The sequence below is a fragment of the Podarcis erhardii genome (assembly GCF_964252035.2).
Source record: "Podarcis erhardii genome assembly, chromosome: 13".
Lineage (NCBI taxonomy): Eukaryota > Metazoa > Chordata > Lepidosauria > Squamata > Lacertidae > Podarcis > Podarcis erhardii.
Genome location: NC_138502.1, coordinates 9590123 through 9662211, shown reverse-complemented (window position 1 = coordinate 9662211; position 72089 = coordinate 9590123). Strand labels below are relative to the sequence as shown.

The window sequence follows — 72089 nt, the reverse complement described above, 5'->3', positions numbered from 1 at the left end:
TACCTCATCTGCATCCCATGTATATATAAAAAAACTAAATTCTCTACCCCCCCCCCCATGAAACCTTTAAACACACAGCTACTGCTCAACATATCTGTAACATACTAACACCACAATGACAACTATACAGTGGTGCCCCGCAAGACAAACGCCTCGCAAGACGGAAAGCCCGCTAGACGAAAGGGTTTTCCGTTTTGGAGGCGCTTCGCAAAACGAATTTCCCTATGGGCTTGCTTCGCAAGACGAAAATGTCTTGCGAGTTCCTGCGGGGTTTTTTCCCTTCTCCCCCCCCCTTTTCCTAAGCCTAAGCCGCTTATCAGCTGATCCGCTGATAAGCCGCTTAACAGCTGATCGCTAAAAGCCGCTAAACCGCTAATAGCGCTAATCCGCTAAACTGTCAATGGGCTTGCTTCGCAAGACGAAAAAACCACTATACGAAGAGCCTCACGGAACGGATTAATTTCGTCTTGCGAGGCACCACTGTACTCTGAAATCAACATTAGTCACACAAATCATTTCGACTCTTATTTTGTACAATTTCTATTTCCCATTACTTGTTCACAATTAAACACCATCCCTATCAGATTTACTAGCCTTAATATGCCTCAGATGTTAACGAGAAAGAACATGATCATTGACATTTATGTCCCACAGCCATGGAATTCCAGTAAATCAGGTCATTCCCACTAATAAGGACACAAAAAAATTTAACTCAACCGAAACAGCATTGAGAACGTATTACAGTCATACCAATCCCATATACAAAAACATCTCATTTCAATAGAACACCCTGTTGATCCAAAGTCAAAGAACAAATGAAAATACAATAGAACACAGTTTCTACCATCTATTTTAAAAACAGGTTGTACCCCTTGCCCTGTGTAATGACCACTGCCACCCAGGTTACAGAAGACAAAGGAAAGAGGGGGAGCCATTTTGTTGCTATGATTGTGCTCCATGTCCAGAAGGGAAGATTACAAACCAGACAGGTAGGAGACAACATACTATTCTATAATTGCTATTGAAAACATGTTATTCATGCTGCGATGGAATTTGTCATATCAAGAGTGAGGGGGATAGTACAGGATCCCAAATATTTTTTTTGTGTGTATGAGAAACAAGTATTTCATATTTTTAAAAAGAGGCACCATATTCTGAGTAACACTGTTACCGTGTGATGTCCTGATGTCACTGCGCGCCCAGCTCAGTGTTTGGCCTCAACTATAGGGGGTGGTCTGGCCAACTCAAAAAAAGATTGAGGTGTCCAACAGAGCCTTGGCTTCCTGGAGTCAGTGCCTATGATTGAAAAGATAATAACAAAGCCCACCACAATCCACCCATTAGCCTCTGGACATAGATGCAGAGTATCCCAAGATCATTTCCTGCCAACCACATTTAAACTGATCTCAGGTGGCAGGACATACACCTACCTGAGACCTAGGAAAGCTACTCTTAATCAGAATGAAAACACTGGGCTAGCTCATCTAATTGTTGCACTCAATATAATTGTCGCACTCAATATATGCATTCAAATATAGTCTTTCATTCAAGGAAGATACAGTTCTTGCACATTTTTTCATGGTTCATCCAGTCAGCATTGCCTGAAACTGAGCTGTCTCAGACAAGAAATGTGAGTTGAACTAGGGCACCATCATTTTTACAAATGAAGATCTTCTATTTCATTGTATCCAGCTTACTTCCTCATCAGAGCACCAGCTCAGTCAATTTGAAAGCACCGTGCAGTTCCTTGATGGTATGGGTATGTTGAGTAGATTATATCAACAGCATTAGTCCTTCAGTCCTTCCTTGGTGCTAAACTTTATTTAGGGAAATAGTGGAAATGATTCTACTATTGCTGATAATGTATCAGATTCCCTTCAACTAGTAAGCTGTGAAACATTGCTTTTGATAAGAAATACTTCTCCATCCAGATTCCTTGGCAGTGTTTACGCATGAGCATAGAAATTACTCTCCCTTTAGACCAAAACTGCAATCCTATGCATACATAATTAGAAATAAATGCCACTGCGAACTCTGGGGCTTATCCTTGAGACAGTGTGTACATTTATAATGTAATTTACTTAATGTAACAGTTGAACATGTAAACACTTGGAAGGAAATATCTTTCCTATACTGTACAATAATCCTGTGTGATGTGTACTATGCACTATATGAAAATATATGGAGTAAAAATGTGTATTAAAAAATTGAAACACCATGATCATGTACAGTAAATAACTTTATTTTAGCCAGACCCAGAGTTCTACATTTCCGGAATAATGAACTACTCTTATTTATACCCCTGATTCAAGATATGAATGATTGCTTCCACTGCCAAGAAGATCAGTATCCTAACAAGGAGCGAAATCAGTGCCTTCCAAAAGATGAAAACTTTCTTTCTTATGAAGAACCTTTAGGCATCAGCTTGGCTCTTTTGGCTCTGGCTCTTTCTGGAACTACTGCTTTGGTGTTTGGAATCTTCATCAAACATCAAAACACTCCCATTGTCAAAGCCAACAACCAGAATCTCACCTACACCCTGCTCATTTCCCTCCTGCTCTGCTTCCTCTGCTCCTTGCTATTTATTGGGCGCCCCCAGTTACTGACCTGCAATCTACGACAAACTGCCTTTGGTATCATCTTCTCAGTGGCTGTTTCTTCTGTTTTGGCTAAAACCCTCACTGTGGTAATGGCTTTCATGGCCACCAAACCAGGATCCAAGATGAGGAAATGGGTGGGGACAAGATTTTCCACCTCTATTATTCTCTTTTGCTCATTTATCCAAGCAAGTATTTGTATGCTGTGGCTGGGTACTGACCCTCCATTCCCAGATCTGGACATGCACTCTCTGCGTGAAGAAGTCATAGTGGAATGCAATGAAGGTTCAGCCAACATGTTCTACTATGTTCTTGGTTACATGGGGTTGCTGGCTCTTGTCAGCTTTGTTGTGGCTTTCTTTGCTCGGAAGCTGCCGGACACTTTTAATGAAGCCAAATTTATCACTTTCAGCATGTTGGTGTTTTGCAGTGTGTGGCTTTCTTTTGTTCCATCCTATTTAAGTACCAAAGGGAAGTCCATAGTGGCTGTGGAGATCTTCTCCATCTTGGCCTCTAGTGCTGGGATTCTGGTTTGTATCTTCTCCCCAAAATGTTATATCATTGTCCTCAGGCCTGAACTCAACAAAAAAGAGCAGCTGAAGATGAAACATTAGTAAAAACAGCTGCAAGTCTGGTGAACGTTTCTCATGCCTATTGTGTGTTTCAGTTTGTTCTAATTAGAATGGTGTGGCCACCATCCAAAATGTAAGAATGCCATTTAAAAACAAAGTAGAAACAACAATCAGTACACTAGATGCTAGATCAATAAATATTTAAATACCTCCACATCCTTCTTAGAAATTTTCATGTGGTATTCTTTATCATGCATCTCCATCAACAAGTTGCCAGGATCACAGCATCCACAGCTGGCCAAGAAGAAATACCAACATGCCTTGGAAGGAAGGAAGGAAGGAAGGAAGGAAGGAAGGAAGGAAGGAAGGAAGGAAACCAGCCCTTCTCTGACTCTCTCTCCTGTCAGCATCTCCATTTAATAAGGGTGAACTTCTACAGGAAAGGTGGCCAACTCCCCTCCCCCTATCTAAATCCTAAAATAACATGAATAAAAAGGCAGGGGAAATCATCTCAGTTTGTCCACGGGATAAGGAAAAAACATGAAAGACTGATCCAGGCCTGAGAATCTGCCTTGCATGCAGGAAGTCACAGGTGCAATATGCTTGATGTTATAAAACAGACTCATTTTAAGGGTCCAGACTTGCAACATCTTTTCATTGCAAATTTATGAAACCACTAATATTACAAACAAAGCTCTCATGCTAGTCTTTGTATGCTGTGCATGTAAAAGAAAGAGATATGGAAAATGGTGTTCATGCTATGTCAGGAGAAATCATTGAACTTGTTGCTTGTGTGGAGATTGTAGCACCTTTAAAGAAATGCACCCAATGTTTCATTCAATGAGAAGCTTTGACAATTCTTTGAGTTGTGTGATGAATTATGACTTTTTCTGACAAATTTCCAAGAGGTCATTTGAAGAATTTTGCAGGCCCCTGATGGGATTCCCCAGTTGGCTTAACCTACAAGGCTCAGAGGAAGTGTACCTGGTTGCCCTGCTTTCTGCATGGGCTTGCTTGATCCCCCCCCCCTGATTGATATTATCTAACCACAAGAAAAAAGTTGTGTAAAAATGTTCTAACATATGTAACTCCAGACTGCCATGTAAGGCCAAGTAGCTCCCAGATAAGCTAATCTCAAGTAGCAAATCTGTTTTAGCAACTTGTCAAAAGCTTCTTACATCTTTTTTTTAGGGAAGCTTTTAATGTTTGATGGACTATTGTATTTTCATATTTTGTTATTATAATATTATTATTATTATTGTAATTTTCTAGTTAATTTGAGGAGAGGAAGTGACTTACATGTTTGCTGCATGCTAACTATTCTATAGATATTGGAACAGATATATCTCCACATAGGTCCATTTCAGAAATAAAGAGCATGTGTTTGAAAAGATTGTCTCATTGTCTTATGCCGCAACATTTTGTATCTCAATTTTTCCCGAAAGGGGCTCAAGGTTGTGTACATGGTTCTCTTCTTTGCCATTAATCCCTACAACAACCCCATGAATTAGGTTAGACTGATAGGCAGTGACTAGCCAAAGGTCATCCAGTGAGCTTCATGGTCTAGTATGGATTCAAGCCCAGGTCTCTTAGGTCCAATCTGATACTCTTACCACTATACCACACTGGTTCTCAGTGGATTTAGATTTGTACTTCATAAGAATGGACAAATATGGATCTTGAGCTCAAATCATAATGTTATGATCTGATTACATAAATTATTGTCAGGGTTGGAGTCAGATGCAGGTAAGCAGGAAGAAGGAGAGCCAGTTGTCAGTGAAGTTAACTTTTTATTCAAGTAAACAACTCAGCAACGCTTCCCAGCAGGTCTTGCCCCTATGGAGCGGTTGCCAGGACTGATGGTCCCTGTCTTCCACATTTTCTAAGTTGTCTCCTCACCTGGCTGTTTCCCACACATCAAACTGTGTAGGCATACTCCTAGCCTCTGCTTTGATCTCCTCATTACTCTGTGCATTCTTGAAAAGCGGGGGAAGGGAGCTTGTCACAGCAAGAGAGGGAGACTCGCTGGATTCTTCAGCAGTCACTTGACCCCACCCCTTCATTTTAATAATAATAATAATAATAATAATAATAATAATAATAATAATAATTTATACCCCGCCCATCTGGCTGGGCTTCCCCAGCCACTCTGGGCGGCTTCCAAAAAAAATATTAAAATACTGTACTACATCAAGCATTAAAAACCTCCCTAAACAGAGCCGCCTTCAGATGTCTTCTAAAAGTCTGGTAGTTGTTGTTCTCTTTGACATCTGGTGGGAGGGCATTCCACAGGGAGGGCGCCACTACCGAGAAAGCCCTCTGCCTGGTTCCCTGTAACTTGGCTTCTCACAGTGAGGGAACCGCCAGAAGGCCCTTGGTGCTGGACCTCAGTGTCCGGGTAGAACGATGGGGGTGGAGACGCTCCTTCAGACATACTGGACCGAGGCCATTTAGGGCTTTAAAGGTCAGCACCAACACTTTGAATTGTGCTCGGAAGCGTATTGGGAGCCAGTGTAGGTCTTTCAAGACCGGTGTTATATAGACAATATTTAATTTCCATATCGTTATACCACCCACCTTCAAAGTAGCTGAGTTTGGGTTGCATCATTCTCCCATGCTCCTTCCATCTTTACTATAATTTGAGTCTCCCAGCAACCTGAGAAGTCTATTCTAGATTTGTCCAGTCCCAGCTTTCCATGCTGATACATTTCACTGGCTCTCCAATTAATAATGGACTAATTGAAACAGCCACATATTAGCTAAATGCCATTGTTAATAGAACAACAAATGGCAGCTTTCCAATATAGACTTGTTAGTGTCATTCAAAATAATCCTTGTGACATAAGAGCAAAATAAAATCATACGTAGTATAATTCATAAGATGGAAGGTGCAGTTCTTGGTGGCATCTAAAGGTACGGAGTGTTGGAGCAGGTGGTCCTACACAGAACAGACTACTAGAGCTCTAGACAGATTACAATGGTACCTTGAGTTACAAACACTTCAGGTTACAGATGCTTCAGGTTACAGACTCTGCTAATCCTGAAATAGTACCTCAAGTTAAGAACTTTGCTTCAGGATGAGAACAGGAATCGTGCGGCGGCAGCGGGAGGCCCCATTAGCTAAAGTCGTACCTCAGGTTAAGAACGGACCTCCAGAACAAATTAAGTTCTTAACCCGAGGTACAACTGTACAGTAATTTTGATAACTACATGGTAGAGAATGATTTCTGCAATGTTTTTGGTCGCTGTTATGAATCCACAGTAGCAAACCTCCTGATGCAAAATCTGAATTCATTCCTTCACAGGGTCCCACCTCACATCTCTTTCATAATCCTATGTAGAATAAAAATATCATAACTGAAACTACAGATGTTGAAAGGTACATTTTGTTCTTCAACTCAGGCTTTGCAACAATCAGGTTGAATTTAGGGGGAAAGAACCATTTCTGTCATGGAAGAATTAGTCTCTACAATAGTTTTATTTTTTTTCATCAGTTAAAACAGAATCTCATCTGCCGTTTATATTTTTTTCCGCATTAGTTGCTCTCTGGTGTTCATCTCAGGTCTCACCAGAATTACAAAGCATTTGGGGGAAAAGATGCAGCCCAGTAATCCAGCACTTGAAGCCAAAATGGAGAAGATCTCCACAGCTACCATGTACTTTCCTTGTGTGCTCAGATAAGTAGGAACAAAGGAGAGCCAAACACTGCAAAATAACAGCATGCTGAAAGTGATGAACTTGGCTTCATTAAAAGTGTCAGGTAATTTCCGGGCTAGGAAGGCCACAATGAAGCTGACAATAGCCAGGAAGCCCATGTAGCCCAAAACACAATAAAACAGGAAGACAGACCCTTCATTACATAACAATATGATTTCTTCAGCTGATGAGTGCATATCCAAATCTGGGAATGGGGGAGAGGTTGCCAGCCACAGCGTACAGATCCATACTTGAATAATGGAGCAAGAGAGGACAGTGGAATAAGCCAGTCTTTTACCGACCCAGTTCCTCATCCTGGATCCTGGTTTAGTAGCCATGAATGCCAAAACTACAGAGATGGTTTTGGCCAAGATGCTAGATAGGGACACAGAGAAGATGATACCAAAAGCAGTTTGTCGGAGAAGGCAGGTTGCCTCAGTAGGCTTTCCAAGGAACAGCAAGGAGCAGAGGAAACACAGGAGGAGGGAAGTGAGGAGAATATAGGTGAGGCTTCTGTTGTTGGCTTTGACTATGGCAGTATCCCAGTGCTTAATGAAGATGACCAGCACCAGAACTGTGACCAGAGACAACAAAAGTGCAGGGATAGTTGAAATAATGGCTAAAGTTTCATCAAAAGCAAGGAAATTTGGAATCTTAGGGATGCATTGATTCTGCCCTCTGTTTGGGTAACGATCCTCTTGGCAACTGACACAAGTTTCTTCACCTGATAATGTAAATTATAATCAACTAAGAACAATCAAGATCATTTTCAGGGTTAAGAACAATCTTATTGCAAAATGAGCTAACCACCATTTTTTAAGCAAGGAAAGCTTTAAATTCTTCTGACCAAATTCCTTAAAATTACTGCTAAGTGTTGGAGCTGGACATTTCTATATTAATGACACTATATTTTGGAGGAGTTTTAGGATCCCTCCACCTGATTTTTATAAAGGTTTCTATTCATGTATTTATTAAATTTCTATACCACCCTTCATACCAAGATCACAATTTAAAAACAATTCCTAATCCTAAACATTGAAATGTGGGAATCATACCAGCAGTCATCTAAATCTTGGGAGCAACTCTAGTTCATTTGTTGATATCCTTCATCATCTCTCCAAACAACTTCTTTCTTTAAAAAAAAAAAGATACATTTTTTTCTGTTCCCTCCCACTCTAGAGTTTCCCTTGTCTTCAGACTTTTTTTATCCCTTGTTATATTTTCCCTGTGGCATATAATGGTTCACGGACTTCCAGTTCCACTTTCATGTTGATTTTCAGTTGTTTAGTCATCTCTGACTCTTTGTGACCCCATGGACCAGAGCACGCCAGGTACTACTGTCTTCCACTGCCCCCCACAGTCTGGTCAGACTCATGAAAAATACATCTCTGGAACCTATAATTTATCCAACTATTTTTATAAAGGTTGCATGTGGCATAACACTACTGCTGTACTCTCATATTGCAATGGGTGCATTAATTTTTTGGCAGCATTTGTGGAGGTTTTGATAGGAAAAATCAGCCAAGGGGCACATGAGCCATATTTTGCTGCATCAAAAAAAATAGTTACATAAATATATTAAATAGCTGACATATGTACTAAACACAGAAAATTGATATTTGGCTCACATCACATGGTGTGTTTTGAGGGGAAGGTCAATATTGCAACTTTTTGCAGTGAGTGAGAAGAAAGTATGGTTAAAAGTCATGTTAACCGGGTGAGAAACTGGATGGATACACGGCTTTAAACTATGGTTGTGCCCAACTCCTCAGTATAATTGTAACTATGAAAACAATGAGAACAATACATAAATCCATTAAAAAAAGAAACCCACAAGATTAATGACAACAAAATTTCAAAAAGCTGCTCACATTTAATTGCGATAAAATGGATCATTTAGTATATTTTAAGATTACATGCCCTACCCTTCTCATTTGAGATCGTTCCCTCTGGACATCGAACACAATCATAGCAGCAAAATTTCTTTCCCTCCTTCTTTTTCTTCCCGTAACCAGGATGGCAGATGTCATTACATACTGAAAGGGGTGGCATCTACCCAAAGATATAGGAACAGTTTAGTATTTAGAAAAAGTTTGCAGAATTTAATACTAGAAGATGTGCTATTAAAAACAGAAGTCAAATGGAATGGAATACAAGATCCTTACATTTAAAGGTGACACATTGTCAGGGAGAATTTGGAGGAGCAAGTGACAGAAGAGGCGGAGCAAGAGCTCAGGGATGCTGAAGAGCTCTTCAACCGCCCAGAGCTCAGGAAGGGAGCTCAGACTCTGGAAGGGAGGGGGCTTTCAAATCAGCATAGAAAAGGAGGGAAATGAAACATAAGGATCAAAGACATCTCACGCGATTCCCACGCCTACTTTGTTGGTGCGGGAATCGAAGGAAGCCACTCCCTGAATCTGACTCCACGGGTTCGGACGCTTTATCCTGAACTGCAGCTGTTTCTTGTACATATGTAATAAAGACTGTACATATGAAGCTGACTGTGCCGGAGTGTTAATGCAAAGGGGAGACACCACCTTTAAACACATAAAGTGGAAGCAAATGTTAAGGTAGAAATGGCTTCCTGATTATTATTAATTGCTATTGCCCACCTGAGTGAATCCTCTGTGCCATTTCATTCCATCTTCCTTAATGATTATCTTTTTGCTAGGATGAGCCTGATGTTCCAGCCTTCCCACTTTTTTTCTGACATAGGAGTTATTTCGGAAAGTGACCAGGTTTGTAATATCAAATCCAGCTACTAATTCTCCATGTTCATTAAATGTAATTTCATCTCCAGCACTGTTGTTGAATGAGATCCTCTGAATAAATGAGTGCAGCTATGCAGAGAGAGAGAGAGAGAGAACCAAAGTATTGTTAAGGTGTTGAAATATTCAACCTGAATTTATCATATACAGTGGTACCTTGGTTTACGAACTTATTCCGTTCCAGAAGTCTGTCCCAAAACTGAAACCATTCTTAAACTGAGGCACACTTTCCACAATGAGACCTCACACTGCCGGTGCCATTCCACCATTTGGATTCTGTTCTTAGACCGTGGTAAAGTTCACAAACTGGGACACTACTTCGGGTTTTGTGGAGTTCGTAAACCGAATTGTTCATAAACAGGACTGTTCTTAAACCGATGTAGCACTGTAATTTCCTTTCATGAATTTATATTTCTTTTTTGTATGAGACAAAATATTCATGAATTCCAGACTTATGCCGTTATGATAGACCACAGTGTGGCAAAACATTAAGAAGTGTGCACTCAATGTAGACATGATGGTTGATTGTTTTGTTTTCTATGAAAAACTTGAATAACTTCTAGTTGGATTTAAAACAACAACAATAAGATTTATCCACGGTGGTAATGCTAAGAGAACATTGAACAAGAATTCATGGAAGAGAAATTGGTCATTGGCATTGGCTACTGCATGCCAAACGATTGTCCTATGGTTGGGTATTCACAATTGAGTTGGGCTTGTGAGGAAACATTACCTGCCACGGTTCTACATTCCAATGAGACAGTGTGTCCGTGGTCTCCATTGATCTGTGGCTCGATCTAGAGGACTGCAAGGTATGTAAGGAATGTGCCACAGCATGGACAGCATTATAGACACTGTAGCTGTGGCCGGTCATGCTCATTTCAAAAAATGGTGCAGGAAGGCTCTCCAGCATCTCCTCTCCAGTACATGGGTTAGAGATGAATGTGGAGTTTGAAAAAGAACACCTGAATGCTTGTGCCCAGAAAGTTTTGATAAAACCATCTTTCTCTGACCAATAAGGGTGGATAGTGTGAACAAATTCTTGAAAGACTTGTAGCTCCTTTGAATGAATTGAGAAGGAGATAGCACCATGGAAAACTTGAATTTCAATATCTATTAACTTGTGTAAGTGATGTAATGTGAAGTCAATTTGGGCTGTGGTAATCCACACTTTTGCTTCAGAGAGCCTCTTTTTATATTCAGGAAAAAGTCCTTGGATTATTCTGGCTGACCCTATAATGCAAACCAACCACATAACTGATGAAATTTCTCCATGTATGACAACAGTTCTGATATTGCTTACACCGAGGATTGGCCAAATACTCTCTGCATACTTCTTAAATTGATTTATTGTGGCATCATGCATATATTCTACAGCTCTTTCTGTGAATGCTGAGCAGATTCCATTCCTGGAGAGTATTGGCTCCATTATCTTCAAAAAATGTTCCCCACTTTCATCTTTTTTTGTAATGAGCCCGATCCATTTCCAGTTGAAATGGAGAAGCAATTGGACAATTCCCTGGTACTGAAGGCCTTCATTGGGAACCATGCGATAAAAGGAGGGACCGGTGATTAGATCATTCACTGCTGGTTGAAATGAGCCATATGAAAACTGCAAGAAGAGAGGAACAGCCAGACAACTGAAAATGGGTAAGGAGTATCTATTTGCTCCTTTCCGCATTCTAGTCTCATGGATTTAAATATTTTGATATTTTACTTTTTCATTTAGAATATTTCCAAGGCAATTTAATCTCTTGTGATCAATGACCATCTATACTAAAACATTTTAAAAATAAATAAATCCCAAAATAGTCAACACTCTTCAGATTAATAGACAGTTGTAAGCAAAACAGGTAGTCATTAGCTAAAATGTACCAAGACTGCCACCATGACCATTCATTCATTCATTTTTTTAAAAAGTATCTTAAGTGCTATACACTCTAAAAACAATATCCTTTAACATCAAATAGATCCAGGTATTGCAGACACATAAAATAGGTTCTGATCTTATGTTCTTGTAAAAACAAAACATGTTTGGGCAGCTTTTCAGTAACTGTAAGATACAGTAAATTTCCCCTGGGTGTTAGTATTGCGAGAGGTTTCTAACTTTATTGCATCTGTAAAGGCATGAAGTACTTGCAATTGAACCATGTCTTATCCCTGCCATCTCCTGACTTGTGCTTCTTCATAAGCGGTATCTTAACAGTTAATTCCTCCAAAAGCTATTTTGAGAAAGTCTCTTAGGTAGTTAGGCATTTTATAATGTAATACAACTCCAAATATTACAGCTCCTTTTCTATTTCTACATCAACTGGTACTCAAATTGCACTGGAAAGAAAGGGGAGAATAATGTGGCAAAATTGCCCTCATACTCAGATCCTACCTGTGGAATCTTATAAATGCCCAAGATATCTGCCATGCGTGAAGAAGTAAAGGAACTAAGTCCTCCGATTACCCCAATTATATTTTCCTGGATGCCACATTTGTAGTTAGGAACAAACTGATTCGATTTGAAAAGAAGGTCCAGAGTGGTTCGATAGGTCATTCTTGAATCAGAGTAGCTGTCGTAGATGTGGAACCCAAGGGTAACATTGGGCAAGATCTTAGGATTGTCATTGATTGTGTCAACAGCAAAGACCAAGGCCAAGATGTTCTGGTAGAACTTGGTCAAAACACTGCAAAGAAAGTCACTTGCTATTTCGTGGGTGCATTAAACACGGCACAAAGTCATTTTAACACACTATTTATCTACTCTAGATCTCAAAGGCTCAGTTGATAAAAAGCAAAATGAGCAATAACTTAGTTATACAGTAGTACCTTGGTTTAAGAACAGTCCTATTTACGACTGATTCAGTTTAAGAACTCCTCAAAACTGGAAATAGTGTCCCGGTTTGCAAACTTTACCTCAGTCTAAGAACAGAATCCAAACGGTGGAAGCACACTGGCGGTGGGAGGCCTTATTGGGGAATGTGTGCCTCGGTTTAAGAATGGTTTTGGTTTAAGAATGGACTTCCAGTACGGATTAAGTTCGTAAACCGAGGTACTACTGTACTAGAAAGAAAGTAAAATGTATTGTGGCTAGCTTTTCCAGTAATGTGCTTTCATACTTGTACAGTGGTACCTTGGGTTAAGAACTTAATTCGTTCTGGAGGACTGTTCTTAACCTGAAACTGTTCTTAACCTGAAGCACCTCTTTAGCTAATAGGGCCTCCTGCTGCTGTTGTGCCGCCGCTGCACGATTTCTGTTCTTATCCTGAAGCAAAGTTCTTAACCTGAGCTAATATTTCTGGGTTAGTGGAGTCTGTAACCTGAAGCGTATGTAACCTGAAGCGTATGTAACCCGAGGTACCACTGTACATCATAACTAAGGGAATGTTTGGATTAGGCTTTAAACCAAACCATATTCGTAACATAGATGCTGTATATTTCTGTATTGATTAGCTCAAGCATTTCCCTAAATTCCACTTTCTTAATTTTCAAAATTGCTGCTAAAGTCTGTAGAACAATTGCAAGAACAAAGAAAGATAGCAAGTGTTTGTCTAATGCTTTGCTGCCCTTTTCCCTAGCTCAGCTTAACAAGCTGTTTCATGATACAAATGGTCCAAAAATCTATTACCTTTTAAGCTGCTTTAATGAATCTATTTCTATTCTATAGTATACCTCTTTGCTAGTCAGCACTTACTGCTGAATATATCCAATAAACATACTGTGTGAAATGGGTCAATGTGTGTATTTCTTCACAGCATTTTGTTGCCTCTTAAGGTGCAAAGGCAAGTAAAAGCAGAACAATTGTTTTTTAATTGTGTGCTGCTGTAGTTTGCAGTTTTCTTTTAGAATTAACTTATTCAAGATAAGAATGATTAAAAATCTACTTTCACCTTGAATTAATTTCCCATGGAATGATTTAACCACACACACACACACACACACGTTTTGCATACATCCCATTTCCAGTGGCCATCTGTGGTGAGATAGATATAGATATAGATGATATAGATATAGATATAGATATAGATATAGATATAGATATAGATATAGATATAGATATAGATATAGATATAGATATAGATATAGATATAGATGAGAAACCAAAGGAGATGAGGCCTGCCTTTTTCAGTACAAAGTATATTTTCATGCTGTTGAGGATGGAGAAACTCCATTTGCTGGATTTCTGTCCCTATTCCCCCTCTTAGCAGACATTGTTGACTGGGAGATGTCATTTTCAATAAACAAAGGGCTCTCATCCAATCATTACTACGTGCCTTTGTCACCTGCCTTTAGAAAGTGGTTCTGAGTGCATGCTTTTGCATGCAGTAGCTGCCAAGTTCAATTCCTGATGTCTCTAGTTAGGCTTGGGAAAGGCTCCTTTCTGAGGTGCTGGAGAATGACTGATAGTCAATCTTGGCAATTCTAAACTAGATGGTTCAATGACCGCACTCAACATAAGGCAGCTTCCTCTATACAAATATTATTTAGCGTGAGCTTTAAAATGGTGAAGGACCCCTGACAGTTAAGTCCAGTCATGAACAACTCTGGGGTTGCGTCGCTCATCTCGCTTTACTGGCCGAGGGAGCCGACGTTTGTCTGCAGACAGTTTTTCCGGGTCATGTGGCCAGCATGACTAACCCACTTCTGGTGAAACTTGAGCAGAAGAAGAAGAAGAAGAAGAAGAAGAAGAAGAAGAAGAAGAAGAAGAGTAGTAGTTTGGATTTGATATCCCGCTTTATCACTACCCGAAGGAGTCTCAAAGCGGCTAACATTCTCCTTTCCCTTCCTCCCCCACAACAAACACTCTGTGAGGTGAGTGGGGCTGAGAGACTTCAAAGAAGTGTGACTGGCCCAAGGTCACCCAGCAGCTGCATGTGGAGGAGTGGGGACGTGAACCCGGTTCCCCAGATTACGAGTCTACCGCTCTTAACCACTACACCATACTAGCAGCACAGCTTTAGATCTGATTATTTATTCCCTATGCTATAAACACAACTTTTCATTCAAGGAACTTTTCATTCAAGGATGGTATGCATGTTTATCCCCTTCCTTCTGTCTTCACAGCTTGTAAACTGAGAAATATGGTGAATAGCCCAAATGAAGTATATGCAGTGCTATTTTTCTAGAAAAAGAGACGCCAGAATTCACCATGAACGCCTATACCAGTGTGGTATAGTGGTTAAGAGCGGTAGTCTCGTAATCTGGGGAACCGGGTTCGCGTCTCTGCTCCTCCACATGCAGCTGCTGGGTGACCTTGGGCTAGTCACACTTCTCTGAAGTCTCTCAGCCCCACTCACCTCACAGAGTGTTTGTTGTGGGGGAGGAAGGGAAAGGAGAATGTTAGCCGCTTTGAGACTCCTTAAAGGGAGTGAAAGGCGGGATATCAAATCCAAACTCTTCTTCTTCTTCTTAAAATAGAAATGGCACCCACCTGAGAGGTGCCGGAACTGAGTTTCCTCAAGATCCTGCTGGAAAAAGACCTGACTATGGGGGCATTTGAACTCAAGTCTCTACAATCAGGAGTGAAGACACTAATGAAAATCAAACCAATGCACAACAGCATGTTCATTCCCAAAGCAACTCAAAATAGCTCCTACAGAAAATCAATAAAAAAGACTAAGTCCTAAGCACCTCTCTGTAGAGGCCGTTTTTCTCCTGGCACCTAACAGTCTCCAGAGTCTGGGACTGATGGCTCTCCACACAGCAGACAGAGTTGGTGTCAGCAATGAAAAACATTATCTATAAGGATTAGACTGCAAATCTTCATGAAGACCTGAATATTATTAGTGATTTGAGGAGCACATATCAGGCAAGGGACATACAGAAGGAACAAATAAAGAAGTGTGGAAGGATGTCTATACCACAAGAAGATAATGAAACAAAGTGGACAATGAACATTTCAGTCATGTGCCCTACTTAAGAATCTCTAAATTAAACTAAAGACTTACAGTGGGATTTCAGTCAAGACCAGAGAAGGGTGTTCTGTGAAGTCGACTGGGTGGGATAGATAATGGATAAGAGACACCATCCCACCAATCAGGAGATCACCTGGCTCATACCACTCGTGTGGAATATGTACAGGATCATTTCTGGTGCATTTCAAAGCATGCATTTTGCACTCTATGTTTGAAAGCAGCAGGAGAAGCAGAAAAAACATCCCGATGACAAATTTCCCTCCACAAATAGACTCACCAGCCTCCTTTCTACAGCACTATTGCTAACATCAGCCTCATTTAAAGAAGATGACTAGGGTGGCAGCTGACTTTGACAATTGAGCTCTTTAAAAAGGCAACTATCCACTTTATACTGGACCTCAGCACAGTTATAAAAGCATGCTATGAATGCCAGTATATAAACACCAACATAGAGAAAGACAATAGGCTGATCAAAATGGCAGTGCCCTGTCCCTCTCTGACCCTAATCTTAGAGGTCTGTAGAATATTGCAGTACTTATAATCGTTTTAGACCTGGGGCTTTCCTGCTGCCTTCAAGAGAGCCAGTGGGTCTTTGAGCATGTGAATTGATTGTAGTGATTTTGATAATTACAGGTCAAATAATCACTTCTGCAATGATTATGCTGTATCCTTAGTAGTAAAACAGCTGAAGCAAACATATCTGTCATAACAAAGAGTCCTGGTTTCTCTGGATTCAATCATTTGCTCCATAATGGCAGAGAAAGAAATAGTAGTGAAAGTCCCCAGAAGGGACCTACAAGCAATTAAATTTTCAAAATGTTCTCCATGGTTTCCACTCTTAAAAATCTTGCATTATAGAGCCAGTTATTTTCTAAACTCTTGCCTGTTCCATTAAGATCTACCTTCATTGAGTTGCGTTTCCAAGTAATGCCCTCAGCTGTGCCAGATGGGTATTATAACAAGGTTTCATAAACAGATAGACTTTGTACATGTGGGCATTCATTATTCATTATTTGTTATATTGCCCATTATACAGAGAGCCTAGGAGATGCTTTCCAAATTCCCTGTTTGTTCAGGAAAGCAGTCTCTCCTTGGCAAAGAGGTTTCTGTAGTTATTGAGTGATTCTAACACCTTAGTGACTCATAAAGTGGCCCTTTTTTGTGATGGTAACAAGAAAGATTAGGAAGAAGGAACTGGGGTAAAAAATAGTAAATTATAAGGGGGATTCGGAGGTCAAAATTGAAATACACTGTATGTAGTCATGGAGACTCCCCATTTATATTCTTACTTGCAACACATGTTTCTGTGTGTCTAAGCAGAGGTTTTGCATTATATTATGAATATATTGCCTGCATTTGTATGGTTTTATCATGGTCTTTGCTAGCACAATAAACTTATTATTGATATATTGGAAAGAGGGATGTGTTAAGCGGTGCAGAAATTGTTCAAAGTTAAAATTAAGCAAGAATCCGACCCTCCAGTATTGATGTGTAGAGATTTATCTATAAATTATGCATGTAAAAATCCATAGCTCATGCTTCCTACAGAATAACAGTACTTAAAATTTTATTTCATGCACAAGGAACTATATGAGTCTATCCACTCTAACAACAATTATAACACTCATAAAAGTTCCTAATACCTACACTTAAATGTTCTGTCTGCTCTACCATTCAGCCTCTCACCCAATCAGAATGGCAGTAGAGTTCTTATGTTCCTATTTCCTACCGAAACTTATATTTCTTTAGCTGAACCTTATATCCACCTGGGAACTTTTCTCTCATCAGTTCTACAGCCCCTAAAATAAAAGACACCCTTTTTACAACTCATCAAAAAAACTGACAAAATTGATTCTTTCACATGGTCCCAACCCAATTACACTTCCTTTATTATTCTAAGTGGGATTTCAATAACATTAATGAGAATGCACATAGAACTATTATTTAATTCTTTCTTCGTATAAGATGTTCTCTGTTGTTGAGCTCAGGCTTCGCTAGAATTATGTAACATTTTGGGCAAAAGATGCAACTCAATAAACCAGAACTGGAAGCCAAGATGGAGAAAATCTCCACTGCCACCATGTTTTTTCCTCTGGTGCTTAAGTAAGTTGGAACAAAGGAAAGCCAAACACTACAAAAGACCAGCATGCTGAAGGTGATAAACTTGGCTTCATTGAAACTGTCAGGCAATTTTCTGGCTAGGAAGGCCACAGTCAAGCTGGCAGTGGCCAGGAAGCCCATGTAGCCCAGGACAGAATAGAACATGGTGACGGATCCTTCATTACATAGCAGTATAATTTGCTCAGTCATTGAGTACATGTCCACATCTGGGAATGGGGGAGAGGTTGCCAGCCAGAGAACACATATCCATACTTGAACAATGGAGCAGGAAAGGACAATGGAATAAGCCAGTCTCTTTCCCATCCAATTCCTCATCCTGGATCCTGGTTTGGTAGCCATAAATGCCAAAACAACAGAAATGGTTTTGGCCAAGATGCTAGAGAGGGCCACACAGAAGATGGTGCCAAAACTTGTTTGTCGGAGAAGGCAAGTTGCCTCATTGGGCATTCCGATGAACAGCAAAGAGCAGAGGAAACACAAGAGGAGGGAGGTGAGGAGGATGTAGGTTAGACTTCTGTTGTTGGCTTTGACTATGGCAGTGTCCTGGTGCTTAATGAAGATGCCCAGCACCAGAGCTGTGACCAGAGACAATAGAAGTGCAGAGGAAGTTGAAACAATAGCCAAAGTGTCATCAAAGGCTAGGAAATTTGAGATCTTAGGGATGCAGTGATTGTGGTCCTTGTTCGAATGCTTATCTTCTGGGCAATGGATGCAAGTTTCTGGGGATGGAAAGAGGCACTGTATGCCAATTTAAAAAAAACACCAAGGAATATCCAGTAGTTCAGTCTCACCCAGCTCTACAGACATACCAGAAATATAATGCATAAAAACTGTGTCCTATCAATTTCATTGCAAAAGTAGTTGCAGGCATTGTCTATTTCTTCATTGTTAGCTGAGAGGCATTTTTAGCTGATTTGTATGTTTCTTATTGAGGGCAGTGTAAAGTGCTTTACATTAATAATAGTAATAATAATTTATTTATACCCCGCCCATCTATCTGGGTTTCCCCAGCCACTCTGGGCGGCTTCCAACAGAATATTAAAATTCAATAGCCTATTAAACATTAAAAGCTTCCCTAAACAGGGCTGCCTTTAGATGTCTTCTAAAAGTCTGGTAATTGTTTTTCTCTTTGACATCCGGTGGGAGGGCGTTCCACAGGGTGGGTGCCACTATCGAGAAGGTCCTCTGCCTGGTTCCCTGTAACTTGGCTTCTCACAGTGAGGGAACCACCAGAAGGCCCTCGGCACTGGACCTCAGTGTCTGGGCAGATTAATGGCCTAGATTTGCTCAATGGCTGGAGAGCTTTTTTCCACCAGTTTTTACTGTAGATGTTGATGTTTTCGGATGGTGTCATGGTCTTTCGCTAGTGCAATAAAAGTTTATGATGGTGGTGATATATTGATGCTAACATCATCACCTTATTTGATAACATCCATTTTTTCATCACAATGATCTTAGAGGTTGATGCTAAAATATAACGCCCGTGTTTTGAAAGAAACGTTCCTCGTGATAATGAATGTGATATATAAACGTGAAATAATAAAACTATGTTTTAACATACATCCCAAACAAACACACATAGGAATAATGAATAATGGTAAACTTCGAAAAGAACTACTCAGAGTTTACTGCAATAAATCATATGATTTGGAATATCTTAATGACTTTTCTTACCCTGCTCATTTGAGTACATCCCTTCTGGACATGGAGCACAATCATAGCAGCAAAATTTCACTCCCTCCTTCTTTTTCTTCCCATGACCAGAAGGACAGTGAGAATTACACATCGAAAGGGGTGGCACCTATCCAAAGTTTAAAACCATAAGAAGAGCCCTGCAGTATCAGACCAGAGACCCATCTACTCCAGAATGCTGTCCTCACAATGGCTAACCAGATGCCAGTGGGAAGCCTGCAAGCACAACCTGACTATACATGCTCAGGCACTCAGAAGTACTGCTTCTGATTGTGGAAATAGAACATAGTCATGAAGGCTAGTAGGCCATGAGAATATTGTCCTCGATTTCAAAGGCATCTGAATTGGTGGCCATTCTTGAGCTCCCATTCTAGAGGCGGGGGAGAAAAACTTCTCTCGATCCGCATCACATACCCTTGAAATTACAGTCTGGTTTGCTTAATGTGAATTTTGGGAAAGCTGAGGGAAAACATTGTTAATGCTTGAAATACTAAGCATGGAGAAGAACATATCTTGCTGAAGCAGAACCAACAGAGCTTCTGCAAGAATAACTCTGGAAGAGTACTTTCAGTATATCAACAAGCATATACAGAGAGGTGATGCAGATGGCTGTGTGTAAATAATATTCTATTTCAATTCCCTGTTTGCCAATCCCCCATTGTTCATATTTTTTTTCTTTTCAAGTTAAATAGGATCAAATTGCATTTTCTTGACCATTGTGCAGTTACATATATGGTGAATTTGATTGCCCTGGACCTCAGTCAAGCTCTGCAAGGGCCTCTTGATAACCATATGGTTACTGATCCCAATAACAGGAACAACACTTACACCTCACATCAGGTCCTGGCCACAACCTAAGCTTAAGTCCAGTATCAAGGACTCAAGGGCATCCTGATCAAATTTGCAGATGACACCAAACTGGGAGGGGTGGCTAACACCCCAGAGGACAGGATCACACTTCAAAACGACCTTGACAGATTAGAGAACTGGGCCAAAACAAACAAGATGAATTTTAACAGGGAGAAATGTAAAGTATTGCACTTGGGCAAAAAAAATGAGAGGCACAAACACAAGATGGGTGACACCTGGCTTGAGAGCAGTACATGTGAAAAAGATCTAGGAGTCTTGGTTGACCACAAACTTGACATGAGCCAACAGTGTGACGCAGCAGCTAAAAAAGCCAATGCAATTCTGGGCTGCATCAATAGGAGTATTGCATCTAGATCAAGGGAAGTAATAGTGCCACTGTATTCTGCTCTGGTCAGACCTCACCTGGAGTACTGTGTCCAGTTCTGGGCACCACAGTTCAAGAAGGACACTGACAAACTGGAACGTGTCCAGAGGAGGGCAACCAAAATGGTCAAAGGCCTGGAAACGATGCCTTATGAGGAACGGCTAAGGGAGCTGGGCATGTTTAGCCTGAAGAAGAGGAGGTTAAGGGGTGATATGATAGCCATGTTCAAATATATAAAAGGATGTCACATAGAGGAGGGAGAAAGGTTGTTTTCTGCTGCTCCAGAGAAGTGGACACAGAGCAATGGATCCAAACTACAAGAAAGAAGATTCCACCTAAACATTAGGAAGAACTTCCTGACAGTGAGAGCTGTTCGACAGTGGAATTTGCTGCCAAGGAGTGTGGTGGAGTCTCCTTCTTTGGAGGTCTTTAAGCAGAGGCTTGACAACCATATGTCAGGAGTGCTCTGATGGTGTTTCCTGCTTGGCAGGGGGTTGGACTCGATGGCCCTTGTGATCTCTTCCAACTCTATGATTCTATGATTCTATGATTCTATCACTGTCACTTGAGTCAATTTGAGTATCTTGACATCCTTCCATTTTGTGTCTAGATCAGTCACCAGCTGGTGAGAGAAAAATTCAATTATGCAGGGTGTTCCTTTGCAAGTGCCTTTCCTGGCAGGGATTGACTTGTGCACAACCCTACCAGGAGCCAACACTGAAAGGGCTCTGTCTGCTACTTGCCATTCTCATTTTAATTGCAGGCCAACAGTGAACACAAAGAGTTGGATATGTGCATACACGTGAAGGCAGGATTAGTGGTATTAGAAGGCAACTAGTGACATTCCAGTGAATTTTTGATTCATTTGTATGAAGGAATGGTTCCTTTGTTTTCTTTACATCTATTTCCCTGCCATTTCATTTGATGACTACGAATTTTGGTATTTGAGAGACTGTACTGCTATTTCCCCACCTGTTCAAGATCTCTGTTCCATTTGATTCTGCCCCCATCAATGACGAGCTCTTTGCCAGAAGGAGCCTGTGGACCCAGACTTCCCACTTTAACCCGGATGTAAGATTTATTTGGGAATGTGACCAAGTTTGTAATATCAAAGCCAGATGCCAGCTCTCCATGTTCATTTAATGTAATTTCATCTCCAGCCGTGTTGTTAAATGAGATCAACCGAAGGAATGAGTGAAGCTAAGTGGGAAAATAAGAAGATCAACATGGTTTTTATAAAGTGTTGTAATAGTCTCTTTAAACCTAATGGAGACTGTCCACGTTTTGGAAACCGATACAGGAAGAGTATGGCACCTAATGGAACAATGTGCATTCAACCATTGAAAATGATGCCAAGGGAACTTCCAAAAAGATCCATGGAAGAGAAATCAGGTTACAAATATTTATTCATAACATTTCTAAACTGCTTTTCACCAAACGTTTTAGCGAAGTGGCTTCTATCACGAAAAGAAAGCAACCTAACAGTAAAATCAATACTTAAAGCAAAACCAAACCCAGTAGCAATTTACTAAAATTGAAAGTACACAGCAGGTTTAAATAAGCCCTTGAGAAGCCTGAGACATTGTTTTGTTTTTTTGTTTTGTTTTTAAATGCATCAACTGAAGGCCATCAATAAATTGGCCACACACATTTCCAAGATGAGTAAGTTCCACCACCAGGTATTAATTATCAGTTGGCAATGTTCTGAGCAACAGTGAGCAAAAATCGCCAATGGTAACTTATAGCTTACAAGTACAGTTCCTACAAAACAGCTGTTCTGCATGGAGGTTATGTCTATTGGCTACTGGCCTGAAGACTCCTTCAAGACAGGAGGTTACTAGAGCATGCAGAACTCTGTCCCAGGAATCTCAGTCCAGGAATAGCTACCTCTGGTGAACTAGCCTCATCTGGAAAATTTCACTCCTTGCCACTACAGTCACTTGTGCTGCTGAAAACAATACCTGGTTCTCCTGGTTAAGAGAACCACCTACCAACATCACCTCCATCTTTTCAGAATTCAGAATTAGTCTCTTTAAACATAATGGAGAGTGTCTAAACTTTGGAAACCAATACAGGAAGAGTATGGCACCTAATTGTACAATGCAAATTCCACCACTGAAAATGATGACAAGAGAACTTCCAAAAAGATCCATGGAAGAGAAATCACCTCCATCTTGTCATAATTCAGCTTCATTTTGTTGGCCCTCTTGCTACTCCATCTTGATCTCCAGACACTGATTCAGTGCCAATACTGAACCCAATTCTTGCAAGGAACAATGGTATCCTCTTTAAAGAAAAAGATGTATGAACCTTCATCTGCTAGGACAATTGTTGTACCTAAAATGATTAGCCCTAAAGTCTGCGTTTTTATAACTGATAGCTTGCATACTTAGTTATCACTCCTTAAATGCACGTTGTTAGTGTGTTGCTTATGAAATTCTGCATCATCTACTTTTTAAAAAGATTTTTTTACAAATTGATTCCATCTTTGATAAAATAAAATGACTTAAGATTTATTATCCTTGAGGTACAAAGTTCCAGAACATGCTAAATCTGTCAGCGTTACATGTGACAATGAAAATGTGCATGGACACTGGATTCTCCATATATTACCTGCCAGGCTTCCACATTCTGATGAAATAGTCTGCTCCTGGCCTCTGTTCTTGCCCGTGTGGTTCTAGCTGAATATGTGATATGTAAGGCATATGCCAGAGCATAGACAGCATTATAGATACTGTAGCTGTGACCCATTGTGCTCATTTCAAAAAAAGGTGCAGGAAGGCTCTCTAGCATCTCTTCTCCTATACATGGATTAACAAGGAATGTAGACACAGAGGAGTTTGAAAGTGAACAACTAAATGCTTGTTCCCAGAAATCTTTGATAAATCCATCTCCATCTTCCCACAAAGGATTTACAGTCTGAAGAAATTCTCGGAAGCCCTGCAGCTCCTTTGAGTGAATTTCAAAGGAGATAGCACCATGGAACATTTGTATATCACTGTCAATAACTTTTTGAACAGCATGCCATGTAAAATCAATTTGGGCTGTTGTTATCCACACTTTTGCTGTAGATAACAGGTTTTTGTAGCGAGGAAATACTACTTGACTCATCATTGCTCCCGTTATCATGCATCCCAACCATGCAATAGTTGGATTTTCTCCGTAAATAATGATCACCTTGGCTTTGTTCCGCAAGAAACTTGGTAAAATACTCTTCACGTCATACACAATGTCAGGTAGCTTAGGAGAGAATTTCATGTTTTTTATAACTCTTTCTGTGAATGCTGAACAGATTCCATTCTTCAAAAACATTGACTCCATAGTCTGCAAGAAATTTTCTCCACCTTCATCATCCACAACTACAAGACCTACCCATTTCCATCTGAAATGCAGAAGTAACTGGACAATTCCCTCATACTGAAGGCCTTCATTGGGAACCATATGGTAAATGGAAGGATGCTTTATTTTATCATTCAATCTTAGTTCAAATGAACCATATGAAATCTGAAAAAAGAAGGGAACAAAACACCAAAAAGTGAGATATCTTAGAGTTTTAAGTGTAGCTCATTACATTCTTATTTACCTAATTATTTCCTTACAGTAAGATCCCCAACTCTTTTTTTACAATAATTGTTATTGTTGTTGTTTAGTCATTTAGTTGTGTCCAACTCTTTGTGACCCCATGGACCAGAGCATGCCAGGCAATTACAATAATATTCCCTGGTATCTGAAACACATAAAATATTGCAAGGACCAGAGCTCAGTGGTGCAATGTCTCATTTACATACAGGAGATTCCATCCTGAGCATCTATCCAATTACGGCTGGGAATGTTCACTGTCTGAAGGCCTATTGAGCCAGATGGTCAATATCAGTTGATATTGTCAATATCAAAGTCAATATCAGACAACCTTTTATGTTTATAAATGCACACCACGCAAACAACCAGGGTGAGATTTTCCTCTAAATATAATATTCATCCCTTTAGAGAAACCTTTCACAACACGCAATCTTTCAAATTTCCCTCCTCTCACATAAAACTCAAATATACTTTCAGCTTATTTTACTTATTTCCATTGTACCATTTTGTCATTTTGAATCATCACGTTCCTATTTGAAAGAGGCATGTGGACATTTAAGAGAAATCCCCATGCTCAGATTCTACCTGTGGAATCTTGTAAAGACCTAAGATGTCTGCCATGTGGAAGGAGGTATCAGAGCTCATTCCTCCGATGATTCCTATGACATTTTCCTGAATACCACATTTGTAGTTGGGGACAAAACGATACGATTTAAAGAGCACATCCAGAGTGGTGCGGTAGGTCATCCTTGAATTGGAGTAGCTGTCATAGATGTGGAACCCAAGAGTGGCATTGGGCAAAACCTTTGGAGTCTTGTTGATCTCATCAATGGCAAACACCAAGGCAAGGATGTGTTGGTAGAACTTTGTCACCACACTGCAAATAAAGTGCCTTGTTATTTGATGGAAGAATTAAATCATTTCAGCACACTATTTGTCCATTCTATGTATGATTAAATGTGCAAAAAAAATGTTATAATATAAAGATGTAATGGTGGGAATATATGTGGACTAAAGGGTTAAAGTTGACATTGTGTTATTATCTGAAAGAGAATTTTTATAAAATGATGTATCACTGGTACTTACCTCCAGAGAAACTATTCAGAATGTACAAAGGCGTTTGCTGGAAGTGCCAAGAGCATGGAGGGATATTTTATTATGCTTGGTGAACATGTAAAAAAAGCTTTAAGAATAATAGATACAATTGCATACATTGATACAGCAGATTTTAAAGGTTAATATCCAGCTGAAGCCAGAACTTTTTCTTTTAGGGTTATTGGATACATAACTGGATAGATACATAATTGGATACATACATACTATGGGAAATTATTCCAGTATATGATTAAAGCTACGAGATTGTTATATGCACAAAGATGGAAAGATACAGCCATGCCTACTATAGAGGAATGGTTGATAAAATTATTGGACTTAGCTGAGATGGCAAAGATAATGTGCTTAATTAGGGGGAAAAAATCATTATTGACATTTATTAAAGATTGGAAACTTCTTATGGACTTTTTGCATGAAAGAGAAAATAATATCTGGATTTGAAGATTTTTTCAAAAAAAACAAAAATTAAAAGGCTTATAGAATGCACCTGTCTTCCAAGCAAAGAAGTTCTTCTTTTTCTTCCACCCAGTTTTTTTAATCTCTCTCTCATTTTTTCTTCGAAATTCCATGTATGTGGAATGAGGTTTTGGTCATGAAGCAGTCCTAAGGCTGCAATTGGCTCACCCCAGGAATGTAGAACTATAGGCATAAAGTGTCTGGATGTGTGCAAATTTAGTGAAATAAAAAAACTAGCCACTACATGCTCCCTTTTGTAATTTGAAACTCAGCAGCTGTGTGCTGCAACCAGAGCGGAAAGTGATTGGATCATAAAAGGTTAATGCTTTAAAATGCCCATTTCCCAGAGGCATCTTCTATATTCACTTGTTGAGCATTCCACGTTCTTAACAAATAGTCACTAAATGGGAATCAGAATAATACAGCACGAAAAAGTATTACAACACATTATATACAATAGTCATTTTTGATACAAGGGCTGTGTACAGTGGTACCTCAGGTTACAGATGTTTCAGGTTACAGACACTTCAGGTTACAGACTCTGCTAATCCAGAAATCGCACAGCAGCGGCGCGGCAGCAGCAGGAGGCCCCATTAGCTAAAGTGGTGCTTCAGGTTAAGAACAGTTTCAGGTTAAGAACAGACCTCCAGAACGAATTAAGTTCTTAACCCGAGGTACCACTGTACACAGATACATAATCATTAGATTAAACCATCTGGTTTATGAGAGAGGAAACAAAAAGATAACTGTCCCCAAGCACATGATTTTCCAAAATATTCTATTCCTGTTCTTCAAATGAAGCAAATAACTTTTGACCTCAGTCTCAAATAAAAAATCAGTAATAAAAATAATAAAAAAGACCATTGACTTACAATGGTATATTAAGATAGGACTGATGAGGTTTTCTGTTGAACAATGGTTTTGGAGAAATGTAATGTATATGAGATGCCATCCCACCGACGAAGAAATCACCAGGATCATGCCACTCATGTGGGATATATACAGGCTCGCTTTTCATGCACTTAACATTATGCACTTTGCACACCATGCTCGACATTAGCAGCAGCAAAAAAAGAAGAAGCCCAACCTTGGCAGTCAATTTCCCCCTACCCATGGTCTATCTCAGGTCTCTTAGTCTGTATCATCAGAACTCCTATCAACTTGAATTAAACCAAATGGCTTGAGTGGTAGCTGACTTTGCCAACACTTTCTACAAGAGACATGTGTGCAGGTTATCTTTACCCTCAGCTATGAGGAAAAATCATTGCTTGGATTCCAATTAGTAAACAGCAATATGAACACCTGTATAAGGAATAAAGAAATGCGATTAAAATGACAAAGCCCTGCCTGCCTCTCAGTTGTTATTAGTTTTACTTGCCTGTGGATTTACTAGACTACTTATATCCATTTCATTCTCAGTTCTTGAATTTCCTTCCCCATCTGCCATCTCGAAATCACTGGAGCTTTGAGCATGTGAATAAATTATAGTGATCTAGATAATTACAGGGAAGATATTGACTTCTGAAATGTCAGAACTGCTGGAGCACACCTGTGAGTGACCTCTGTTCAAAGCTGGGGGCACTGTTATACAGTGGTTCCACTCCTTCCTCCTGGGCCGTGTTCAGAAAGTGGTGTGGGGGATGAGTGTTCAGACCCCTGGGCTCTCACTTGTGGGGTGCCTCAGGGTTCTGTCCTCTCCCCCATGCTTTTCAACATCTACATGCAGCCGCTGGGAGAGATCATCAGGGGGTTTGGGCTGGGTGTTCATCTGTATGCAGATGATACCCAGCTCTACCTCTCTTTCAAATCAGAACCAGTGAAGGTGGTGAAGGTCCTGTGTGAGTGTCTGGAGGTGGTTGGAGGATGGATGGTGGCTAACAGATTGAGGTTGAATCCTGACAGGACAGAAGTATTGTTTTGGGGGGACAGGAGACAGATGGGTGTGGAGGACTCCCTGGTCCTGAATGGGGTAACTGTGCCCCTGAAGGACCAGGTGTGCAGCCTGGGAGTCATTCTGAACTTGCAGCTGTCCATGGAGGAGCAGGTCAATTCTGTGTCCAGGGCAGCTGTTTATCAGCTCCATCTGGTATGCAAGCTGAGACCCTACCTGCCTGCAGACTGCTCTAGTTATCTCTCGCTTGGACTACTGCAATGCGCTCTATGTGGGGCTACCTTTGAAGGTGACCTGGAAACTACAACTAATCCAGAATGCAGCAGCTAGACTGGTGACTAGGAGCGGCTGCCAAGACCACATAACACCGGTCTTGAAAGACCTACACTGGCTCCCAGCATGTTTCCCAGCACAATTCAAAGTGTTGGTGCTGACCTTTAAAACCCTAAATGGCCTTGGTCCAGTATACCTGAAAGAGCGTCTCCACCTCCATCGTTCTGCCCAGAAACTGAGGTCCAGCGCCAAGGGCCTTCTGGCGGTTCCCTCACTGTGAGAAGCCAAGTTACAGAGAACCAGGCAGAGGGCCTTCTCAGTAGTGGCACCTGCCCTGTGGAACGCCCTCCCACCAGGTGTCAAAGAGAAAAATAACTACCAAACTTTTAGAAGACATCTGAAGGCAGCCCTGTTTAGGGAAGCTTTTAATGTTTAATAGGTTATTGTATTTTAGTGTTTTGTTGGAAGCCGCCCAGAGTGGCTAGGGAAACACAGCCAGATGGGCGGGGGTATAAATAAATTATTATTATTATTATTATTATTATTATTATTATTATTATTATTACCATCAAATGCTGAGGTTTTGTGCTGTGCTGCAGCCCTGTTTAGCAACAGCTGCTTCGTGACGGGTTCTGATATTGATTGATTTTATTCATTTATTGAATGTATATACTGCCCTATACGCAGGGGTCTCAGGGCGGTTCACAGGATAAAATCAAAATATAAAACCACAAAATACATAATAAAAATAAAAACAGCACCCCAATAACGCCCCCCCCAAAAAAACACAGTTTGAAAGGGCATAGGATGTAAATCAGATCAACCAAAGACCTGGTTAAAAAGTAATGTTTTCCCCTGGTGCCTAAAGGAGTATAATGAAGGTGCCAGGTGAACTTCCCTGGGGAGAGCATTCCACAGATGGGGAGCAACTGCAGGGAAAGCCAGTTCTTCTCTTGCCACCCTTTGGACCTCTCAAGGAGGAAGCACATGGAGGAGGGCCTCAGAAGTTGATCTCAGTGTCCAGATACAGAGACATGACTGCTTTTAGTATTTATATGTGAGGACTGGATCAGGTGAATTCATTTTGATGGGGAATGACAGGTTCTGATTGTCTGGGGATTCTGGTCAATGAAGAAAGGGGAGTTAATCAGCAGTTAGGAGAAATAAGATCACTCAGGAAAGTTGGTTAATGATGGCGGTCTGAGGCAAATGCCCCAAGGCTGGAGTGAAAATTGGTAGCTAAGGCCTGAATATTAAGACAGCCTTCCTTTGTGATAACTGGAAAGCCAATGTGATGTAGTGGTTAAAGTGTTGAACTAAGGCCTGGGAGCCCATGGTTCAAATCTCCACTCAGCCATGAAACTCACTGGCTGACCTTGGACCAGTCTCTGCCTCTCAGTCTCACAGAGTTCCTGTGGGAATTAAATGGGGGAGGGGGGACTATGAACGCCGCCTTGAGCTCCTTGGAGACAAATATGTGATGGATTGTTTCTTTGAACATACATGTAAATATTCAAAACCAATATATTCAATAGAATAACCAGAAATCAATAGTTATAATATAGTTAAATATTTATTCTGAGCATATGGAATTATACTACTGTCTCCACTATAACATCAGCTGGAAGTTTCTGAAAACTTGACCTGCTCCTTTATTTTATTTCTACTGAACCTCTCAGCCTCTTCCTAAATCAGAAGGACAGTGGAATTTTGTTCAGGCAGGTTCCTATTTCCTATGTATATGTCATTTGCTGAACTTCATACCTTATGGTGAACTTTTCTCCCACCAACTCTAAGAAAAAATTCTAAAATAAATACAATCATTTCACCCCCCCCCCCCCAAAAAAAAATGAAACCAAAATGCCTGAAATTATTTCATTCCTTCAAATGGTTTATTTCATTTCCATCTTTTGTACCTATGTAGACTATCAATAACATAATTGAAACCACAAATTCTCCTGTTAATTATTTTTTTCTTTGTATTAGATGCTCCCTAGTGTTCAGCTTGGGTCTCAACACGATAATGTAGCATTTTGGGGAAAATATGCAGCCCAGTATCCCAGCACTGGAAGCCAAGATGGAGAAGATCTCCACAGCCACCATGTATTTTCCTCTGGTGCTCAGGTAAGTTGGAATAAAGGAGAGCCAAACACTGCAAAACACCAGCATGCTGAAGGTGATGAACTTGGCTTCATTAAAAGTGTCTGGTAACTTCCGGGCTAAGAAGGCAACAGTGAAACTGATAACAGCCAGGAAGCCCAAATAGCCCAAGACACAATAGAACATGAGGACCGAGCCTTCATTGCATAACAATACAATTTTCTCAGTCATTGAGTACATGTCTAAATCTGGGAATGGAGGAACAATTGCCAGCCACAGAGCACAGATCCCTATCTGAATGCTGGAGCAGGATAAAACAATAGAATAAGCCAATCTTTTGCCCACCCATTTCCTCATTCTTGATCCTGGTTTAGTTGCCATGAATGCCAAAACAACAGAGATGGTTTTGGCCAAGATGCTAGAGAGGGCCACAGAGAAGATGATGCCAAAAGTGGTTTGTCGAAGAAGGCAGGTCACCTTATTAGGTTTTCCAATGAACAACAAAGAACAGAGGAAACACGAGAGGAGGGAGATGAGGAGAATGTAGGTGAGGCTTCTGTTGTTGGCTTTGACTATGGCTGTATCCCGGTGTTTAATGAAGATGCCCAGCACCAGAGCTGTGACCAGAGAGAAGAAAAGTGCAGATACAATTAAAGCTATGCCCAAAGTGTCTTCAAAAGCTAGGAAGTTGGGAGTTTTAGGAGTACATTCATCCTTCCCTTTGTTTGGATATTGATCTTCCGGACAACTGTCACAAGTTTCCATCTCTGAAAAGGCGAATAATGAATGAGAATTTGAAATCAACCAATATTGTTCCTAATTGTTGCCTTATTACATTTCCACCCAAACTAATATATTCACTAAAATGGTAAAGGTAAAGGACCCCTGACCTTGAAGTCCAGTTGTAAATGACTCTGGGGTTGTGGTGCTCATCTTGCTTTCCTGGCCGAGGGAGCCAACATTTGTCCACAGACAGTTTTTCTGAGTCATGTGGCCAGCATGACTAAGCCGCTTCTGGTGAAACTAGAGCAGTGCACAGAAATGCTGTTTACCTCCCCGCCGGAGCGGTGCCTATTTATCTACTTGCACTGGCGTGCTTTCAAACTGATTAATAGAAACTATCAAATAAAAGTATTTCTATGTGAAAATTGAGAATAACGCATAACACCACAATTTAAGAAACCCCACAAAGCTGATTATAACCAATTTGCAAAAGCACTTCTCAGATTTTACTTCAGTAATAGTTTGGTATATCATAACATAGCATATGCTACCCTTCACATCCGATACCATCCCATCTGGACATGGAGCACAATCATAGCAGCAAAACTTCTTCCCTTCCTTCTTTTTCTTCCTATAACCAGGATGGCAGATATCATTACAAACTGAAAGGGGTGGCACCTATTCAAAGACACAGGAATAGTTGAATGTTAATATTTAGTATTTAGTAAAAAAAATAATCACACAAAAAACAGATTATCTGTTAGCAATGGTAACAGATAACTCTTGTTAACTTTCTGTTACAATGTTGAAAAAAGGTGGGGTTTTTTTGAAGGGGCAGCTTTTTGGCCATAAGAGCACCCTATCAGGTAGGGGTGCCAACTTGAATAAAATATTGTGGGGGCCCTGGTAAGCACTGCCTTGCATAACCAATCACATGATGCAGTCGACGCACACTATTTGAATGGGAATACCCTTTGACTTTGGGGTTGGCTAGGAGTTGGGGGCAGCCCTAGGAGTTGGCTGCTATGCTATCAGGCAATGCTGTCTTTTGATGGCTTACAAACATATAACAATTTTTTTAAAAATAAAATTTAATAATAATACCATACAAAACACAAAGTGCAACCAGTGAATCACAATTACAATATTATCATTGCCATTGTTGTTGAAATACAGGCAGCATCTTTGAATTTATTTTAATTAACAGCCAGCTGTAACACAGGGGGCTTCAAACCATTATTCAGGCCAGCAGTGAAAGTTCAAGTGGACATCTCAAGGGAGAGAGTTCCGTAATTTAGGAGTCACCACTAAAATAATATCATTTCCTTAATGGATGTAACTAATTTTAAGGGTCTACAGGACCCACAGTGCTGATCTGAAGGGGTGTGAATGTTCACATGGGTGAAACCAGTCCTTCAAATGGTGGCTTATCTCAAATGTTCACCCTTCACGTAGTAAACCTTTAAAAAGCAATTTCTGTAAGCTTCCCACACAATATGATATTCAAAATAAATTCAAACACAAATGTGCATTATACTAAGGAATTATTTTGATTTCTCCACATCTATTGCCCACCCATTTTGTAGAATGACCATGAATGTGGAGCATATGGGAGACAATGGGGTTATTTTCCTACCTGAGTCAAGTCTTTGTGCCATTCAATTTTGTCCTCTTTGATAGTGAATTCTTTGCCAAGAGGAGCCTGAGGATTCAAGCTCCCCACTTTCATCCTAAAATATGATCTATTTGGGAAAGTCACCAAGTTTGTAATATCAAATCCAACAGCTAATTCTCCATGTTCCCTAAATTTAATTTCATCCCCAACGCTGTTATTGAATGATATCCCCTGGAGGAATGAGTACAGCTAGATGGAAAGAGAAAGAAGTCTAAAATATGTTGTCATGCTCTCATTAAAATGGTTGTAATGGCTTTATGAGATAGATTTAACTTCTTTTCTTCAGTCAAAGAACATTTGCAATTCATAATGCAGGTATCTGGCCTTCAGTGGCAGAGATTCCATGGGAATTTGTGAATCAGTGAAAATTCAACAATTGAAATTGCTGCAAATAGAATATCAAAAATGTCCTCTATGGGAGGAATAAGGTTATAAGCATTATGGTTGTATGAGATCAGCCTCTGGCAAAGAAGAGAGAAATTTGAGAAGATGAGCAAGAAAAGAACTGGGTGCTCGTGATCGCTAAAGATTTGGTGGTCAATCACATAATAGATAAGGCATTTCTCACCCTTGTTCTTTATGATATGATAATTGAATTTTGTCATTGAGGAAGCATTACCTGCCATGGTTCCATGGTCTGAGAAAACCATCTACCTCCATCCTCCATTCTTCTGTGGCTGGCTCTAGCTGAGTACATGGTAAGTAAGGCATGTGCCAAAGCATAAACAGCATTATAGATATTGTAGCTGTTGCCAGTCATGCTCATTTCAAAAAGAGGTGCAGGAAGATTAGCTAACGTCTCCTTTCCGGTACACATATTATCAAAAAATGTAGAGTTAGTGGAGGTTGAAATCGAACAACTAAATACATTTTCCCATAAATCCTTAATGAAACCATCTTCTGTTGCCCATGTAGGATTTACAATCTTAATAAATTCTTGAAAGTCTTGAATCTCTTTCGAGTGAATTGTGAAGGAGATAGCGCCATGAAACATTTGTATATCATTGTCAATAATCTTTTGAATAGAATATGGTGTGAAATCAATTTGGGCTGTTGTTATCCATACTTTTACTGTGAAGAACCTCTTCTTATATTGAGGAAACATCATATGAATTAGCTTGGCTGCCAATATAAACTTTCCAAGCCATTTAATAGATGCGCTTTCTCCATATATAACAACTGCATTGGCATTGCTCTGCATAAACACTGGCAATGTATTATGTTTGTTTTTTATCATTTCAAGTATGTTACTGGAAAACTGCTCATATTTTTGAACTCTTTCTGTGAATGCTGAACAGATTCCATTTTTGGAAAGCATTGACTCCAATGTCTGCAAGAAATATTCTCCACCTTCATCATCTTCCACAATAAGCCCAACCCATTTCCATTTGAAGTGCAGTAGTAACTTGATAATTCCCTCATATTGAAGGGCTTCGCTGGGAACCATACGGTAAAAGGAAGGGAACGTTTTTTTATTATTCACATGTGGTTCAAGTGAACCATATGAAATCTGGGTGGATGGAGAGAAATCCAGACATTTTAGAGTGGAAAGAGGAGTTCAGAATCATTCTATTTATCTGTTGCCCTTTTCTTATAGTGCAATCCTATAAATTCCCAACATGCCGTTTTTAGAAGAATCACCATCCTTTGAGAAACACACACACTCACAGTCTTGGCCAAGTTGTACTCTAGATATTTACTCTTTTCACATTTGGAGCAATTCTCCATTACAAGTACTATATACACAGTCGTTGCAACCATGGTGCAGAGGGAAGGCAGCAGGGCTCTCGTCTTCTGCACCTGAGAAGACTCTGGGGACTGCCAGAAGTTTGTAGATAGTGATGATAAAGAAGAGATTTTAATATTCCTTTTACTGACAATGTGAAACTAAAAGGGATAACGATGATGGGAAAGGATGACAACACACACCCATAGGAAATGAGAATCTTTAAGAACATTCCTCACATGTCTTTTGGTGATACTGCTAAAGAGCCATACCAGTCTTTGCAACCATGCCCCTCATTAACATCTTTGGATACCACATTATACCCTCCCAAGAAATTCCACATGTTTCAGATGCTTTTCATTTACCCCTATGGAACCACATCATTCTTATGAATCATCAAAGCTCTGCTGGAAAGAGGAAGCAAGTGAATTAGGCAATGGGGCACTTTAGGGGAAATCCCCACTGCCCACAATCTACAATCCTACCTGTGGAATCTTGTAAAGACTTAAGATGTCTGCCATGGATGTGGAAGTATCAGAACTCAGGCCTCCAATGATTCCTATCACATTTTTCTGAATGCCACATTTGTAGTTTGGTATAAAGTGATATGATTTAAAGAGCAGGTCCAGGGTGGTCCGATAAGTCATCCTTGAATCAGAGTAGCTGTCATAGATGTGGAACCCAAGAGTGACATTCGGCAACATCTTGGGATTCTCGTTGATCTCATCAACAGCAAATACCAAGGCCAGGATGTGCTGGTAGAACTTGGTCAAAACACTGCAAATAAAGTGATGAGCTATTTCAGGAGTGTACAAAAATATTCTATCACAGTTTTCATCTACTCAAGATCTAAGAAATTCAACTGCTTGACTATAGGGACTGGGTACAAGATGCAAAGCTCATCTTTAGCTTAGTCTATTGGATAGAAAGACTTGTGTGACTACCTTTTGCTGAAATATGTTTTTTGTACATCACAAGCAAAGGCATGTTTTCATTAGTCTGCAGCCCAAATCAGAGCTATACTCCCTTGAAATGTATAGACAGAATTGACATCCATAAAGAATTTGCAGGGGTGGGACAGAACTTGTTGATTTTGACTTTCTTCATCCCCAATATTTTTTCTGTTTTCTTCTTTATTACTCTACAGTTTTAACCAAAACACAGTCTGTATTATAGGAGTGTGCTACAGATTTTTGAACTTAGCCTCTTTCTAAGTGTTCCTGAACCTGGAAAGACTTCTTCTGGTGAAAGATGGCATTCAAATGCATCAGTGGAAGTTGAACTTAATACTGAAGCAATGTTGGATATAGTCACACTGACACAGAGTTTAGGTAGGAAAGATCCTCATTCTGAGGAACAAAGGTGGAGAAAGCAACTAGCCAGGCTTTCTCTTGCATCTCAGGAGGAGACACATGGAAGATGTCAAGCCAAGCATGAAGAAGAAGGAAGTAGCAAATGACATCAGCAACCCTAAGTATATCAGTCTAGCCCAAAGGAAATTCAGCACAGGTTACAGGACAGTCTAGGAAGCTTTTAGATTCCTTTTTGTATCTACCCTTTCCCATGCAGACATATCAACCTTCAGTGCAGGTTGATTTATATCCCAACACTTTCAACATCATCTATTCTTCATGCTCCATAAAATCTCTGTGAATCTTTAGCATCTAGCATTTTGAAACCTAGGGATAAATGAACATAAAAGGAACAGGAGAAAAAATTATACTATGTCCATCAAGCTCAGTATTATCTGACTAGTGGCAACTCTCTGCATACAAATGTATATCTGAATGTGAGGATATGTAGATGCAGTACAAAGCTATGCCATGCACAGGAAAGACTCTGTGTCTATGAATAATAATAATAATAATAATAATAATAATAATAATAATAATAATAATAATAAAAAACACCAAAGCTTACTCTTTCCACATGCCCAGCTGCCAATTTAGATACCTTCTAAGTTTACAGATGTTTGAGTATTTAATTTTATTACCAATAGTTAATGTCCACCCACCCACCTATCTATTCCTTCATATTTGCTTAAAAATTCAGTTTGAATTTCCTCAAAGCAATTTCCAGACAATTTTACAAAGAGAAATAATTACTAAATGTAAATGTAGGTTCCATTTCCTTACTATGGAATGTTAATGAAGTCCTGAGAAGGATGCTTGTTGAACAAAACTTTGGTGAAAACATAATGGATATGAGATACCATCCCACCGATAAGGAGATCGCCTGGCTGATACCACTCATGTGGAATATGTACAGGATTATTTATGTCGCACCCAACAGTGTGCGCTTCATGCAACATGTTTAAGAGCAGCAAAAACAGAAACAAGACAAACATCCTGATTGTCACCTCCCTTCCACACATGGCAACCCTCTATTTCTCAGTTTACAACATCAACTAGTTGGCCATTTCTAAACAGAATGCTGTAGTAGATGTTGGGCTTTTGACCTGGTCCATCAGGGCTGTTCTTACATCATGAACATTTTATTAACATCAGCCTGATTTGAATAAGATGACTTGGGTGGCATCTGACTCTGCCAACACATTCTCAAAGGGCTATCCTTCCATCTTATCCATAACAGCATTTCATAAGGAAGCCCTGAATGCAAATTTGGAAATACTGATTTGAAGTTTGAGCTATCTTGTGGAAAGATGGAAACAGATCAAGATGACAGAGCTCTACCTCTCTCTTGTCCCTAATCTTATCTCTCTATGAAGCACAGGTACTTGTAATGATTTCAGAAGGGCTTGTTGTTTTTCTGTGGCCTTCTAGGAGCTTTGCCATTGGAGCTTTGCCCAGATGAATTGATTATGGTGATTTTTATAATTACAAGAGGGACAATCGCTTCTGCAGTGTTTATTTATTCATGACAAATCATCAGTTACTGAACTAGTGAAGCAAATATTCTTGTCCAAGCATAGATCCCCAGAGTCCATAGGTATTTCAGAATACTTCTGAAATCTAGATCAATCCTTTATGGGATATCCACTGCTAAAATATACCAGATCAGTGGGCAACCAACATCTGTTTTAAAATGTCTAAGAAAGGCAGTATTTGGGGCAGTCTGTTACATCTTCAGACACCCCTATTCCTCTGTCTTAATTAAAATCAATTGAACACCCAGTGTTCTGCACTAATCATTCAACCTTGGGGGGGGGGATGAGGGGGATAATCATGTGCATGATAGTAAGGGTGTAGGATGAAAATACTTAACATTTTTATTGTGATAGGTTTACAGAAAATAATAGAAACATTTTAAAGTCAGGTGTTGTTGTTTTTAAGTAAGCAAAATATGCATCAACCAATTCTTAGATTGTAAAAAATACAAATAACTTGTCTATATGTTCTTTTGCTGAGGCAAGTCCTACTCTTAGCTCTTTCCTGAGGAAGATGAGGGTGAATCATTTAGAGAATTTAACTGTTAATTGTAAAGGGGACTCAGAGATCTAACTTACACAATCCATATGTGACTATCCTCTATTTTATCTGTCCTTGTAACAAAGATTTCTATTATATTAGGTTGTAGTTTTTGTACATTTAGTGTCTGTTAATGTTTTGGATGATGACACGGCCATTGGTTGGCACATTAAAAGTTTGATTGATTGATTGAACTTAAGGACCCTCTGCTTATATAATTGCCACATAACTGAGATATTTCAGGAAACCCACAGTCAATGATCATCCATGGCCAAGATAAGTAGCTGATATCATGCAGAAGACATGCATTCGATATTTTGGGCCAATTCTATGGAACTTTTTCCTAGCTGAGATCAGACAGCCCCACTCCCTCTTGAAAAAGCAGAGCCCAGTGATAAACCTTTTAATTTCAATAAGCATTTAGGGCAACTTTTCTGATTAGTATTAACTATTTTTATCTTTATTGTGTCCTCTTCAACGTTTCTATAAATCACTGAGAGACCATACAGTTAAGTGGCATAGATATTGTGTAAATAAAATACACAAACAATAACCTCTAAAATGGATGGTAAGGGTTGCTCTGAGTTGGTTTTTTATTGCCTTCAAATATCTATGTAAAAATTCCACACCCATGTACCCTATAGAATAAGAAGAAATCAATAATCAAATCTTTATTCCATGCATAAGAAATGATGCACAAGCATCCACTGTAATATCAACATTAACTATCTGAAAAATTCCATCTACCACCTTTACTTAAATGCTTTAGGTCTACTCCATCAATCAACATCTCACTCATTTAGAAGGGTAGTAGGGTTATTAGGTTCCTATTTCTTACTTAAATTTAAATATCCTTTTCTGTACCACACCGACTTGCATTTATTCGTGCAAGGTTCAATGTTTTTCCATCGAACCTGCTGAGCCACAGATTTTCCAAGGGTTTGGTGTCTCCGCTATGCGAGTGTGACGGGAAAACAGTTGAATCTCTTCCACATATAATGTTCAACTGTCCCTTACATAGCATAGCTAGGACTAAATTCCTGGGTCCTGCTTTATTGCGCCTGGTTGGCAGGCCTGTTGAGTCACATGCCGCACTGCTTTTGCAGGATACAGATCCTTCTGTAACTCTGCAGGTGGCGAGATTCCTGAATGCGGTCATCTCACACACAAAAACCACCAAACAACAACAACAACAACAAAAACTAACCGGACAGTTATGATGAGAGTGCATGATGGACCTCGTCTCCAGTTCTCCTTTTTCTGTGAACCGTCCCTTGGATCTTTCCGGGCCCCAAGCTGTTATTTGTCACTGCTCAATGACCCACCCTTGCATCGTGGTGTTCCCCTTCTGTTGTTAGATGTATTGGTTTTTTATGCTTCTGTGCTTTTATGTTTGTACATATTTTATGGGCTAATAGCCGTAAATAAATTTGAAAATTTGAAATTTGAAATTAAATATCCTTTGTTGAGCTTTACTCCTGTGAACTTTTTTCTCATAGGCTCTACAGACTATAAATCAACCCTAACCCTCCAAAGCAACAACATAACTGAAATAGTTTAATACTCCCAATTCATTTATACTTCTTTTATGATCCCATATAGATAATAAAAATATTGTTGAAAACACAAACTCATGAATTTGTTTATTACTTTCTTCGTATTAGCTGTTCCCTGTTGTTGAGCTCAGGCTTCACCAAAATTATGTAACATTTTGGGGAAAAGATGCAGCCCAGTAAACCAGAACTGGAAGCCAAGATGGAGAAAATCTCCACTGCCACCATGTTTTTTCCTCTGGTGCTTAAGTAAGTTGGAACAAAGGAAAGCCAAACACTGCAAAAGACCAGCATGCTGAAGGTGATAAACTTGGCTTCATTGAAACTGTCAGGCAATTTTCTGGCTAGGAAGGCCACAATGAAGCTGACAATGGCCAGGAAGCCCATGTAGCCCAGAACAGAATAGAACATGGTGATGGATCCTTCATTGCATAACAGTATAATTTGTTCAGTCATTGAGTGCATGTCCAAATCTGGGAATGGGGGAGAGGTTGCCATCCAGAGAATGCAGTTCCATACTTGAACAATGGAGCAGGAAAGGACAATGGAATAAGTCAGTCTCTTCCCCATCCAATTCCTCATCCTGGATCCTGGTTTGGTAGCCATAAATGCCAAAACGACAGAAATGGTTTTGGCCAAGATGCTAGAGAGGGCCACACAGAAGATGGTGCCAAAACTTGTTTGTCGGAGAAGGCAAGTTGCCTCATTAGGCATTCCAATGAACAGCAAAGAGCAGAGGAAACACAAGAGGAGGGAGGTGAGGAGAATGTAGGTTAGACTTCTGTTGTTGGCTTTGACTATGGCAGTGTCCCGGTGCTTAATGAAGATGCCCAGCACCAGAGCTGTGACCAGAGACAATAGAAGTGCAGAGGAAGTTGAAACAATAGCCAAAGTGTCATCAAAGGCTAGGAAATTTGAGATCTTAGGGATGCAGTGATTGTGGTCCTTGTTCGAACGCTTATCTTCTGGGCAATGGATGCAAGTTTCTGAAAAAGGTTGCAATGTATGGCAATTTAAAACCAAGGATTATTCTAGTGGTTCATTTTCACCCAGTCCTACAAACATACCAGAAATATGATGCATACAAATTACTTCATTTACACGTCATTTTAAAAGCAAAGATATGAAAATAACTACATATCTGCTTAATAGAGCATGTCCTGTTTCCCCATCATATCACAGCACATGGCAGAACTATTTGATCAGTTCAGCCTATGTGGAGGGAATGAAAAGAAGGACCAGCCAGGCCCTGTATGAAACAGGAGTAGATGGTGATGAATAGAGTCGCTTACAAGCATGCCCCTTTCGTCCTGATCTTTCTTTCATTGTTAGCTCAGTACCTGCCTACCCAGGCCACAGAATAAGCTGGTCTGATGGCTTTTTATTGAGGACAGGGTAAGATGTATCACTCCAATATTTGCTTGACAGCTTGAGAGTTTTTTCCTACCTGATTTGTACCAACTGGGAGCCAAGGGTTGCTACTGCATCTGCAAGTTCCTTTAAATAGTTTTGAAAGAAGTTCCATTCATCGGAATGGTTTAATAATTAATATAATATAATATAATATAATATAATATAATATAATATAATATAATAATTTGTTATTTATACCCCTCCCATCTGGCTGGGTTTCCCCAGCCACTCTGGGCAGCTTCCAACTGAATATTAAAAACAATACAGCATCAGACATTAAAATCTTCCCTAAACAGAGCCACCTTCAGTTGTCTTTTAAAAGTAAAATAGTTGTTTATTGCCTTGACATCTGCTGGGAGGGCGTTCCACAGGACAGGCTCCACTATCAAGAAGGCTCTATGCCTGGTTCCCTGTAACCTCACTTCTCGCAGTGAGGGAACCGCCAGCAGGCCCTCAGCACTGGACCTCAGTGTCCGGGCTGGATGATGGGGGTGGAGACGCTCCTTCAGGTATACAGGACCGAGGCCGTTTAGGGCTTTAAAGGTCAGCACCAACACTTTGAATTGAGCTCTGCCATTGTGCATGGCCATCCTTTCTAAAGATGTATCTGAAGATGATGGGTGCTATATGCACATGTGAAATGCTATGCTTTAAAACATATTAACAGAACAGGTCTTGCTCTTCTTATTTGAAAACATCCATTCTTTCATTGGAATGATCTTAAATCTTGATGCTAAAATGTGTTGCCCATATTTCTAAAGATAGGCTCCTCATTCATGTTATATATAAATGTGAAATAATTCTTAGTTTTAACACACAACACACACACAATTAATGACTTGGGAAAGAGCTACTTGGAGTTTACTGCGATAAAGTGTGTCATTTGGAATATCTTAGCATGGCTTGTCTTACCCTTCTCATTTGAGAACATCCCATCTGGACATGGAGCACAATCATAGCAGCAAAATTTCTTCCCCTCCTTCTTTTTCTTCATATGACCAGTAGGACAATAAGCATTACACACCGAAAGGGGTGGCACCTTTGCAAAGATATGAGAGAAGCATAAGAACATAAGAGCCCTACAGGATCAGACCAGAGGCCCAGCTCGTCCAGCATGCTGTCCTCACATTGACCAACTAGATGCAAATAGGAAGCCTGTAAACTGAAACTGACTACACACTCTCCCAACTTGTGAATTCTATGACTAACTGGGACACAGTCATTCAGGTTATCTAGACATTTTACTTCCTTGTCATGGCTGGGTACATGAATGTTCCAATCTATGTGAGAATAATGGAAGTCACCCATTACCACAGTTTCCTTTTTTATGCGTTCTGGATTTTGTTCTCCGTCTCAAGTTCACCATAGGCATTTTGCTCAGGGGGAAGATAGGAGATACTAGTATTAAATCACTCTTAGGTCTTTGTATTATCACCCACAACAATTCTATAAGTACACTGCTATTTTGGGGATTTGCTCCTGGAAACTTTGTCCTCTTTGACATACAAAGTGACATCACCTCTAGAATGCCCTTAGTCCCTCAGTCCAGTTTCTCTCTATTCCACCAGGTTTAAATTATGCCCATTATACCCATGCTCTTATCTAAGACAAAGTAATACAGCTTACTCATCTTGCCTTACAGGCTTCTAGCATTACCGGGTGGGTGGGTGGGTGGGTGTGAGTGGGTGTGGAATAGTACAGAAAAATATGTAGGGATTTCATCCTATAGCACTCTAGTAAATTAGAAGGCTAGTGATACAAAATATAAATCAGGCTTCCTCAGCCTCGGCCCTCCAGATATTTTTGGCCTATAACTCCCATGATCCCTAGCTAGCAGGACCAGTGGTCAGGGATGATGGGAAAACATCTGGGGGGGCGAGGTTGAGGAAGCCTGATATATGGTTCATAAGTGAAGAAGTGGCACATCCTGTGTGAGGAATAATTTCTGTACTGAGCATCACAGAAACTCAAAAAGGTTAGAAGGTCCATATTTAGTCCATCCAAAGGCAGAACTAGCTTAGGATTTCAAACAAATGCCACTAACTAGAGACTTGCCCCAGAGGTTTCCGAAGAAAGCTATGGCAAACAACATCATCTGTTTTCTGACAACCACTGCTCCATCTTAGTCTGAGATGCCTTCTCTGGATGGTACAGTTTTTATTGTTCTTCCATTATTTATTTATATACTTCTGATAAGCAAAAATGCCTTCTTTTTGTTGTCATAGCTTTTTTATTTCCGGCCTGGTGGAACGCTCTGCCTCATGAGACCAGGGCCCTGCAGGATCTGATTTCTTTCCGCAGGGCCTGTAAGACAGAGTTGTTCCGCCTGGCCTTTGGCTTGGAGCCAATTTGATTCCCTCTCTCTCTCTCTCTCTCTCTCTCTCTCTCTCTCCCTCTCTCTCTCTCTTTTGTTTTCTTTTCCTTCTCCTCCTGTGACGAGGCTACATTTTAATATTTTAATGTTCCATTATTTTAATGTTGTATTTTATTTTTGTTTTTAAGTTGTAATCATTCTTCTTGTTTTTATTATTGTTTGTAAGCCGCTCTGAGCCCGGCCTTGGCTGGGGAGGGCGGGGTATAAATAAAAAATTATTATTATTATTATTATTATTATTATTTCTATAACTGAATGCCTGAAAGAACCATGCTCTCAAGATGATTTACAGAAATTTAAGGGGAGTGGGGAATCAGTTTCAATATCATGTACAATGAAAGCTCAGCCAACACAATAGTGAACAGCCAACTCTAATTTGTACAATAAGTGCAAATTAGAAGTCTATAATGGGGGGGGGGGCTCACAGAGCCAATAACCTGCTGCCTAAAAATGATATTTTAAAAACAGAACGAATTAATAATCTTGTTGGAACAGATGGATATATATAACCCTTTTAAAGGCTGGTATTGACACAGGCAGGAGATCCATGTGCTTGAAACCACCTCTGTTTAGTACTTGCTACTCTGAATTTAATGGCAGGACTAAGACAAAGTCACAGCTATGGCCATACATTTGAATGGAATGACCGCTCCCCGCTTAAAACGGGGGGCGCCCTTTGCGTGGACGCATGCAGCCCCTAGATCTGGAGCGGCCCCAACAGCATAGGCTTGGCTTTGCCTTCCCCCAGGTGGGATACCTGGAGGTCTCCGCCTACCTCAGCCAGTTGTCCAATCCCACCTGGGGGAAGTGTTGCCATGGAGACCAGGCCAGGTAGGGGAGGGATTACCTGCCCACACAATAGAGGGAGGATCTTACCTGGGAATCCTCACTTGGCTCCAGAGCTTCTCCCACCCTACCCACCCTCAGTTAATGTCTTATTTTGCAGGTTAACTTTTCTTCACAGGTTTTGCAGGTTAATTTTTCTTCACAGGTATGCGGGCGCTGCTACGTTAAGGTCGCTGTTAAAGGGCCGGAAAGGAATTTCCCTGCATTGGCAGGTTTCGCCTTTCCCGTAGCAAAACGTCACAACTTTGGCAGTATCAGGCCTTGGGCGGAATCCTTTAGTCCATCTTCCTCTTTGCGGAGGCAATACCAGGATTCCCCGTTAAAGGGCTTTTTGAAGGGAGGCTTTGGCCGTACGCCGAAAGGTCATCATTGCTCTCCCCTGCGGCGGCGTAACGGGGGCAGCTATCTCTGCTTGAACATATGTTCTCCAGAGCCGGCCCATCCCCCCCCCCACACACTGGATAACCCTGATGCTCCCTAGGTCCCCGGCTGGGGACTGGGGAGGAAGAACGCCCAATGCCTGAGCCAAGGTCTACCCACATTTGAAATTTAATAAAGTTGTGGCCAATTTAATCCCATAGCACGTTGTTTTGAGTCGTTATTCCACATGACGAGGGGACCGCGCGGGATCTGGGGACTCCGCCTGTCCACGCAATGGTATTCCAGTGAATTTCAAATTAATAATAATAATTATTATTATTATTATTTATTATTTATACCCCGCCCATCTGGCTGGGCCTCCCCAGCCACTCTGGGCGGCTTCCATAGAAAGCAAAAATACAGTAAAATATCACACGTTAAAAACTTCCCTGAACAGGGCTGCCTTAAGATGTCTTCTGAATGTCAGGTAGTTGTTTATCGCTTTGACATCTGCTGGAAGGGCGTTCCACAGGGTGGGCGCCACCACCGAGAAGGCCCTCTGCCTGGTTCCCTGTAGCTTTGCTTCTTGCAATGAGGGAACCGCCAGAAGGCCCTCGGCACTGGACCTCAGCGTCCGGGCAGAATGATGGGGGTGGAGACGCTCCTTCAGGTATACTGGACCGAGGCCGTTTAGGGCTTTAAAGGTCAGCACCAACACTTTGAATTGTGCTCGGAAACGTACTGGGAGCCAATGTAGGTCTTTCAAGACCGGTGTTATATGGTCTCGGCGGCCGCCCCCAGTCACCAGTCTAGCTGCTGCATTCTGGATTAGTTGTAGTTTCCGAGTCACCTTCAAAGGTAGCCCCACGTAGAGTGCATTGCAGTAGTCCAAGCGGGAGATAACCAGAGCATGCACCACTCTGGCGAGACAGTCCGCAGGCAGATAGGGTCTCAGCCTACGTACCAGATGGAGCTGGTAAACAGCTGCCCTGGACACAGATTTGACCTGTGCCTCCATGGACAGCTGTGAGTCCAAAATGACTCCCAGGCTGCGCACCTGGTCCTTCAGGGGCACAGTTACCCCATTCAGGACCAGGGAATCCTCCACACCTGCCCGCCTCCTGTCCCCCAAAAACAGTACTTCTGTCTTGTCAGGATTCAACCTCAATCTGTTAGCCGCCATCCATCCTCCAACCGCCTCCAGACACTCACGCAGGACCTTCACCGCCTTCACTGGTTCTGATTTAAAAGAGAGGTAGAGCTGGGTATCATCCGCATACTGATGAACACCCAGCCCAAACCTCCTGATGATCTCTCCCAGCGGCTGCATGTAAATGTTGAAAAGCATGGGGGAGAGGACAGAACCCTGAGGCACCCCACAAGTGAGAGCCCAGGGGTCTGAACACTCATCCCCCACCACCACTTTCTGAACACGGCCCAGGAGGAAGGAGCGGAACCACTGTATGACAGTGCCCCCAGCTCCCAGCCCCTCAAGACGGTCCAGAAGGATATTATGGTCGATGGTATCAAACGCCGCTGAGAGATCCAGCAGAACTAGGAAACAGCTCTCACCTTTGTCCCTAGCCCGCCGAAGATCATCAACCAGTGTGACCAAGGCAGTTTCAGTCCCATGATGAGGCCTGAATCCTGACTGGAAGGGATCCAAATGGTCCGCTTCTTCCAGGCGTGCCTGGAGTTGTTCAGCCACCGCTCGCTCAATCACCTTGCCCAAGAATGGAAGATTTGAGACTGGACGATAGTTGGCCATCGTGGCCGCTTCTAAAGATGGTTTTTTAAGAAGCGGTTTAATAACCGCCTCTTTCAGCGGGTCTGGGAAGGCTCCCTCACGGAGGGAAGCATTCACCACCCCACGAAGCCCATCGCCCAGTCCTTCCCGGCTAGCTTTTATAAGCCAGGATGGGCAAGGATCCAGGAGACAGGTGGTTGGCTTCACTCGTCCAAGCAGCCTGTCCACATCCTCGGAGGTAACAGATTGGAATTGATCCCACTCAACTTGACTAGACAGAACTCTAGCACTCTCCCGCCCTGGCCCTGCTCCCACGGTGGAGTCTACTTCTTCCCGAATCTGAGCGATTTTATCTGCAAAAAACTTTGCAAAATCATTGCAGGAGAACATGTGGCCCGTACTGGGCCCCGATGTTGCAGTTGGTTCCACTAAATTGTGAACCACCTGAAAAAAGTCTCCTGCTGCTGTTTTATGCAGATGCAAAAGAGGCGGTGAAGAAATTCTTCTTCGCCGTCGCTATCGCCACTTGGTAGGCTCGACGTTGAGCTCTAACCTGTGTCCAGTCAGATTCGGAATGAGTTATCCGCCACCGGCGCTCTAGCCGTCTCAACGATTGTTTCATTGCCCTCAGATCTGTGGAAGACCACGGGGCTGTCCGGGCTCCATGCAATCGGAGAGGGCGCTTCGGAGCCAAACAGTCAATAGCCCTGGTTAACTCCACATTCCAGCGGGCCACCAGGGAATTGGCTGAAAGGCCATCAACATGGGATAAAGCATCCCCTACCACTCTCTGGAAACCATTTGGATCCATTAAGTGGCGGGGGCGGACCATCCGAATTGGTCCCACCTCCCTGCAGAGGGGATGGGTCGCAGAGAAGTCCAGTTGCACCAGGAAGTGATCTGACCATGGCACTTCTTTTGTTTCACTTTTACTTAGTGTCAGATCACCCACATCCATAGAGGTGAACACCAGGTCCAAGGCATGTCCGCGGCTATGGGTTGGGCCAGACTTATTCAGGGACAGCCCCATGGAGGCCATGCTTTCCACGAAGTCCCGAGCGGCCCCTTGTAAGGTCGTGTCGGCATGGATGTTAAAATCCCCTAGGACGACCAAGCTAGGTGTCTCCAGGAGAACATCCGCCACAACCTGAAGCAGCTCGGGCAGGGAATCCTTGGTGCAGCGGGGAGGTCGGTACACCAAAAGGAATCCTGTACTGCCCTAATGCCCAACTTCCAGAACATGCACTCGGAAAACTGGGTCTTCCCAATAGGACGCCTGGTGCAAACTAACGACTTCCTAAAAATCACTGCAACCCCCCCTCCCCGCCCACATGGCCTGGGTTGCTGTGCGTAAGAGAAACCTGGTGGACAAGCAGCGGCAAGGACAGGCCCATCTGCTTCATCCAACCAAGTCTCTGTTACACATGCCAGGTCAAGTCCTCCATCCATGATCAAGTCATGGATGGCAGTGGTCTTATGAATCATTGACCTGGCATTGCACAGCAGCACCTTCAGTTCATGTGGGTATCCCTTGCTGATTCTAGTATCCATCCGGTCAGGACCAGACCCGGAGGCAGGGATAGTCCTCAGACAACGACTAAACCTGCCCCCTCTGTAATGACATGGTCTAGTCTTAGCGTAACTCCTCCTCCTACCCGTGATCACTGAGATCGGTTGCCCCAGTGCATCCCTCCCTGTGGAACATGCCCCAGCCATTTTGTGGGCTGGGGCCCACTCCCTGGCAGCCCTGACCTCTCCCCCTAAGAACAAAACAACACCTTAAAGAAACAAAACCAATAAAACAATACAAACAAAAATTGTAAAAATTACAAAACATCAAAATAATAATTAAAAAAAAAATTAAAAAAATCCCCAACCTCAACCAAACATCCATCCCACCCCCACCCCCCACATACAAAAAATTTTTTAAAACATTTTAAAAACACTCTGCCCCTCCGGCAGTGACAACTGTCCTACTGAGGCCTGTCAGGCCCCACCCCAGGCCAGGTAGTAAGTGGCAGGAAGGAGCAGGGCCCTTAAGCACTCACTCAGGGGAGTCCTCCTGGGCAGCAGGCAGCAAGCACCAAGCAGTCCTTGTGAGGCCTCAGGCCCCGCCCCAGGCCAGATGGTAAGTGGCAAGAGCAGGGCCCTCAAGCACTCACTCAGGGGAGTCCTCCTGGGCAGCAGGCAGCAAGCAGCATGCAGTCCTTATGAGGCTTCAGGCCCCGCCCCAGGCCAGATGGTAAGTGGCAAGAGCAGGGCCCTCAGACACTCACTCAGGGGAGTCCTCCTGGGCAGCAGGCAGCAAGCAGCATGCAGTCCTTATGAGGCTTCAGGCCCCGCCCCAGGCCAGATGGTAAGTGGCAAGAGCAGGGCCCTCAAGCACTCACTCAGGGGAGTCCTCCTGGGCAGCAGGCAGCAAGCACCAAGCAGTCCTTATGAGGCTTCAGGCCCCGCCCCAGGCCAGATGGTAAGTGGCAAGAGCAGGGCCCTCAGACACTCACTCATTAAATAATGTATTATGTGAAGGAATGTTCTTTTTGTTTTCTTTACACCTCTTGCCCTTCTGTTTCATTGAATGACTAATAAGGTTGGCATTTGGAAGACTGCACAGCTATTTCCCACCTGAGCCAGGTCTTTAATCCATTTGATTCTGTCCTCGTTGATGGTGAGCTCTTTTCCAGAAGGAGCCTGTGGATCCAGACTTCCCACTTTGACCCTAGCGTAGGATTGATTTGGGAACGTGACCAAGTTTCTAATATCAAAACCAGATGCCAATTCTCCATGTTCATTTAATGTAATTTCATCTCCGGCACTGTTGTTGAATGAGATCCTCTGAAGAAATGCATGGAGCTAGAAGGAAAACAGGAAAATACAAAGTTCTATATAGACTTATTCCCAATAAGACTAATGGAAGATGTCCAACTTTTGGAAGCAGATGGAAGATGAGAGTGGCAAATTATGGCACAGTGTAAATTCAACAACTGAAGGCTGCCTCGTTAGTTTTAACCTTTTAAATGCCTGCTGCTAGTGTAAGCAAAGTTACAGGGAACCAGGCAGAGGGCCTTCTCGGTTGTGGCACCCACCCTGTGGAATGCCCTCCTATCAGATGTCAAGGAAATAAACAATTATCTGACATTTAGAAGACATCTGAAGGCAGCCCTGTTTAGGGAAGTTCTCAATGACTGATGTTTTAATGTATTTTTAATATTTTGTTTGAAGCCACCCAGAGTGGCTGGGGAAACCCAACCAGATGGGTGGGTTATAAATTATTATTATTATTATTATTATTATTATTATTATTATTATTATTAAATATCTGTGACCATTAATGTTGATTTAATGCCTTGTTACAAAATACTCCCCTTTCCGATAAATAGAATTACTTAAATTTTATTATTGTTCTAAAGGGGCTAAATTCCAGAACGTGCCCATGGTTACGTGTGACACTGCAGGATTACATGGAAGCAGGAAAATATACCTGCCAGGCTTCCACATTCTGAGGAGACAGCCTGCTCTTGTACTCCATTGTCCTGTGGTTGACGCTAGCTGAGTACATGCTATGTAAAGCGTGTGCTAGAGCGTAGACAGCATTATAGATACTGTAGCTGTGGCCGGTCATGCTCATTTCAAAATAAGGTGATGGAATGTTCTCGAGAGCCTCCTCTCCATCACACATCTCATCAATGCCTGGTGACACACTGCTGTTTGAAAGTGTACAACTGAATGCCTGTTCCCAGAAATCTTTGATAAAACCATCTCCATCTTGCCAGGAAGGATTTACGGCCGAAAGAAATTCTTGGAAGTTCTGCAGCTCTTTAGAATGAATAGCAAAGGAGATAGCACCATGGAAAATTTGTATATCAGTGCGAAATCGTTTTTGAAATATGTTTAATGTGAAATCAATTTGGGCTGTCGTAATCCATACTTTTGCTGTAGAGACCTCTTTGTATTGAGGAACTATCATCTGAACCATCCTAGCTATCCTCAGAGCTACTCCTAACCACATAATAGCTGCTCTTTCTCCATATATAACAACTGCATTGGCTTTGCTCTTCAGGAAAGTGGGTAATACAACCCTTGTTTCAGTTGCCATATTAAGGATGCTGCCAGAGGAGTGCAGATTGTATTGAACTCTTTCAGCGTAGGCTGAACATATCTGATTCTTGGAAAACATTAGCTCCATGGCCTTCAAGAATCGTTCTCCACTTTCATTATCTGGAGTGATGAGCCCAACCCATTTCCATCTGAAATGTAGCAATAACTGGACAATTCCTTGATACTGAAGGGCTTCATTGGGGACCATGCGATAAAAAGAAGGGAGCTTGAGTTGATAATTCACTTCTGGTTCAAATGAACCATATGAAATCTGAAAAGGAAAAAAGGAAATCTGATTATTATTCTATGGACTTTTAAATGAGTTTGTTGGAAGGGGGTTAATGTTACTGTTTTGTTTTGTTTAAACTATTTATTTTGTACTTTTATCCTGTATTTTTATCTTATGAACTGCCCTGAGATCCTTGAAGAGTGATATTATTATTATTATTATTATTATTATTATTATTATTATTATCCACACATACTCTTTCTTGGTATAACTTTCCTTTCAATATTTGCCCCATTAACTTACATAAATTCTCAACATTACATGATTTTTAGAATCTCTCCCCCCCCAAAAAAAAACACTTTTGAATACTCAAATTATATCTCATGCAGTCGTTTCCATTTTATACCAAATTCCTAATGGGAAGAGATTTATGGCAGGGATAAAAAGACATTGCCATGGAGCTCATGCTCAGATCCTACCTGTGGAATCTTGTAAAGACCTAAGATGTCTGCCATGCATGAGGAGATATCAGAGCTCAATCCCCCAATGACTCCTATTGCATTTTCCTGAGTGTCACATTTGTAGTTGGGGACAAATTGATGTGATTTGAAGAGCAGGTCCAGAGTACTACGGTAGGCCATTTTTGGATTGGAGTAACTGTCATAGATGTGGAATCCAAGAGTGACATTGGGTAAGATCTTGGGATTCTCATTGACCTCATCAACAGCAAACACCAGGGCCAGGATGTGCTGGTAAAACTTTGTCACCACACTGCAAATCATTTGTCACTAGTACACAAAATCATTTTAGCACAATATTCACCCACTCTAAATATGATAGTTTCAACTGCCTGACTATGAGGATAAGGCACAAACAAACAAATTAATAATTAGCTGGTGATTTTTTTATTGGAAAATGGAAAAATCTATTCTGGTTACTATTACCTGAATTTTGACCAAACTGCGGGAGGCGGTGGAAGACAGAAGTGCCTGGCGTGCTCTGGTCCATGGGGTCACGAAGAGTCAGACATGACTAAACGACTAAATAACAACATTGCCTGAATTGTGCGTTTAGACTTTTGCTTCATATAATTATGCATATTTGGAATAAGAACTGTATTCAAACCAAATCAGATTGTTAATATCTCACATAGATTGAACAGAGATTTCATTTTCAGTATTAATTATTAAGTGTCTTTGAAACCAATACTTCATGACTAGCTTGCATTCATTATTATTGTAAAGTAAAGGTACCCCTGACCGTTATTGTAACTCCTGATTAATATATGGAATAAAGAACATATATGAGATAAAGAACCTACGGTATTCAAAAACAGGCTATGGGGGGAATGCTAGTATATATATATTTATGTGGGGCAGTAATAATTTATGGCAATCAGTAATTAAGAAAATATAAATGTCTAAGGAGGAGTTCAGAGTAAAAGCATGCTGTTTCTGTTGAAAATTCCAGACTATGTGAAGGATTTAGAAGAAAATTGAGAAGAAAGTATTCAAAATTTGCAAATATAATACTTGGTGGATGACTGCTGATGCAGATTTTAATATTCAGAATAATTATGGTTCAATATTTTGATAATGTAGAAAATTGTGCAAGTAGTACAAAGGATCTTTATAAATAACAATTTCTGTCTGGCAGCTAAAGGCAACAAGGTGTTAGGAGCAGGTGTGTCTTCATAGGGCAGGCATTCCAGAGATTTGGTGCCCCTACTTGAAAAGGTTTATCTAAAAATATTGGAGGAAAAAATCCCAGAGAGTAAAAGCATTAAGTTGATTGTGGATCTGTTGAAAACAAATGAGTAAGCCATTGAAGAAGTCAGGGTGGCTGATGAAAAAGCTGTGAAACAACAACTACAAGAAGATAAATAATATTTGCTGATTTTTACATTTATTTGTATAATGAAGGCTTCAGCAAATACAATTTTGTAAAACCTGAATGCACCCTAGACTGCCATTTAAAAAGCACACAAATTGGTCAAGACATATCTGAAGTGTGTGGTGCAGATATTTTGGGCATCTAATCATAGAATGACTTATTTCCCCAAAGTGATTTGTTTGGTAGGTCTCCCACTTCCATTTCCTCTCTTTCTGTCACCCAGTCTACTCTCTTTCCCTCATTTTTTCCTCTCTCCTCCACTCACACTGAACTAGGTTGAGGTCAACATGTGATACGCAGTCTACTAACGGCTAAGCAGCTATGCATTATAACCAGAACAATGAGCAATTGGATCACAAAAATGTAATGTTTTGAAATATCCGTCATAGACTATGTTCACTTTTTGATCATTTCATATTCTTATTAACAATTGTGTCCTTCCTTCCTTCCATTAAAAAACTCTTCTATTCTTTTTTAAAAAATACTTCACAGTCAATCTTATGAATATAAAAGAATCAGTAAAATAAAATAAAAGACCATTTACTTACAATGGAGTTTTAACAGAGGACTGAGCAGGGTGTTGGTTGAACAAAAGTTGGGGGGAAATGTAATGGATATGGGATGCCATTCCACCAATTATGAGATCACCTCGCTCATGCCATTCATGTGGAATATATACAGCATTATTTCTCAAGCAAGTCACATTTTGAACTTTGCACACCATATCTGAAAGCAGCAGCAGCAGAAGAAGAAGCACCATTCTGGGAGCACAACTCCTCCTGAACATGGACTCTCTTGAATCTTTCAGTCTGCAACATTCATGTTAGCCTTAATACTCTCATCAGCCTGATTAAAACAAGATGCCTTGGGTGGCAACAAACTCTGCTAGTGCAATACTCAAAGGGATGTGAATACACCTTACCATAAACCTCAGCAGCATTATGGAAGCAAGGCTTACAATGGCATGGCTTGAACGCCAATTAAAAAACAGCAACCTGATTTTCTATACAAAGAAAGAGGAAAATTGATCAAAATGACAGAGCCCCGCCTCTCTCTCATACTTAATCTTAGCACTGGAGTACTTATAATCATTTCATACTCAGGTGTTGAATTTTGTTTTCCTATCTGCCTTCTTGAAAATCACTGGAGAATAGGCCATGCCAATTGAGTATAGTCATTTAGATAATTGCAGGGAAGACATTCACTTCTGTGATGGAGTAGGAACAGGTCTCAAACCTCCCCTGTCAAAGCGGGAAATCGACAGCTGCAAAATTATTGAATGCTGGTTATCTGATTTGAAATTCTTCTGCAAAAATCTTGCTGGTGAACAAAACTCACTTTGTGAAAGAACCTCGATATTTATTTTTTAAAGAATGAAATGTTGTTGTTGTTGTCTATTACTTGTGCTTCACCAGGGCAGGTTACAACAAATAAAACACAACATTAATATTAAAACACAATATTATAGAAAATTTAAAACAGTTCAAAACAACATAAAGCTTTCTTTTTTTTGCTAGTCTAATAGGCAACCATTGAAAGTGTCACACCATCTTACCCATGTAATATTAACTACTCCTGACTTTCCCTTGATCTTTAGAACAAACAATGTCAGTGCACAGGAAGTCTGGGAAATAAAACTCTAATAGCATTGATAAACTTAAAATGCATTTGTAGTGGAATGCTTGCAAGAAGAAGAACCAAAACCCTTTACACCACAAACTTCCTGACATAGTTGGAGGCCTCTGTGACCACTCTGACTATAATAAGGTCATGGTGTTCCCATCACACATAGGAAATGTGTGTGATATAGAAAAAGGCCTCATGCCCGGTGGGTTCATATCATTTGGAGCAAACAGCATAATTTGCTCAGTCATTGAGTGTATGTCCAAATCTGGGAATGGGGGATAGGTTGCCAGCCAGAGAAGACAAGATCCCTACTTGAGCAGGAAAGGACAATGGAATAAGCCAGTCTTTTCCTCATCCAAGTCCTCATCCTGGATCCTGGTGTGGTAGCCATGAATGCCAAAACCACAGAGATGGTTTTAGCCATGATGCATTTTTTCATCTCTGCCAAGCTAAACAGTTGGCTCCTTACCTCTCTCGCCCTGACCTAGTCACTGTGATCCACATGACGGTCACCTCCAGGCTTGATTATTGTAACTCACTCTACGTGGGGCTGCCCTTGAGACTGACCCAGAAACTCCAGCAGGTGCAGAATGCTGTGGCAAGACTCCTTACGATCATGCCCTATATGGCCTAGGACCCTCATACCTACAGAACCGCCTCTCCTGGTAAGTCCCACAGAGGACCTTATGGTCTTCAACTAAAAACATCTTGGAGATCCTGGGCCGCAGGGAACTTAGGCTGGCCTCAGCCAGAGCCAGGGCTTTTTCGGCCATGGCCCTGATCTGTCACAAGAGACCAGGGCCCTGCGGGACTTGACATCTTTCCGCAGGGCCTGCAAGACAGAGCTGTTCCACCAGGCCTTTGGCCAAGGCACAGTCTGACCCCCTCTCCCCTTCTGTAATCCTCATAGAACTCTAACCCAATGATTGCCATTAATTTGATTCTGAATTGATTTTAGAATGTATTTCAATTAACTGGTTGTGATTTTATGTAAACTGTTGTTAGCTACTCTGAGCCCGGCTTTGGCTAGGGAGGGCGGGGATATAAATAAATTATTATTATTATTATTATTATTATTATTATTATTATTAAGGGCCATAGAGAATATGGTGCCAGAACTTGTTTGTCGGAGAAGGCAAGTTGCCTCATTAGGCATTCCGATGAACAGCAAAGAGCAGAGGACACACAAGAGGTGGGAGGTGAGGAGAATATAGGTGAGGCTTCTGTTGTTGGCTTTGACTATGGCAGTGTTCTGGTGCTTAAAGAAGATGCCCAACACCAGAGCTGTGACCAGAGCCTGTAAAAATGCAGAAAAAAATGAAATGATGGCCGAAGTGTCATCAAAAGCTAGGAAAACTGGTATCTTTGAACACAGCGATCATAGCCCTTGTTTGGATGGTTATCTTCTGGACAGCTCATACAAATTTCTGGAAAAATATACACTGTACATTTAAAAACAATATCCAGTGATCTATGTCCACCCAGCTCCACCGACAGCCCAGAAATATGATATATTAAAATTGTGCCCTTTAAAGTTGCATATTGAAAGCAAAGCTGTGAAAATTACTGCATATCTGTGTAATAAAGAATATCCCTGCTTACCCATCATATTGCAACAGGCCTCAGAACTATTTTGTGCTCAGTCTATGTGAAAAGGGTGAAAAGAAGGACCAACGGAGGGTTATGCAAGACAGGAGGGTGATGGATGGAGTGGCTAATCAGCACAATCTCTTTCTAGCTATTTTTTCATTGCTAGCTCAGGACCCAGTGTGGGCTGGTTTGATGGCTGGAGAATTTCGCCCCCCCCCCCATTAATATTAATTGAGAACCAAAGCAAGTTGCAGTTAGTATGATAGCAAACAATGTCCAATACATCTTACATAGGTGGAAGAGTGTAACAGCCTCCAGTTGTAGCAAATTAGGCAAGTGGGGAAAGGATGGGGTGGGTTCAACTCTAAAAATATTCTTAGGAATATCTCTTTCTTTTATGTACTGAGTTGAATAGGATCCAAACTGCAGCAGTCTGATTGGTCCTAGAACAATAGGCTCCAAAATGCAGCAGTCTGATTGGTCCTAGAACAATAGGATTCAGAATGCAGCAGTCTGATTGGTCCTAGAACAATGCAGCAGTATGATTGGTTGGCAGGAACCACCCAATCATGCTCCAGATAGAAGTGAATCCACAACCTGATTGGCTTACAGTAGAATTCTGGAATTAGCCAATCATGTGCAGCCCATTGTTTAAATAATGTATATAAAGCAGATACTTTGAGGGAACTTTCATTCATTCCCCCTCACCACTATGAGCTGAATAAAGAGCATGAAATCACTTTGCGACTCTGAGTATATTTCACATTCTATGTATTTTTTCATTGTTAGCTCAGTACCTACCTATCCAGGACCTAGTGTGGGCTGGTTTGATGGCTGGAGATCTTTGCCCCCCCCCTATTAATATTAATTGAGAACCAAAGCTAGTTTCAGTTTTTGCTTTCATAAATATATCATGGAAGGCAGGCTGTGTGAGTGTTCAAGGGGATGAAAAGTAAATTACAGTGGTGCCCCGCAAGACGAATGCCTCGCAAGACGAAAAACTCGCTAGACGAAAGAGTTTTCCGTTTTTTGAGTCATTCCACAAGACAAATTTCCCTATGGGCTTCCTTCGCAAGACGAAACGTCTTGCGAGTTCTTGCGAGTTTTTTTCCTTTTTCTTAAAGCCGCTAAGCCTCTAATAGCCACTAAGCCGCTAATAGCTGCTAATAGCCACTAAGCCGCTAATAGCCGCTAAGCCGCTAAGCCACTAATAGCCGTGCTTCGCAAGACGAAAAAACCGCTAGACGAAGAGACTCGTGGAACGGATTAATTTTGACTTGCGAGGCACCACTGTAACATAAAAAATATACACACTCAGGCATATTGGGCATGAAGGGAGATTTCCTGTCACCTGATTCTTCAAAGTCACAAGAGTTCAGAGAAGGAGGATAAGACTTCAGCCAAACAAAGCCATTTGGCCCAGAGGATGCTGAAGTGTACAGAGAATGGTCACCATAGATTGAAGCATTGTTAGCCACAGTCCCTGCACCATGGGAGCTTACCCAGATAAGACAGAGGAAGGACAAATAAGCACAATGTAAGTTTGCTAGCAAACTCACATTAGAGTGAGTTTCTTTGTACAATGAGGTTTTAACTGTTGCAGGATCCCACATCAATTAATACAGTTGTTATTGAAACCAGGAAAAAAATGAATATCCAACTAGCACAACAGGGCTTTCTCTCCTCTCCTCCCTCTGTATGCTCCCCACACCTTCCACAAGACACACACATGCACAAACTGTGCACAAGAGGAGAAAAGGTTACTTTTTCCCCCATTTGGCATGAAGCAATGCTTATGGATATATCTCCCCAATGCTACATTAAATTCTCTCCTCACTCTGGGTAGAAAAACTTTCTCTACCCTCATTGTCCCAATTCCCAAGAAATAGAATTAATGGATCTGAAAGTTCCTCTTGTATCTTTGAGAGTAGCAATTATTTCATCACAAGGTTTTAGATCCTGATGCCAAAATGTAATACCTACAATCTGTAGAACATATTTACTTCTGGAGTTCTGTAACTGATGGCTCACAATGGAGTAAACAAATAATAATTCAGTTGTCATTATCTCCCCAGTAATTATAAAAACCACCGTAATCAATTCATCTGGCTAGTGCTTTCCAGAATACAGTGGAAAACAGTTAAACAAGCACTTCTGAAATCAGTATAAGTACTGATTACACGGGCACCTAATATTAGGGAGAAGAGAGAGGCAGGGCACTGTCATTTTAGTTACTTTCCTTCTTTCATTGTTTAGGTCAAGCTTCAAATCAGTGTTTCCTAATTAGTATTCAAGGCATGCATATGGCATGCTGTTGAGGTTAAGGATAAGATTGGAAGATGGCCCTTTGAGAAGCTCATTGGCAGAGCCAGATGCCATCTAACTAATCTTCAAATCCAGCCGATTTGTAGTAATAAGATCCTGACATAATAGCAGCTCTGCCACATCAGCTCCAATGCCCTTCTAGTGCAGCATTCTGTTCTACAGTGATCAACCAGTTAATATTGTAAACTGGAATTCCCGGGTTCCAAGGGAAGTTAAAGTACAGGATGTTGCTGCTGCTGCTTTTGCTGCTCCCAGATTTGGTGTGCAAAGTGCATACAGTTAAGCTCACCAATAATAATCCTGTAGATATTCCACATGAGTGGTATGAACCAGGTGATCTCCTCATTGGTGGAATGGTTTCTCATATGCTTTACGTTTTCCCCAAAATCTTATTCAACAGACACCCTTCTCAAGTCTCCTATAAGACCCCATCGTAAGGAAATGTCCCTTGATTTCATTTTACCAATTCTTTCTATTAGTGTGGCTGTCTGCAAATAGCTTTGATTACTGTTTAAAACCAAAAATAGACCTGCTTCTGCATGGCTGGCTGGGTGGACGGACGTTAAGAAAATGAAAAAGTCAAATGCCTGTATATTTAGACTATACCTATACTATCAGTTGAAGATTTGGAAACATTAGCGTTTCATGATCCAATTGCTCTATGGTTTTGTTACATAGCCTCTGAGAGCTTCCATTATGTAAGGGGAGTATGGGGCAGCTTTTGTATTTCATCCAAATTTTCAGACATGTTCAAGCTTTATAGTTCTTTATTTCAGGAGTGGACAACTTTTACCCCATGGGCCTCAGCTTAATAGCATATGGGTGGCATGGAGGAGAAGGCATGTGGAGAAGTGAAACATCTGGGAGGGAGGGAGAGGAATGGGGAAAAGCAGGAGATGGGAAATAAATCACAGGGAGACAGAGAAAAAGGTGTAGCCCTAACAACTATTGACTCTTGCCATTAGCTTTTTCCTCACTCACCAGCTTGTGACTCCCAACATTCCTGCTTTATTTGTTAGTAGGTGCAAGGAATGAAAGGGGGGGAGAAACAGTTTTTAAAATTATATTGTGACGAGATGAGAAAAAAACTGTGGATGACACATAAAATGACCGACATGCAGACCCCACAGGTATTTCAGATGATATCAGAACAAATGAGGCCAAATGTGCTGGCTGCTCTATCTAAAATTGGAATCTAAGGTGCATTCTGGTTTGACAAGACCGAACTTGCTGTGTCCTTTAAAAGTTGAATGTTTTATTATCCTCTTGTGGGTTTAATTTCATACATTTTCCTCTCCAAGTTTAGTTTTGCCACTCAAACCCCATAAATGATTCATTATTTTGTACTTCTGAAATCCCTGATAATTTTCATGTTTTCACTCAGTGGGAATTTCTGGTGTACCATTTTTAGATAACGCTTTACAGTAAATGCATCAAATCTATAGAATGTCCACCTGTCTCCAACACTTAGTGATTCTAAACTGCCTCTTCTTTTTCGTGCATTATAGTATGTGCAATTTTATTTTAAGCTAAGATGTGCTGTGGATCTTTTTAAATGTACTGAAATGGTACAATGGGTTCTTGCATAAAATGTAATAAGACTACAAAATTGTTCATCTGACACATAACCTGTAATTATTAATAGTGTGTTCTCTGCCTCTTTAAAAAGGACCTTGAGGTTAAATGGTTCTTTGGTACTTTCTCTGCCTGAGATATTTGCTGTCAATCTTTTCCTGCGGAAATGTATATATTCATCTAGTTTTGGCTGTTGTGAATTTTCTTAGTTGTACTGAATGGAATTAATAATCCTGTTTAGGTTTTGAAAATAATAAAATAACGTTTCTGTTAGCTAGTTTGAGTTATTCCTAGTAAACATTGGGCAGTGGATTTAATTATTATTATTAATTAATTGTCCATTTTCTCTGAGTCATACTATTATTATTATCCTAATCATCAGTGACTTCCAGCGAAAATCCGTGTGTGAGGTTGATGGTTAATCATTGATGAGTCATTGAAATATATGCACATAGAGAGACTTGGCTTAAAATACCCATTTCCTAAATGATCTTCAACCTAAAGGTTATCATTAGGCTTTCAACCTATGAAGAGTAAGATGTAGTGAGGAAATACACATATATTCTTTCATACTATCTTTTCATTTTAAATCTCCAATAGAATATGGTTACCAACAAAAGGGATGCACTGTAGAACAGAATGAGAGGCTTAAAGTATCCTAGAAGAGAACACGCATTTGTGTAATGAAACAACTTGCTAAGGGAAAACTGGGAATGAGAGCAAAAATATAACACTTTTCCTTTACAGAGCAGAACATAGCTCATCAGTACAGCACAGGCTGTGCATGCCAAAAGTCCCAGGTTCATTCCCTGGTTTTTTAAAAATATGATTAGGAAATATCCTTCTCTGAAACACTGGAGAATAGCTGGCAGCCTGTAAAGAAAATACTGACATTGGTGTGCTGAATATGAAGCAGCTTATCACATTCCTTTTATGTACACTTCTGGGTTTCAACCTATAAAAAGTTGGATTCTAAAAATACACACAGAGGTCCAGTACTGGAGGAAGTTTTTGCAGGTTCAGGAACACTCCAAATGTGGTAATAGTTCCAAAAACTGTAGCACACTTCAAGTAGGCATTTGTAGCTGAAGCTCAATGGTGATAAAGAACAAAATGGACAGCACCCATGAAGTGAAATTCAGGACAATCTATCCATTCTCTATAGACATCTCCACAGTCTATATCTGCTGAGAGATTAAAAATCCGATTTGAGCTACACACTGCTCAAAACAGGCCTATCCTTATGGAAGCACAATCCAGTAAAATGGAGTCAGGGTGCATCTTCCTCCTTTGTTACAGAGCTTCATTAATGACTAATTATGCTAGTTGTACCCTATATGTATACTCTGACAGCTTAATCATACTGATTAGAGTAGACCACTACTGAGACAAAACCACTTTGTGTACTGTTCAAAAGTCCCATGAAATAGCCAGCCACTTTATTTCCAGCGTGGTGACCAAGTTTTACCAGCACATCCTGGCCTTGGTGTTTGCTGTTGATGAGATCAATGAGAATCCCAGGATCCTGCCCAATGTCACTCTTGGGTTCCACATCTACGACAGCTATACTGATTCAAAGATGACCTATCGTTCCACTCTGGACCTGCTCTTTAAATCATATCACTTTGTCCCAAACTACAAATGTGGCATTCAGAATAACGTAATAGGAGTAATCGGAGGACTTGAGTCTGATATTTCTTCACACTTGGCAGATATCTTAGGTCTTTACAAGATTCCACAGGTAGGATTTGAGTCTGGGGATAAGAGGGGCTTCCTTTAATCTTCCAGTATAATTCACTCTCTTTCTTTCTTTCCAGTAGGAACTTGAATGGGGAAAAGTAAACGCTGAATTATTGGAACTGATTGGGGAGGGGGTATAACATGGATAATCAGAGATGTGAATGATAAGGGCAAGATGGCTTTCTGAATTCTATTAAATTAACTCTATTGTATGTAAGGGGAATTCTTGCACCAGTGATATGAGTGAGCAAAAGTGGGTGGGTGTGTCTGTCTGTCTCTATAAAATAATGCAGAGTTTTGCTTAAATTGTTGGAAATTTATAGGATTGCAATGTACAGGGGAAAAATAATAAATGTAAGGATTATGGACTGCTGATTCCACTCTAAAATGTCTGGTTGTTGTTTTAGATTTCATATGGTTCATTTGAACCATCAGCCATTGATCAGATACAGTTCCCTTCCTTTTACCGCATGGTTCCCAATGAAGGCCTTCAGTATCAGGGAATTATCCAGTTACTTCTGCATTTCAGATGGAAATGGGTAGGGCTCATTGCTATAAACGACAAAGGTGGAGAAACATTCTTGCAGACCATAGAGCCAATACTTTCCAAGCATGGAATATGTTCAGCATTCACAGAAAGAGTTCAGAAACATTTATATTTCTCAGGTAATGTACTTGAAATGGTTGATGACCTACTGAATAATTTGCCAACTTTCATGCTGAGCAAGGCCAAAGCAGTTATTATATATGGAGACAGTGGAACTGTTCGATGGTTGGGAGGTGTTATAGGAACACTCAAGATACTTCAACAAATCAGTCCTCAGTATAAAAAGATGTTATCTCCAGAAAAGGTTTGGATTACGACAGCCCAAATTGATTTTACCTTGTACACTTTTCAAAAGATTACAGAGGTTGATAGACAAATGTTCCATGGTTCTATCTGCTTCTCAATTCATGCAAAGGAGCTTCGGGATTTCAAAGAATTTCTTAAGAATATAAATCTTTCATGGGCAGATGAAGATGGTTTTATCAATGATTTTTGGGAACAAGCATTCAGTTGTTCACTTTCAAACTCCACTGTGTCAACATACGCATGTACCGGGGAGGAGATGCTGGAGAGCCTTCCTGCGCCATTTTTTGAAATGAGCATGACTGGCCATAGCTACAGTATCTATAATGCAGTTTATGCTTTGGCACAAGCCTTACATATGACTTCCTCAACTAAAACCAACTTCAGAAAAATGGAGGGTGGAGACAAGCTATTTTATCAGAAAGTGGAACCCTGGAAGGTAATGTTTATGTACTGACAGTTCTGTGATACCAGTATTCCATTACCAAAGCAATTTCTAGAGAAAATGAGCACCCAGCTCTTGTCATGCTTTTAAATTCCTCCCTTCTTGCCAATAGGTGATCCTTTCCAATGATAATGTTTATACTCTAACTTATCCTCCATTATTCTTTTTGAAAGTTCTCTCGACAGCAACTTGAACTGAATTTAAATTGATTCATGATTTTACACTCTCTTCCTTTGTCAGCTATTGAAAGTCAGAAACTTTGAATTGTGAATTCTCTTTCACTTTCCACCTAGCTCCATTCATTTCTTCAAGGAATGTCATTCAACAACAGTGCTGGAGATGAAATTACATTGAATGAACATGGAGAATTGGACGCTGGATTTGATATTACAAATTTGATCACATTCCCAAATAAATCCTACGTCAGAGTCAAAGTGGGAAGGCTGGACCCTCAGGCTCCTCCTGGCAAAGAATTCACCATTGATGAGGCCAGAATTGAATGGCACAGAAGTTTGACTCAGGTGGATAATAATGCAATTATTATTATTATTATTATTATTATTATTATTATTATTATTTACTTATACCCCGCCCATCTAGCCAGATCTTCCCAACCACTCTGGGCGCTTTCCAACAGGTTATTAAAAACAAAAAAAGTTAAGCATTAAAAGCTTCCCTAAATAGGGCTGCATTCAGATGTCTTCTAAAAGTCAAGATAGTTGTTTATTTCCTTGACATCTGATGGGAGGGCATTCCACAGGGCGGAAGGCCCTCTGCCTGGTCCCCTGTAACCTGACTTCTTGCACTGGGGGAACTGCCAGAAGGCCTTCGAAGCTGGACCTCAGTGTCTGGGCAGAATGATGGGGACGGAGACGCAACTTCTCGAATTCAGGTATTCACTGTCATCCAGAAAATGATATGAAGTATAAACAACTCCCCACTTATGCACAATTTATTTGCATATGTCTGCATACTTGTGCAGTACGGGTAACCCAGAAGTGTCAGGAAAGAGCTGGAAAGTCCTCATGGCTCACGAGGAGACTCTCCCCGTAGACCAAAATAACATCCTCTTAGGCAGTGGTTTTTTCCTAGAAAAATAGGTGCCAGTACTCATCACAAAGTTGTTACAGTAAGTGCCACACTTTTTAACAACACAAAAAGAGGTGCCGGTTCATACCCTTGCGTATCCTCTTGGGGGGGGGGGGAGCACTGCTCTTAAGGCTCTAGAAAGGGTCTCCTTGAAAGCCAGAGGCACAGTGGGGCTTTGTTGAGGCTTCTCAGCCTCCCCACCTGATGGGCTCTGGGGAGGATCGCCTCATGAGTCATGGCAACTCTGCAGGGTGCTCCCCACTTACATGCATTTCACTTATGTATGTGGGAGCCCAAAACGTAGCCCCACCAATTTGGAGAGTCGCTTGTAATTTTAAAAAAGCATTTCTTAACATAATGCATGATTAAAATTGAATATCAGTGTAATGTCATATTTTATGGGCATATTGTAGACATGGCTTTTATATGAAAGGTGAATATTTCATTGGTGGCAAGGTATCATTTGAAGAACTCTCATTATGCACATGGGCACGCCCAACTCCTTAAGATCCATATTGGTGGTTCTGCTTTTTAGGCTATTCTTTAAATGAGTTATGTACATACACAGCTACTAGGGACAGGACTTTTTGTGGTGGCTCCTGGTCTATGGAAATACTTCCCTTGAGATTTTCATTTGGCTTTGTCACTGTTGTCCTTCAGAAATAGGATGAAAACGCTTCCGTTCCACCTGGCTGCTGGTATAAGCTGATTTATAGGTTGTAGGTTGTGTTTTATATAATATTGTTTTATTGAAATTGTATTTGCATATGGTGTATGCTTTTTAGCCACCAAGAGAGGACATTGCCTGATAGAGCAGTATAAAAAGGTATAAAGAAATAAGGAATGACAGCAAAATGTTGGCAGGGCCTAACATGTATTACAGAAAATAGATGTTTCCTGTCATTACTTTATGTGATATTTATGAGTCAAGCCTTCAGTTTGTAACATTCAATGACATACAAATCTAGTTTATAAGACTGAGTATAGAACTTTGAATCTTTCTGAGTTTGAATACAGAAGGAATGTGCCCCTGTGTACTATTGCTTAAAGCATGATAGATATCAGATGTACGAAGAATTCTACAAACTATTTAATACTAAACTCTTCCCTTAACTTTATTCAATGCTAAATTTCCAATATCTTTGGATAGGTGCCACCCCTCTCAGAATGTAATAGCATCTGCCAACCTGGTTATGGGAAGAAAAAGAGAGAAGGAGAGAAATTTTGCTGCTATGATTGTGCTCCATGTCCAGATGGGATGGTCTCAAACGAGAAGGGTAGGACATGCTATTTCATGGTAGACCAGATTGCCCAAGTTACTGAAGTAAAATATGAGAGACTGTTTTGCAAGTTTGTTATAATTAACTTGGCACATTTTTTAAAATTATGTTGTTGTACATTGTTCTCAGTGTTCATTTAGGTACAGTTTCTTCATATTTCTGTAACAGTGGTACCTCGGGTTAAGTACTTAATTAGTTCCGGAGGTCTGTTCTTAACCTGAAACTGTTCTTAACCTGAACCACCACTTTAGCTAATGGGGCCTCCTGCTGCCGCCGGAGCCCAATTTCTGTTCTCATCCTGAAGCAAAGTTCTTAACCCGAGGTACTATTTCTGGGTTAGCGGAGTCTGTAACCTGAAGTGTATGTAACCCAAAGTACCACTGTAGTCATCTTCAGGAAAATATTGCGAATATAATACATTTTAACACAAACAAATTCACAGCATAGTGTAATAATGGCTGAACCTGTGATTTAGAATCCATAAAAGGAGCTTCCATTGATGGTATATTTAATTTCTGGTATTGAGATAGAAGAGGAATTTTGGATAAACCATGAAACTCAATCCAACCCATAATGGAAAAGCTTCTAGCTGAAGTCTCAGACACATTGCAAAAATCAATTGCTTTGTGTATGAGAAAGTATTCTGAAAAACACTTATGATCCAGAGAAAGAAATGCATGCAGTGGAGACATTCTTACTAGGATCAAATGTCAAGGAGAAAGGGGACCTTGAGAAGCGATTATGATACTTAAGAAGTTTCCAGCAACTGAAGAGGAACTTGGGTTAAGAAGACATAAAAGAGAGAAAGTTCAAGTTTTGCAAAAGTTGTTCAGGATGATAGAAGGAGGCTTGCCCAAGACAAAATATCAAGTACCATGGGAATGCTTGTACATTTTTGTCACATTTCAATACACTAGAAAGTGGACTTGGAGGATAATGAATTGTTATTTTGAAATCATTCAAACCAAGCATGTGAGAGAAGAATCACATGGGACACAGTGTTATGGAAAACATGGGCAAGACTCAATACATATTGACAAGGGATGAGCACCCAGGCAGAAGCTATGGTGGACCATGTTGCTGACTGTGTCCTTCCTTTCAGCTTGTGATCTGCCTTGGAACAAGAATGAGAAGTTATGAAAGTCTAAGTAGAGATAAAGTGGGAATCTATATAAAAAACTAAACTTATGCAGCACAGATCAGCCAAACTAGTACAACATGTAGTGATTAATATTTCAAACACAAACCAGTAATTACATAAGAATCACTATGAGCATCGCATAAAGATTTTATGGCATTAACAAGAGAGCCAGTAAAAATGCCGTTATTATTCAGGATTAAAAAATAAGGGATCAGGATTTTCTAGTATTAAAATGTATTGGGCAATAGTAATACTCAGAATCGACCCACTGAAATCAATCTATGTATTTATTTCATATTACTTAAGTCTATTTATTTCAGTGGGACTACTTTGAGTATGATTTGGTGGGGTGGCACTCATTCTACAACCTGTAATTGCTGATTAATGTATGGAATAAAGAACCTATGGTATTTAAAAGCAGGCTATGAGGGAATGCTTGTACATCTAGGACAAACATGCTGCTTCTGTTGAAAATTCCAGACTATGTGCAGGATTTGTAGGAATCTTGGGCAGAAAGGTATCAAAATTGCATGGTGAAATATAATGTTTGGTGGACTGCTTCTGATACAGATTTTAATATTCGGAACTATTCTGGTTCAATATTTTGTTAACTTCTTTTCAGATTTAGAAAATTGTGCAAGTTGTGCAAAGGATCTATACCCAAACAAAGGCCAGGATCTATGCATTCCTAAGATACCAAACTTCTTAGCTTTTGATGAAGTGCTGACCATTGTTTCAACTTCCACTGCACTTTTATTGTCCCTGATCACAGCTCTGGTGCTGGGCATCTTCATTAAGCATCGGGATACAGCCATAGTCAAAGCCAACAACAGAAGCCTCACCTACATTCTCCTCATCTCCCTCCTCTTGTGTTTCCTCTGTTCTTTGTTGTTCATTGGAAAACCTAATAAGATGACCTGCCTTCTCCGACAAACGGCTTTTGGCATCATCTTCTCTGTGGCCCTCTCTAGCATCTTGGCCAAAACTATATCAGTGGTTTTGGCATTCATGGCTACTAAGCCAGGATCCTCTATCAGGAAATGGGTGGGGAAAAGATTGGCTTACTCCATAGTCCTTTCCTGCTCTAAAACTCAAGTATTGATATGTGCACTCTGGCTGACAATCTCTCCTCCATTCCCAGATTTGGACATGCACTCAATGAGGGAAGGAATTATATTTCTATGTAATGAAGGGTCAGTCCTCATGTTCTACTGTGTCTTGGGTTATATGGGCTTCCTGGCCACTGTCAGCTTCACTGTGGCCTTCTTAGCCAGAAAGTTACCTGACAGTTTCAATGAAGCCAAGTTCATCACCTTCAGCATGTTGGTCTTTTGCAGTGTTTGGCTCTCTTTCATTCCAACGTACCTGAGCACCAGAGGAAAATACATGGTGGCTGTGGAGATCTTCTCCATCTTGGCTTCCAGTGCTGGATTACTGGCTTGCATCTTTTCCCCTAAATGCTACATTATTGTGATGAGGCCTGAGCTGAATAACAGAGAGCAGCTGATACGGAGAAAGATATAAATGACAGAAGTTTTTTGGGGGTCTTAGGCTACCTGGCCTTGCTGACAATTAACAGTCTCATTGCACCTTTCCTAGTCAGGAAGTTGAAAAAAATGTAAATAATAGAAGGAATCATATTATCATTTATGTTTTTGTTATTCCACATAGGAACATATGTTTTTCATTTGAATTGGGACTATGTGAAGGATTGAAACTGTGGATACGATCCAACATCACTTTCAATAAGACATTTGAAGCAGATCAGTCTAGGCACAGGAAAAATTCTGGAGAGCTTCAAAATAATCTACACATAGGGTGAACTAGTACCTCTACACTTCTTGAATCTCACACCTGAGTAGACACAGGATGAATTAAATGACTGGTTTGGCTTTAGGGAGTGCTCCAGGCACAGAAGGCTCTAAGATCTGAAGTATCTCTGAAAGAATAAAATCACACAAAGCATGAGACCTTTCTCTACATACCACAACATTTTTTTACACCAGGAATAGCCAATCTAATACGCTCCAGAAATTGTTGGACTAGAACCTCTATCAGCCTACCACTGACCATTATTATCAAGGATGAGGGTATCCATAGTGCAACAATATCCAGAGGGAACCATATTAGATGTTACTGATTTACACTAGTAGGGCAAGCTTTTCAGTCTACTGAATTACATTTCTTATCTGAGTGAAAGACTGGTGGCAGGGAGCTTCTCAACCATGTCAGATTGCCTCAGATCAGATGTGTTGTTTCTAAAGTGGTTAGACACTATTAACCAGTGTCCCTACCTCCTGATAACGTTAGAACTCTCTCCAGAATTGTTTCCAGTATGCCGTTAGTATGATAGCAAACAATGTCCAATACATCTTACATAGGTGGAATAGTGTAGCAGCCCCCAGTTGTAACAAATTAGGCAAGTGGAGAAAGGATGGGGTGGGTTCAGCTCTAAAAATATTCTTAGGAAGGGATTTTTAGGAAGCGGATTTGATGCTTGCCCATCAGTGGGTTTTGTTATTGTTCTTACTTGTGGATGTCAAGGATTGGCATGGAGTGGACTAGATGGCCTGGCAAGTCCAATCCTAATCTTTGATTCTGTGATGTGACAAATACGATTGTCATCCCCTACTGCTGATGCGCCATAGACTCCGAAAGCACCGCACAAGTGATTTTCTCCCCTGTAATTATTAAAATTACCATAATCGATTCTCCTGGCCAAAACTCCAGGGTGGAAAAAAGAATCAACGGGCAAGTCTGACATGATTATAAATTCTTCAGTGCTCCATATACAGCTGTAGTAAGGGGGTGGGGAGACAGGCTGGGCTCTGTTACTTGTCAGTTATCAGTTTCCCTCTTTTAATCTATAAGTCTTGAATCAAATTATGTATTTGAGGCATGTATCTTATTTGTCACCCATGCCATTATATTGTGACAGAGTTTGAGTTAACAATAAGTTGGGCACATGTCTGTTTAAGTACCAAATTGACAGTGTCAACTGCCCCCAAATCTGTCTTATTTGAAGCAAGTGGATGACAGTAATAATTGTAGAGGGAAATAGAGGAGTCTATGCATAGAAGGATGTTCCTCCTGCTGCTTCTGCTGCTCCCCAATATGGTGCCCCAAGTCCAAAGTGTTAAATGCACAACAAACCATCCTGTTCATGTTCCACATGAGTGGCATGAGCCAGGTGACCTGGTCATTGGTGCAATAGCATCTCATATCTATTACATAGTCCCCAAATTTTCCTTTAAGAAACACCCTTTTCAAAGCTTCATTGGCATCCCAATGTAAGTAACCGGTACTTAAGGTTATTTTATCTATTGTTTATACATTATATCTGACTGAAGAAAACTTTGATTGATTTGGCAGGGAAATAGCATTAGAACTTTAGTTTTTAAATGAATTGGGGGGGGATTATTAGAAATCTCCATGAACATATGCTATACACATACTGTCAGTTAACATTAAGTGCTTTTTTAATCCAATGCTGTAAAGACAGAGTGAAAAGGGAGTAGGAGAAAGAGAAAGGGGATAGAATTTTTAAAAAGAGCCCTTCTACGTACAGCCAAGAAGTGAGGTACTCAGTTTTGCTTATGATACCAAAATGTTCAGGATAGAGAAAACAAGCAAGGATTGTAAAGAGCTCCAAAATGATCTCTTCAAACTGGGTGCATGGGCATTGAAATGGCAAACCTAATTCACTGTAAGCAAGTGTTAAGTGATGGACCTAAAATAGTAATTTCACTTCTATGCTCATGGGGTCTCAACTGGTTGTAAGAAATCATCAATAGATAGTTTCATGAAGATGTCAACAAAGTGTGCAGCAGCTGTAGAGAACACTTTGATATATTTTTTAAGAAACAGCAGTGTCTGAATATTGTCTAAAAAACCCCCAAATAATCCTTGCCAGCTGTGCTGCCTCTTTGTTGGCAGGCAGATTAAACTCTTATATATAGGTTATGTGCACTGTTTAATTTTTCCCATGAAATGGTAACTCACTTCATTTGCAGGGTGATGACAAAGTTTTACCAGCACATGCTGGCCTTCGTATTTGCTGTTTATGAAATCAATGAGAATCCCAGGATATTGCCCAATGTCTCTCTTGGGTTCCACAGCTATGATAGCTATTTTAATTCAAGAATGACATACCGAACCACTTTGGACCTGCTCTTTAAATCGCATCACTTTCTTCCCAACTACAACTGTGTTATCCAGAAAAATGTTATAGGAGTCATTGGGGGACTTGGCTTTGATACTACCTGGTGCATGGCAAATGTGTTAGGCCTTTACAAGATTCCACAGGTAGAATATGGGTTTTGGAAAATGGAGATTTTGTACCATAATTCACTGCTATTGTTTCCTTGCAGTAGGAATCTACTAATTCATAAATATGGAGTGTTAAATTGGAGGAAGGAAAAAGGGATGTAATATGTGGATATATTTGGGATGGGGGAGTAGTATGCATATCGAACAATGTGTGTAAGAAGGGTGATGTGTATTTAATAGATGTAATGGAAGATTGTTGCAAAGGTGCCAGGCTCATAAATGAGGCACCTAGATGGGTCCATATTACTTCAATCCTGAAAGGACTGCACTGGCTGCCTGTGAGTTACCAATCTCAATTTATGACATTGATACTGGTGTAAAGGTAAAGGTAAGGGGACCCCTGACCATTAGGTCCAGTCGTGGCCGACTCTGGGGTTGCGGCACTCATCTTGCTTTATTGGCCGAGGGAGCCGGCGTTCAGCTTCTGGGTCATGTGGCCAGCATGACTAAGCCACTTCTGGTGAACCAGAGTAACACACGGAAACGCCATTTACCTTCCCATCAGAGTGGTACCTATTTATCTACTTGCACTTTGACGTGCTTTCAAACTGCTAGGTTGGCAGGAGCAGGGACTGAGCAATGGGAGCTCACCCTGTTGCGGGGATTCGAACCGCTGACCTTCTGATCGGCAAGTCCTAGGCTCTGTGGTTTAACCCACAGCACCACCCGCTTCCCATACTGGTGTACAAAGGATAAATAACTCAGGACACATTAACTAAGAATGTTCCTATGAAATTCCCTTCCTGGGGAAGTATGATGTTATTCAGCACTGTTCACTTTCAGATGCTAATTACAAACACTGTTTTATTGTTATTGTTCTTGCATTTGGCATTTCAGAGAGAGATACAGTGGTGCCAGTATTATGCTGTCATGCTGCATTGTTGGATTTCACTACAGTTGTTTTGAGTTTTGCTGAAAATGATTGGTATTGTATTTTTGTATTTTTGTGATATTTTATATGATGTGGTTTATTGTGGCCAGAGAACAATAACATATATAACCTTATGGAGATCTTCAGGATTTCCGAATACTGTAGAGCTTCCTGGAGGAGTTCTTAGTAGATGGAGCATCAACCTTTCTCTACAATCACTATGAAGGTTACAGAGCAAAAGAACATGATCAATAGTTTCTGTTGCTCGACCTCCACCTTGTAGTTTCTCTCAATCCACTTAGCAGAACATTTAATAGAACAATGATAAATGCTGCTCTCTATCAATGTGTACAAGCATAGCTGTGATGATGCCATAATAACAATACTAAATATCTGCAGAAACAATTGAGCAAGGTTCTCTGTGTTTTTATATATAAACTGAGGTTGCTGCTTTCCCTAAACTTAGCACATTTCGATTATATAGGATTTCTATTTCTATTCAAAGAAACTGGAATAGCATGAGTTCTTGTTTCCATTTGGAAAGTGTTGGCTTTTCTCTTTTTCAGATTTCATATGGCTCATTTGAACCAGCCATAAATCATCAAACCAAGTTCCCTTCTTTTTACCGCATGGTCCCCAATGAAGGCCTTCAGTATCAGGGAATTATCCAGTTACTTCTGCATTTCAAGTGGAAATGGGTTGGGCTCATCACTCCAGCTAATGATGCCGGAGAGCGCTTCTTAGAGACAATTGAACCAATGCTTTTCAAGAATGGAATCTGTTCAGAATTCACAGAACGAGTCGAACCAAATATGCATTATTCCGGTAACATGCTAGAAAAAAGGGTTTTGTTACCAAATTTCATGAAGAGCAAAGCCAACACAGTTCTTATATATGGAGAAAGTCTATCTATTATATGGTTGTCAAGTGCTATAAAGACAATGGAGGTAGCTGAGCTACTACTTTCTCCTAAGAAGTTACGGGCAGGAAAAGTATGGATTACAACAGCCCAAATCGATTTCATATTATATGTCCTTCAGAAATTTGCTTATTTTAATACACAAATGTTCCATGGTGCTATCTCCTTTGCGATTCACTCCAAGGAGATTCACAACTTTCAAGACTTTCTTCAGGACATATATCCTGATTGGATGGGGAGAAATGGTTT

General features: G+C 40.7%; 2 protein-coding genes across 2 annotated transcripts; one reads left to right on the top strand and one right to left on the bottom strand.

Moving 5' to 3' along the window:
* Window positions 1-29860: 29860 nt before the first annotated feature.
* On the bottom strand, window positions 29861-50949 carry LOC309328399 (vomeronasal type-2 receptor 26-like; the record flags this gene model as incomplete). The annotated part of the gene is made up of 9 exons (XM_081838398.1): window positions 29861-30762; window positions 31270-31396; window positions 32355-32582; window positions 33013-33903; window positions 34605-34896; window positions 35440-35603; window positions 48466-48693; window positions 49571-50209; window positions 50647-50949. 9 exons carry the CDS (start codon window positions 50947-50949, stop codon window positions 29861-29863), a joined length of 3774 nt encoding a protein of 1257 aa, XP_081694524.1.
* A 10437-nt stretch (window positions 50950-61386) lies between these two features.
* Window positions 61387-67245, top strand: LOC309328398 (vomeronasal type-2 receptor 26-like; the record flags this gene model as incomplete). Its single annotated transcript, XM_081838397.1, has 4 exons — window positions 61387-62205; window positions 62505-62732; window positions 64451-64469; window positions 66344-67245. The coding sequence occupies 4 exons, from the start codon at window positions 61387-61389 to the stop codon at window positions 67243-67245; spliced, it is 1968 nt and encodes a 655-aa protein (XP_081694523.1).
* Window positions 67246-72089: the final 4844 nt, after the last annotated feature.